Source organism: Astatotilapia calliptera, chromosome 23 (assembly GCF_964374335.1).
Source record: "Astatotilapia calliptera chromosome 23, fAstCal68.1, whole genome shotgun sequence".
NCBI classification, from domain to species: domain Eukaryota; kingdom Metazoa; phylum Chordata; class Actinopteri; order Cichliformes; family Cichlidae; genus Astatotilapia; species Astatotilapia calliptera.
In genome coordinates this window covers 36948772-37020860 of record NC_137443.1, presented here as the reverse complement: position 1 = coordinate 37020860, position 72089 = coordinate 36948772, and the positions used below count along the sequence as shown (strand labels likewise).

The following is a 72089-nucleotide window of genomic DNA, read 5'->3' as shown; positions in this document are numbered from 1 at the left end:
GATTGAAATGACCCGCGCAGCAAATGTATCTGAGCAAAACCTCATACTCTATTTTCACCGTTAATGTTGTCCTGGTGTGAGAGCTCACCCCATTGTTGAAATGGGGTTTATGGAAAGAGCTGCACTTTTTTCTACTTTGTGGCCACTGCAGTAGTCTAGACGACTACAGTTCTGTCACAGGAATTGGACCTGAAAGGATAACATAAAAAAAAATCACATATATTAGAGTTCGCATTCAGTATGCAAGACTTTAAGTATACAGAAAATGTGTTTCAGTGATAAATAACTGCTAACAGTCAATCCTCCACACGGCATCTTTAATAGCTCATGTTGGCAAATTATTCATTGTTTTAATCTTTCTGATATTTTAATCAGCCATAACTAATTTGTTTTGTTGCATTTTGTAATGGTTTTGTTTTGATAAAGATTCAATTTAGAAAGTTTAATTCACCATATTTTATTTTTTTTTCTATATTGTCTCTGAACACAGTGAAAACAAATGAGAGATACCCAATAAGACTCCCTGTAAATGCAAAGTAAATAATGCACACAAGACATGCTTTTCTAAAAAATACATTAGCCCAATACCAGACATACAGTTACAAAAAAAATAAATAAATTACAAAACCAGATAACAATATAATTTATATTAAATATCTGTATACACATACATAATTGCTAACAGCGATACACAATACATGTATCGTATAAAGAACATGAACAATTCTCCAACTATTTTCATTTTAAGTTTATAAAAACAGAGACAGCAGGGGAAAAAATAAAAACCTTTCCATCTTAGTTTATTATTATTTTATTGTAATGCCAGTTTTCACCTTGACACAAAGTGGCCCATCCATATTCCAAAGTTAAACTCTGCTTTTATTCCTGTGAATACCATTTTCTCGAGCTCAGTAATACTTCAAAATCACTTTTGAAGTGCTCCATATTTAAGCATTAATTGTGTGTAGCTTTAAATATGAATGTTGTCTACATTATAACAATCATGATATTCAAGTATTTTAGTTTCACGGCATCTTTTTTAAATCTCCAGAAACTGTAGTTCGAGGGCAACTTTAGAAAATCTGAAATTGAAATTTCGATGGATGTAAAAAGAAAAAATAAGGCTCCTTCCTTACAATATCAAAACAATTTGCACTCCTTCTTCTACTGAAATAATCAACATTCTGGCCACTTTTAAATGTCCTATTTTGATAAGCATTTTCTTAATAGTTCATAGAAGCAGTGGTATAAAGCACTGTTTCTGAGGAGCTGGGCTCAGCCCCTTAGTTCCAGAGAAAGGAACTCTTAATGCTTTAGCATACCACTGTATTTTGGAAACAATTTCATGCTCCTTAACTTTGTGGGAGCAGTTTGGGAATGGCGCCTCCCTGTTTCAATATGACTGTGCACCAGTGCACAAAGCAAGGTCCATAAAGACGTGGATGAGTGGGTTTGGTGTGGAAGAACTTGACTGGCCTGCACAGAGTCCTGACCTCAACCCAGTAGAACACTTATGGGATAAATTAGAGAGGAGAGTACGAGCCAGGCCCTCTTGTCCAACAGCAGTGTCTGACGTCACAAATCTGCTTCCGGAAGAATGGTAAAAAATTCCCATAAAAACTTCTAAACCTTCCCAGAAGAGTGGAAGCTGTTATAGGTGCAAAGGGCGGATGTCATCCTTTTAAACCCTATGGATTAAAAATGGGGTGTCACTTAAGTTCATGTGCATGTGAAGGCAGATGAGCTAATACTTTTGGCAGTATAGTGTACCTATGAAATCTGTGAATCTGAATCCATGAAACTGTTACCATCTCAATCTTGTTACTCAAACGTTGTCTCCAACTAGGCCAACCTGAGCTGTCCCTCTGATGTACTCATATCTGTCCATCCTGGTCACTCCAAATGAAAATCTTTTTCAACTCTGCCACCTCCAGGTGCCTCCTGTTTTTTTGTTAGTGCCACCATCTCCAAACCATAGCTCACAGCAGGTCTCACCCCCATCTTCTAAACCTGTCTTTTTTATCTTGCTGTCCCCACCCAGTCCACCCTGCCTTCACCCTCTTTTCCACCTCTCATGTGCTGTCCGTTGCTTAGGATGGCTTTCCCCGGGTATTTAAACTCGTCCACCTTCTTCTTTACCTTTCCATCTGTCTCCCTCTCATTCCCACACATTTTTTGCTTCTGCTGACTTTCATTCATATTGTCTCCTGAGCATACCTCCACCTCTCCAGGCTCTCTTTCACCTGCTACCCTATTTTCACTACAGATATGTATTTTTTATTACATCTCAGAAACAAGCTGTATGATTTTACACAATATCCTATATATGTCTGGACAACCTTTGTTTTTCATTTCAATGTAAAATCTTAATATTGTAAAGCTAATTATTATTATTAGTAGTAAAACAGTAATAGTAATAGTATAATTTTTAATTGAACTTACTCTGTTCACTACATTTTTACAGGAATGCCACATCCAACATTTTACCAGTACGCTGGAGATAACCCTTGGTCTCAGCCTATGTATTAGAAATCTGGTTGAGCCTGAGCTCACCTTTTATAGTGTCCAGTTTCTACTGAGGGTGGGGATCCGTTGCTTTCCTGTAATTTAAAGAAATTACAAGACATATCAGTCAACAGAACAGATAGCTTTTTATTGAGCTTGCAGAATTATTTGGTATTCTTAAGTGCACAAGAACCAGAGCACAGCACATTTGCTCTGACTGGTGTATTTATGATCTCTTTCCAGGCTGAATTGGAATTTTATCAAATAAATGGCATACTGGAGGGAGAAAGAAATAGTCTTGCTTATTATCTCTATTTTATGAGTTATTGTGAAGATATAAGTGAAATCAAAATAGTACTGTGCACATGAGTTGCGCTAAGAGCTGCCTGAAGGAGGTTTGGCAAATAATGTATTGGTTTTTAAAGGAATCAAATGAGTCTCTACTGAAGTCTGCCTCGGATTAGGAGGACATTTGTACACCTCCTTAGGGAGGTCCTTACACTCATTAATCAGCTGTGGATCTAAAGTTAAAAATGTGCCAGCGTTTTAAGATTGTTGCTTCATCCTTCCCTAGTATTGCTGCCAGCATTTGGGACCATTGTCTGGGGGCTGTTTTGCCCTTTTCGAAGCACTCATCAGGGTCATTTGAGTGAATCTGGCTGTTCTGTTCCATCCATCTGGGTAGCCCCTTTGTCAGAATTTGTATTCCATCTCATCAGCTTGTTTTTTTTAAGTCTACTCTTTTGTGCACATTCATCTAATGTGACTCAACTGACTAATTTCAGCCTAGCTCCTGTTCAAGGACAATGGGTGTAAAGAATGGTGCATGCATTCGTCAGTTTCCTTCCTAAAGAGGTGGCGACCACTGTGCTGCCTACCTATTTTCATAAAAAAGTAGAAGAAAAAGACGTTTTCCCTGGCTATTCATCAAATATATGTCCATGTGTTTCTAATATAATACTGGGATATTCTCAATAGGAAGTTAAAAGCAATTTTATGACATGATGGTTTTTTAAAAAGGCTAAATCCTCAATGATCCAAGACATCACTGAGGCATCTTTACTCTTTACAAGTTTGGAAAAGGAAGAAAATGTACATCAGGTAATTGCTATTAGGCAGCACTTAACTAAACATTTCTGTTCACTTTTGGTGATTCACATCTGGGTCAAAGATTCACCGTCACTTACTTTTTAGTTCATTCTTGTTTATTGAAGCTAGAAGATTGCATGGCCATTTATATTCAACAAGTGATGCCACATCCTTTGTGTTTTCCTGTCTCCAGTTCAGTCATTTCTACATCCTCTTGTCCTGAACTGTTACATTCAGTTGAGAACTAAGTTTATGTCCTAAGTCTGCATGTATATCAACACACTGTACATGTGCGACAGGTAAAAGCTTTCGTCATATACTTAACAAAGCTCAAATAAGTGGGTTCAAGAAGAGCCAGCGTAAATCACTTTAATCGTCTTAATGCTAGCAAAGGAATATATGCAGTCCCCTTTAGTGAACTAATGTGTCATGATCCTGGGTCTGCTGACCCAGCGTTTTGTGTTTAGTTTATGTAGCCTTCAGGTTTCCTAAGTTCATCGTTTTCATGCCTAGGTGTTTCTAGTTATTTTCCCCTCGTGTTTCCACCATGTTAAGTCTCCCCTGCTTTTCATGTATTTCATGTCTGTGGCTTATGTTGTCAAGTTCAGGTTGTCATGTCTATGTCTCACTCTGTTTCCTGTTTTATTGTGAAGAGGTCTGGCGTTTCTGTGTTCATCGTGTTCAGTTTTACTCTCCCACTGTGACGTCATTATGTTCATGTGTGCCAGCTGTTTCCCCAGGTGTTGCCACTTCCCTCATTATCTTCCTGTGTCCATTTAGTCTGTGTGTTCTCAGTCATTCTTTGTCAGGTCGTCCGTTGTATTCACCCGTTGTACCCTATGTCTCCGCTCCAGGTATCCCTGTCAGTTTGTTATGTTTAGAGTTTTCTATGTTTTGTTTTAGTTCACCCAGTTTAGGTCATTGTTTAGTTTTCATCGATTCCCTATTATTTTGTACCCTCGTTTCTTTCCTTAATAAACGGCTTGTTTTGTTATTCACATCTCATTTCGGTCTGCGCTTGAGTCCTTCCCTGCAACATCCGATACCGGTGCCAAAACGGTACTTTTGAAACGGTGCCGGTGCTTAAACGGTGCACGAAACAGTGCTTAAAGAATAAAGAACACAAACTTTGTCCAAAAACCTCTTGTGTTTTTATTTTTCCCAGTAATTTTTTTAAGCAAAATTATAACAAAGTTAGCCCTTTCTGTCAATAAAACATAACGTCTTTGGAACCAGTGCTTAAACAATTGAAAACAAACTTTGTCATGAAACCTGTGATGTTTAGCAGTTTTTTTGCAAGAAGATAATCATATTAGCCTTTTCTGGAGCTATACGGCATCGCTCTTGGCTGATGGCATGCCCAGCACAAGAGAAAACTCTTTCAGAAGGCGTTGATGAGGCTGGGACACACAAGTATTTTTCTGATAGGGCAGATAAATTGGGGAGTGTATCCCTCTTACTCCACCACCAGGCCACAGGGTCTTGTCCAGAGGTAATTCCTGGCAGTCTTTTGTATATTTGAAGCTCCTTCTGTACCTGCTCTGTGATTGAGGGGACTCTACCCGCTTGAGAAGCAGCCTGTTGAAGCTCTCTGTCTTCATCCTCAAACAGCTTTTCTAAGGGTGACTTTTGGACCTTACTTAGCTGAAAAACAACAAAAAAAGATGTGTGAGGTTTGCAAAATAAATAAAGATCACTTTTAGAATGTAGTGGTTGTGTTAGAAAAAATCTGAAATTACATATTTTTCTGGCTTGTCCATGTCAGCATCATCCACCTCGCTGTGTGCTTTGGGGTCCTCAGTGGGAGGCTATGGACACACAGATAGTAAAAGAGCATTCCTTCAACATAGAAACTACATCATGATGCAAAAGGACAAGATTGTACACACACAATGAAAATACCTGCGCAACTGCTACTGTGGCATTTGCAACTGCTGCCTTCTCCAACCTGTCCCAGATGTCAGTAGCTGCCTCACCATCTAGCCTGCCTTTAAAACGTGGGTCCATCATCGTGGCCTCCTTCAGAAATTTCTGAAGGTTTTCATCCTTTAAGTAAAACAAGATATAACATAGGAGCTGATACTGAAAAAAGGTAACCCTATTTTTCATGCGCATTGACATTGTCTGCAAATACCTGATATCTTTTCTGCAGACTACCCCAGACTTTCTCTTTTATTGAAGAGGTGAAAACACTGTCTTCATCACATCGTCTGAAATGTGCCTCCAGCTTGGCCAGGATGGGGATGATTGGGCTGCATGTGGGTGACTTGTCACTTGAGACACACATGGTTGACATGTACAGGACTTGCATGCACTTAATAAACTCCTCTGCCTTGATTAAATCAGTGTGCGTGAACCTTTCTAGTCTGTTGAAAAATATTCACAATGTTAAAGGTAACTGACGTAATTTAGCTCTTGCAAGTGATGCTCATGTCATTCACTTACTTGTCCTTCTCCATAGGCTTCCTCAGATCCAGAGCAGCTACCTGGATTGCATCAAACTGCTCCATAAATCTCTCCACCATTAGGAAGAGAGAATTCCAGCGCGTCTTAACGTCAAGAATTACATTATGCTCTGGCAAATCTAAAGCACAGATAGACACAAACATATTTTAAATTACTATAAAAAAGGTAATATGAATAACAATACTTCTTGATATGTAACTGCATGCGCTACTTACCCAGGATTCGCTGCTTTTCTCTGAGCACAGTTTTGCTCAAGGATGAACGTTTGAGCCACACCACAACTGAACGGATTTTGGCACACCAGGTGGAAACTGCAGGAATGTCATACACGTTTTGTGCGGCCAGGTTGAGGGTATGAGCAAAGCATCCCACTTTTAAAAAGTCCAATTTTTTCAAAGCAACATCCATGTTGCAGGCATTATCTACAGTGGCAGCAATTATTTTCCCTCCCAAGTGAAATTGCTCCACAACGCTTGATATTTCTTTAGCGACAACTGGACCAGTTTGTGACTCATAAACTGCTTCAGTGCTGAGCACATTCTGCTTCATTTTGCCTTTGTAGATGTAGTGAACAGTCACTGTGAGGAAATGGTCCTGAGCAATACTGGTCCATCCATCACAGGTGATAGCGACCTTGTTAACCTGTGCCAAATTCTGGATGAGGTTGCTTTTCTCCACACAATACCAAGCAGGTATAAGTGTGTTGGATAGATCATCCCTGGATGGGGGCTGATACCTCGGATTAAGGGCAGAGGACATCTCCCTGAATTAAAAAACAAAACAAAACAAAAAAAAAAACAAATTTATAAAAAGAAAGTGTTTTTGACTTGAAATTTAATTCTTTTTTTCAGATAAAATAAATAAAACATATGAACCAGCTCCCAGAATAAAGAGAAAATACATTTGAATTCTAATTAATTTTTTTCTTCCAGATAAAAAATAAAAACATATAGCTCACCTTTTATTCAAATATAGTTTACTTATAATATTTAGAAAAGACTTACAAAGCTAAGCAGCTATGAACATATTAACCTTTACAGTATTATACAGTCTATTTCTTATGTCAGAGTAATACAACATTTTTCACCTGAATGATGGTGACTCAACCGTTGAAAATGGATGGAGATCTTTGACTATAAATTTTGTCACTGCCCTGTGAATTTTGTCCACTTTTTCTTTCCTCATTTTAGCCTTTTTGGCCAGGATGAAGGGAGTATCTGCCATCAAACAAGAAGACAGCCACATGTAACTACTACGGTGTTTGCTAGTTCACCTTACATGCATTAATTTAATAACGTGGTTAGCTTACTCAACTTAAATTACACACGAACAACATTAAGATACTCACCCAGAGAAGAACGGGTGCTGTTGCCATCATCATCCATCATCATTTCTGCTACACTGGCAGGGCTAGGGGCCAGGACTCTCCTCTTCGGGTTCTTGGATGTTGCTAACTCCGAGAACAAGCACCACACCCGCAACAGATGTGCTCGGTGTGATGTCTTGCTGCAAGTTATCAAATGCGGTGCATTTCTCGGCTTTTAAAAAAACGCTATGCAACGCCATGTGTTTCATTGGATTTGAGGTGTTACCTCCTTTGCACATTATTACCTTTAAGCACTTGTTGCAGGCTCCTGAGTTTCTATCTTTTGCTGTGAAGTACAGCCACACTCTCGAGCGCTTCAGCTTCGGCATTTTAGCTCTGCTCTAAAAAAAGCCCCATACGTACCTGGGCCCGCCTACTATCCTTGGATAGGAAGTGATTGGCTAGATTTCTCAGGGAAAAAAAGCACCGAAATGAAGCACCGAAATGAAGCACCGAATTGTGCGCTGCTTTTCGGTCAGGTTACTACCGTTTATGTCAGAACCGGTTCCACAATGGCACCGGACACTGGTACCCATTCCTACTAATGAACATCTAAGTGGCTGCACCTGTGTCATATACAGCTACCGTTAAATACAGCATATTAAATTGGTTCAATATAATGCAGCTTAGAAAGAAACAAAACTTGAGCCACCCCTCATTTAATTTAGCTACTAAAACATGTTCAGACATACAATATGTTAGACCAAAGTTTGTGCAGTTTTTGAAAATCAATATTTGGTATTACCACCTTGATTTTTTAAAATAGCCTGAGCTTCCTTAGACAGCAGTCTTCAGGAATACTTCTCCGGGCTTCTTGAAGGACATTCAAAGCTCGTTTTTGGACGTTTGCTGCCTTTTGTTCTGTTTTCTGTCAAGATGATTCCACACTGCTTCGATAATGTGGAAGTCTGACCTCTGGGGAGGCCAATCCATGATTAATAGGTGTTCCTTTGTGTGTTTCTCTATGCAGGTATGCTTTCAGTGCACTGGGAGTGTGTTTGGAAAAATAATGCCCATGCCAATCAGATGCTTTTCAGATGACTCAAAATTGGATGATACTTTTCTGTGTTTATAGTTCCATCAGTTTTGATAAGATCCCTAATACCACTGGCTGAAACACAGTCTGAAGATGTGGCTTTTAGAGGTGGCTGTAGACCTAGTAAAATGTAAAGAAATGAGGGATGGCTCACCTCCATATATACAGACAGCAAATGGAACAGAAAATTTAGAATTTGAATTCATAACTACAAGATATTCAGTATTTTCAGTCCATTTCTTGGTATTTGGTATAAGGTTGACATTTTCTAACCATTTCCCATCCTTAAAAACTGCTTCTTGACAGCCACCCTTCCACTAAGACTACCTGTGAGAAGGCAAACATTAGATGGATCAACTCAAGAACCATCTCTCAGGTCCTTTGTGAGGTATTTGCTGGAATTTTTTGCCATTTCTTAAGGACATGACTTTCAGATACTGTCCATCTGCTAAAGACCTGCCAGTTCTTCGTTTGTCCTTCACATGTCCAACTCTCTCAAAATTTTTGAAGGAAAAACACTGTACATCATGACGAGATATTCCAAGTTTTCAGGTAATAGCTCTTTGGGAATCACCTCGTTGGCACAAAACTACTATTTTATGGATGGATTGGCTTTGGCGTGTTTTGGAGATCTAGCTAAAGAAATGGCAATAAAGTACGTTTTGTTTCGGGTTTTTTTCTGTGACAGGCTGCTAACAGCAAATTGTCTAAAGATATTATTTAAATATGTTTATTTGCTAAGTTGCCTTTATGAGTAAATTCCTATGTGTAGTCTGCTTCAGTGACTTGTCTTAAGTGGCTTAATAAACAATAAAAAATCTGGAAATTGTCAGATAAAAGGCTTAGACTAAAAACTTGTGAAAAAAGCAGCTAATATCCGCAGAAAAACTTTGAAAGACCAGGAATCCTGAAGAAGTATTGCTTTAAAAATTGCCCTTCAAAAATTACAATACATTCTCACTCCTTTGAAGCAAAATATAAAGAAGTTTGGTGTAACTTAAGACTTTTGGACACTACTGTAGAGTTCAAAGAAACAAAACTTAATGAACCACCTGATCTTAATGCATGCCTAAGGCTTTAACCTGTCACCATACATCACTGATTTGACTTATCGCTTCATGTCTGTTGCAGTGGCTTTTTCAGACATGTAATTTTCTTTTAATAAGGAACTAATGTTGAACTAATGATTTGTTCAGTCACATATGTCATTAAGTACGGTCAGTTCAGTTTGACTGATATGCTCCAAAAATCTTGACATTTACTTGGTAGAAAAATAGGAGCTCCCCTATACATTAGTCATTTTATTTTATTTTTCTTAAATAAAAATGTGAAAGCTAATCTTTCCGTCTGCATTTGAGCAAGGACTGAGAAACATGGGTATAAGATAACGCAGATTAGCAGTTTTTGCTGTCAAAAAAAGACCAAATATTAAGAAATTATTCTACATATTATCTGTTTTTAACAAGTAAAAAAAAATAAAACTGCAAGTTCATAACATCTGCTACTTTCACTGCAGACGTCATTATATTACCGTCAACTGGCTGGACAAACATTCTGTGTCCTCCTAGAGACACACAAGCATGGGGGGTTTTAAAACCTTAAGAAGAGGAGATATAAATAACCTTCTCCTTCAAAGGCAGCATGATTACAGTCTCGCTCTTTAAACCCTCACCCCTTGGGGTCCTAATCAAGAGGATGAAATAGCCTTGAACCTATAGTGATGTATGGCTACAGTCCTCGGTCCAATCAATCGATTGAGATTCTGCAGTTTCGTACTTGTGATTGTGAACAATAACAACAATAAAATCTCTCACTCTCTCTTTATTTGTTTTTGTTTTTTTACTTTACCCACTTCAATCGATACCGCTTCTTCCCCCCCTTGATGCCGCCGCTCCATTTTTTGTTTTTTAGGAACCAAAATGGAACATTCCCCCAAAACACTTTTTCTTCTTGCACTCTCTCAGCAAGTACTATAGTACTCTGTGCTTTTCTCTTCTTTTTTTGTGTATGTTACCCTTCAAGTCTCATTGAAGTTAAACGTGTAATTGTTTCTCTTTTCAATTCAAATCTGCATTTACTCATTTGGTTTCTGCTCTAAAATAAGATCTGCTATTTGAATCAAGTGACATCCTCACATAGTCATTTATATGCCTAAAAATATATTTTAAATTATTCATGAACTCTAAATAAAGACATAAGAATGAGGGAGAAACTTTAAATTTATTTTGAGAAAGACAGGAGGCACAGGGCAGACAGTTTTTCAATATCAGAAATACCATCTTCCGCTCATTAAAAACTAACACCCAGCCTGAGTCATCAAGTTGAAGACTGAACTCAAAACTACACAGCCTTCAGATATCATTGGCAGGCAGTGAGTTTTTATATTCTTGCACGTTTTTTACCATTTGCCAGGTTTCATTTTAAACAAGAGAAATCAAACACATTTTAGTTTCAGAGCCACATACACAATTCGATCTTAAATAAGCCAAACCACTAAAACTGTAGATGAAGTACACTGGGAAAATGTTCACATTTAGTAAATTATCCATTTAGAAAATTTATCTTAACAAAATTAGGTGCAACAACACATGACAGTTTTTTACGATGAAATACCAAATGTAGAAAAAACCCACCAGAATTGATACTTACACAATTGATGCGGGCTTTGTTTTGCAATTAGAGAGATAATTTCTGTTGGTTAAAAAAAGGACATTTTTCTATGAACTAAGGACACGCAGTAGAAATATATGGAAACCCGTAAAATTAGAAAAATTACTGCCAGCTCATGACTACCACTTCTACCATTTTAAAAAGTTTTCTTTCATTAGAAAACAGAAAATGTTCTGTTAATTTACAGAAAGTGTCCTGCTTTCCACTAAAGACCAACAGTAAAAATAAAAAATGGCAAAACAACAAAAACAAACAAACAGCAATAACAAAACAAGCAGGAAATCTGTACAATGAAATATTGGAACCAAAGTTTCATAAAAGAAAGAATATCTGTTTTAAATAGAATATTTTTTCAGTAGAATACTAATAGTATGGGGTAGTGTCTTTGTCATGACAAAGGCCCTATAACTAATCTTGATTCATGAAATTAACAGTTCGCATTCTGATGATGCGATCCAGCGGGCCTGATTGGACCTTTTGGCGACCTGGTTCTGGCTCTCACACCGTGTGTTTAACACACCTTTTTTTAAAACACCACTGTTTACAGTGTGACAGGGATTGTTTCACGCTCATTTCAATGAGAATGGTGTAAGTGTTTGTGGTACAGTGCGGAGGAGGAGGCAGGAAGAAAAGAGAAAAAAGGGGACACCAGCATTAGCACCGAAGAGATGAGGGTATTGTTTTTCCCCCTAAATATACAGAATTCAGCTTCCTGTGCTGAACGCAGACACTCAGAAAGAGGAAAAAAGAGAGAGAATGACATAACCAGGCCTTAGAGAGGCTTTTTTTCCTCTCCTAGTGTTACAAGCATTTAATGCCCTCTTGCTGTCAGTGGGTAAACTACAGTGACTGCACACGTGACCACAGACATTATTGCTCTATTATATGGAGGAGTAATTTGGTGGCTACTCTAAACAGGCATCTAGTTGAGTATTTGAGAATAAATTACTTAATCTTGTGGATATGTTTGCTTTTTTGATGGTGATGCATCCTGAGACAGGATTAAGGATCTTCTTCATTTAGCAATTTCAATTTTTTTGACACATCTCCTTTTATGGAGGGATACCTAGCCATGTCTTAGCCAATAAAACGTATTCACACACAGAGCTTCACAGTTTAAAATGCCTTTTTTAAATATATATTTTAATTGTATTGTTTGAACATGTGATATAAAGGGTGCCCCTTAATATATATTATTGTTACTTATTATAAAAGTCTATTGACCTCATTTTCCAGTAGAAATTCTTTTTGTGTGACTTCCTTATTCATTTCATCAAATTCCTTTTGACATATTCTGTTCAAGCTTTAAAAAAGTGAAACTGAAAAAAAACAAACAATAATGTAATTGCGAGTCACCCTGTGTCAAAAATCGCTTCACAGTTGCTTCCAGTGCAATTTATTTATAGTCATTTTTCTGCTTTAGTCCCTTAAATATTACATTTGCATAATGTAGTGCTCTCAAAAGTTGTTGCAACAGAATAAAATTAAATGTTGTCCTCATAGCATGCTCTCTGCTCCCATAATGTAATGCCTCACCTTTGACGTTGTGAAAATTACAAATGTGTTGCACAGCACCTGTCAGCGGTGTAAAGCAATGAAAAATCATAATTGTAGTTTGGTTTATTACCCAGTTTGGAAATTCTCATTGTCAAAGACAGACAATAAAAGACATTACAATGACTAAAATTAATTTAGCAATGGTGTGGTCTGAATAGAGATTGAAAATATGACGTCATTTCCAGGGTAAAACCGCAAAGGCTTGTAGGTATGAGTGGCAAGTGGTAGTAGCGCACGTAGGCTTTCACATGAAAACAGTCACACAGCAATAAAAAGAAACACAAAGAATGGCAAGAAGCTGTTGTATTATTAACTGCAATAGCTGGTCACATGACAGCCACGGGAAGCTGACGGGTAAAGAGATCAGTTTTTATCAGATTACGTCGTGGAAGAAAAATTGTTCGAGCCATGTTTCCGAAGTAACAAAGAGCCGACGGATGGCCTGGATTGCAGCCATTCAAAGACCAAATATAACGTCCCAGAACACTCCAGCTCACAGGTTAGTCTGCTCCAAGCATTTACACAAAGGTAAGTCTTCTGTTGTAGTTATTACGTAATTTACCATAACATAATTGTTGATGTAGGTTACAAATAAGTCTTATATTGATTTGAATTTAATTCGTTGCGCTATGCTGCTTTGTTCACTGTGGCTTTGCGGGCCAATGTTTGTTGTGTTTTGTAGGAAAACCAGCCTACAAAATGCTGGAATGCGATCCAGACTGGACACCCTCTATCAACCTGGGTCACACCGAGTTTAAAGCTGCTACCACAGCGAGATTTGATCGGTTAAGAGAGAGAGCCATATCAAAACAGCCACGAAAAGTCCCGCATATATGTGCCCAAGTGTTGTATTGAAGCAATCAAGTGATGAATACAGTGGGGCAAAAAAGTATTTAGTCAGCCACCGATTGTGCAAGTTCCCCCACTGTAACTGTTTTCCAGTATGATGTTTTGAAATGTTTTGGGGGTTTTTTGCATTGTTGATTTGTTTTTCACCGAAGCAGCTAATAAAGCATAATGGAATATAATTTTGCCTCTTTCTTGTAAGCTTCTTTTATAAAATGAAACAATAATGCCAGTTATAAATAAAGACAATAAATTGAGTGAATTATGAAACACTTATTTTATTTCTATTAGATCTGAAAATGTTGTGTAATACTACAACCTGAAAAGACAAATAGATTGTGTTGGCCTGTACAGGAGATAAAGAAAAAAAATGTAATAACAGCTGTGAAATGGAATAGTCCAAATCACCAAAGTAAACTGGACCTGGGCTTGTTGCAGGGATCTGAAGTTACTAAACATTTTGTGAGTGTATGCACTCACACTGATGCAGGGCGGGACTTGGCCCAGGCATTTTGACTAGAGACCAGCCCACCAGGTATTACAGGAAAAGCCATAAAGCCTTTGAATGAAAGCAGACGCTGTTGTGACAATACACCTTATTGTTGGTATATGTATGATTTCTATACATTTTACATCAGATTAAAACTTTGGTTGTAAGATTCAGATAATTATTTAATAAAAGCGAGACATTTTAAATGAGAATAAGAAAGAAAAGTATTTCTTTGTGCCCCCCTCTCCCAGTTAATGCCCTACCTGCCCCCTGACAAAACTTTTCTAGACCCGCCCCTGCACAGTTACCAGCTGTCAGATACTTAGCAAAGAATCCTGGTGTTATTTCTCAGAAACAGTTTATAACTTATTTATTCTGAAGCCTGTTGTGGTTGTTGTTTTTTAATATCAACTGAAAAATAACACCATCAGCATTTAGATTGGTTACCTATAAATCTTTCCTTGAGTCCTGGCACAAGCTTGCCACCAGGTTGGAATTTTCCTGCTAAATCTGATTTTCTTTTTATGAAAACAGGAAGTATGTCAGCACACCATTAGGCAAATGGTTAGCCTTTTCATAAATTAATATGACAGCAGCTTTCTCTGCATAAAAATTTTCTCTATATAAACATGTACACAAAACAGAAATGTGTCCATAGGATTTGCCTTACCAAATGCTGGCTGCAGTGCCCAATTAGCTATAGCCATATAGCTGCTTGCTGCTAATGGCTAGCCACCATTAGTCACCAACAGTTTGCTGTTACAGATTTGTCTTCAGAGATACTGGTGGATATCTTTAGTTAGCTGGCATAATGGATAACAAACAGCTTTGGACACGTGACTAGCCCAAAGAAAAGAACTGCTATATCACAGGAATCAAGGAAAGCATTGAAAGGCAGAGAAGACAGGATAAAGCAGGAGTTAGCCTGAGAGAAGCATTTACACAATGGAGAGAGCTTCAGGATTTAAGGGGCTTCAAAGCAGACAGCCAGCTGGCACTGAGTAACAAAACCTGTGTGCCTGTTATCTAACTTAGTATTTTCATATGATCCTAGCTTATAACCGACATGTCATTTTGTGTTGTTTTATAAGCCACCAGTGCCAATAAATATCATCAAGAAACAAGAAACAGCCATACAGATAAACAGATAAACACTGACCTGTGATTTATGTTTCTCGGAAAAGAAATAGTGGGCATCCAATTAATGTGAATATGTGTATTTGCAACCCCAATAGATACTACTTGGTATGCATAGTTACTTTATAAAGAGCACATTAGGGATACTCCACCCTCATCTTTTTAAAACATCAGAATATAATATTCTCCTGAGAACCAGCCTATTCATTTATGTTCTCTGTATTTAACATTCATTTTTGGTCTATATCTTGTGACTTATTTGAGCTACTAAAATGATGTACTAAATAGAGGACATCTTGGGCTTTCCACTGTTATATCTCATGTGTTTGGGTGGCCACTTTTAGCTCCTAAGATGCAGGAAATCAGAAAAAAGGTTCAATGAGACGATTATTTTTTCCTCATTTCTATGTAAAATAAGTGCATATAGCACTTAACTTTTAAAAATACCTTTAGATTGTGAACATAGGTTTAAATTCAGTATGCCTATATATAGGCTTTGAGCTTTTAATGCGAAACCAACCCATTTTTCTGCCTTACACCATTAAATGATGTATTATCCAGTACCTGGAAAACTAACGGCATTACTGCCATACTCATCTCTACTTTCCATTTAGTACCACTTAGTTAATTCCGGTGTGCTACATTTCCATCTAGGTCACATAAAAGTTAAAAGTTTGATAAAAGCATGCTGTGTATTGAGCCTTACAGTAATCTAATGTGGTTTAATTTCGCTATACTGGCATGATTGTACCAATATGGACTATCAAATTGAAGTCACAAGTCACTGTCTCAGTAGTAATTTTATATGTGACTCATCTGCAAATCATATAAGAAGCCATGTAGACACAGAAAGTATCATGGAGGAAATTAAGTTAATAAAAATGGCATTTTGGTTTCCTCAAGGCCCTGTCTGTAATAAGTGACTCATAATGCTACATGGTCGGCTTTGTAAAGAATAGGATCCAGGAGCTTGATCGCACGCTGTCCCTGCTGATAAGGCTGTGAGATGCAGTGTGCAGCCTCTGTAAAGACTGGTGTCGTGTTCACCCTGTGAATGGCCACGTGTGCTAGTTGTAGCTGATTTCGTGGTGGTGAACTCTGGTTGATAGTTATGGTGTAGTTTGTTTTTTTGTACTGTACTGTACTATGTGTGATCAGAGATTCTAAAATAACATCTGCATCCTAAACATAGTTTCCTTCAGGCAGAGGGATTGAATGACTCACGCAAGACAAGGTGTAACCAATCCCTCTCCCCCCGCTACTTCTCTCACCAAAGCTTAGGATCATTTGCTCCGCATCTCACCACAGTGTCGATGATTTTTCAATTTTCATTTTCCTTCTGGGTTTTTCCTGAAATATACAGAGACTTCTGCCCTGAGTAATGGCTCTTTTTTTTTTTTCGACTGTCGAGGTGGCTTCTAGATACAATTTACAACCTCTGCTATCTTCGGAAAGCACTATGGCATACACAGGTGTCAATAGCTGTATCAAAAATGGTGACAGGGAAGGCTCTAACAAAACACATAGTCAAGGTTTTGATGCTGAGAGACAGTGAGAAGAAAAAAAAGTGCTAGATCACACTGTGTGTGTTTTTTTTTTCTTTTGACTGCAAATGTTTTGAAGCAAATGCATTAAGGAACAGACCTGAATTTTAAATTTTTTAAATATTTAAACTAAGTTTTACACCATTCTCCAGTCTAAGCTTCTCTAGTTGTTGGTATCAATAATTTACTGTGTAATTTCTTACAAAAATGACCTGCGGGCCTCCAGGTGTCATTACAAACATTTCGTGGTATGTATTTTATCACCGCTGTTAATTTTATGAGGGCCGTTAAGTTAAGTGGAGGCGCATGCTGCCAGCAATCGTGCTCCTTGAATCAGCAGTTTACTAAAAATAACCTACACCTTCCCTAAAAAGAAACAGGGTTACTTCAACCCCCCCAACCACCAGGCTTTGAGAATGCCAGTCATGCCGGGAGTTTTTTTGGAATGACACATCTCGGGCCTGAATTGAAATGCAGCGATCATCGTCTGTATCGATGTTTCGCACTAAACTTCCTTCACTGACTCCATTTAAAGGGGCAATGAGTGAGATTTATACGGCCCCATAACACAAAATGACCATAACATATCAACGGTAGAGTTATTGATCAATGCCAGTGACCCAAAAAATACTTAAGCAGGTGTTTGGGGTTTCCTGGCTTTCCAGACTCACTGTCCTGGACAATTTGGAAACAGCTAAGCACTGGGAGACATTAGCAAAAAGGCAGCGTTAGTACAAAAGTTTGAATAAGTTTTGAGATATGGATTTTTGGTGGGTTTTGTTTCAGTGTTACAGTCAATGTAGGCCACCTACCTCACACAATAGAGTCGGTAGCGCTAATTAACCTTTGATCATCTGGTGAAACTCTTGGAAAAAGGCAGACAATAGAGAACTCCAGAGCAAGACTTGCACAGATGTGTTTTTTGTACGCTGTACTGCCTTATTAGTGCGAGTGGATGAACACGCAGGAAATAGGAAAAACTATTTTAATGGGCACTCAGAGTTTATTAGAACACGTCTAAAAAAGCTGGAACAGTATGAAAAATGTGCCCCCCCCCCCCCCTTTCTTTTTTACCGAAAAATGATTTGATGCCAGCAGCACAAAATGTTTGTTTGGAATAATCACAATTCCTCGCTGACCTGTAAAAAATTTGGGACACCGGTGATAGTCTTAAAGTGTCCGACGTGTCAATCTTTGACGCAAGGTGGAGATAGAGAAGCAGTGGTAAGATAAAAGACACTTTTATCTAAAGTGAATTAAAAGAAACAAGCTGCTCAAAAACAAAAAGAAATTCCACAAAACAAAATACAGAAGACCAGAGGGACATGACTTGACAGCCCAACAAAGAAAGAAGACAAAGCAACTAAATACACACTAGAGAAAGAAGGGTAATAAGGTGCAGGCAAACTCAATCAGACGTCAAAGGGGGCGGGAAGATAACAAAGGAGGGAAATAAAAATCGCAGAGATCCACAAGTGAAAACAGACTTCTAAATACAAGAGAAGAGCCATAAATTCACAATGAGAAACAGAGGCAACACAGGGGATGACACAACTGAAAAAAAAAAGTTAAGGTTTACAAAACGAAAGCACACATAACTCGAAACCAAGGATTGTGAAGTACTAAAACAAATCTGAAAAAAGCGATACAACTTTTCTGAAATACTCCAAAAAAATTTCTTTGAGGGGGGGTGGTATTTTGCAGGGCATGATATTTGCTTTGTGCAGAGGATGTGGTTCTTCTGGCTTCATCCACAGATTGGTGCTGCATCTATAGTGCAGCACCAATCTGCACTGGTCTGTTGTGGTAAAGACGGTGTAAACCAGGAAGGCATTTACATCCCTACTCTTGCCTATAGCCAAGAGTTTGGGTATAAACCAGAAGAATCGCAGACACAAGTTCAGATATAAGCTCCTAACAAAGGTTATAGGAACTCAGTCTTAAAGATGGGTTTAGGAATTCAGTCATCAGGATGAACTCAGAACAGAGCAGCTGTTACTTTGCAAGTTGAAATGGTTATCTTGCCAGGTAAAGACACCAGAACAGACTGCAGAGACTGTGTCTTGGTTGGCTTTGGTGCATCTTACAGGTTCCAAAGGAGCTAGAGGGCCTGACCAGAGAGAGGAGAGTCTGAAAATCCCCGCTCAGACTTCTGCCTTTAAAATGGATGGATAGGTGTAAAGACAATGGCTTTCTTGGAGATAGTCCCCCATCGCTAAAACCACTTCCTCTACCAGAAACTCCAGAAAACCTAATATGATTGTCTGTACACTCTGCCAGTCACTTTAGATTAAGGTGACATGCACCATTTAACCCCTTCCTCTTGATATAAGGATTAAACATGCCAATCCCTTGCCAGCAGTACTTTTTCACTGAATGAATTTGGCCGGCGTTTGCTCATAGCTCTCAGAAATGCTGAGCATTAACACATGCCTCTGGCACATGATCAATAAAGCTTCATGGGTAGACAGGAGTGAACACATAAACAGGAAGTCAAATTTTCCATCACTGAAACTATTAGGTCAACGCCAAGATCTTAATTGATCTGTCACCCTTGCATCCCCACTTTGCCATGAAGGTTATGTGGCATCCATGTGCACGAAAGGAAATGCCAGACACACGTGTGTGATAATACATGCGAACTTGTTGAATACTTGTGCTCTACTGTACCACTGTACCTCCTAATTTCCCTTCACTTTATTTACCTCACTCGACAGCTGACATCGTTTTATATTAGAGAAAAATACCTACTGGGAGACTAAACCAAACAGTTAATAAAATGCATGATATGAATGATATGAAAAAAAATGCAAAGCAACCAGAGTGTGTGTGTATATATATATATATATATATATATATATATATATATATATATATATATATATATATATATATATATATATATATATATATATATATATATATATATATATATATATATATATATATATGAAGAGTTGACCTTTTGCAGAGAGGAGATTTCTGCAGCACTCAGATGGCAAGAATTCAACTGCAGGTTCACAGTGTAGCGCTCAGCAGCCATCTCCTCCCCAGCGGTGCCATTAATAATGGGAGGCAATCTGCCTCACTGAGACGTGGGAAATGTAGTCATCTGTAGCACAGTGGTGTGACCGGCTAAATGCTGCTAATTGATATGGACAGCAGGAGCCTCTCAGTGTGTGGGATTAGAAGATGGCAGGGGCGGAGAGAGCCCAACTTGTTTTCTGGCTGTGATGAGTCCCTCTGAATATGAACCAAAAAAAAAAAGGCAGAGAGAGTTCCAAAATAAATCTCTTTTTCTACTTTTCTTTTACTGTCTTTTTCCCGTTTTCACAGACAAATATATTCAGAGTTAAGAGACACATTTGTATTCGAGCAAGCCTATCTATTTTTACCCGCTGTCCAATGATTGATGTATCCTTTCAGCATGTACACCCTTGCTATCCACAGGGATGAATAAACCACAGATGAGCAGCAATCTGCAGGGAGTGTACGCACACACACACACGCACTCGCAGCTAAAACACACATACAGATGTCCACATAGGCAGGGACACAAATGGACTAAGAGGAACGCATACGCTCAATATAAAGACTCAAAATATGTAATGTGTTCAGTCTTTGAGTGCACTTCTTAGTCCTTTCCATCATTCACTCTGTTGTATCTGTCACAGATGCTGACTCTTTTGGCACTTTTTGTGCATGTGTCTGCACGTGAGCGAACGCTCCCGCTTTCATCTCCTCGCCCTGTGAATCGGCGCACGACGGCGCCACGTCTATTCATCTGACATGCTTTGCGGAACGCAATGGATACGAGACGGACAGCCGTGACCGACGAGATGCATGTCCCCTCAAAGAGAGGGGCCGTGCTCTAACAAGCTAATAGAGCCAAGTTTGTGAGTGATAGAGGGCTGCCGGCAGCAATAATGGTCACGAGTGAGTTATGGAGTTGATGTGCCCTCGTCTAAGTTGCTGAGTAAAAGATGCAAACAGGGGAAATAAATGCGCAGTTGCACAAAGATACGGGGTCATGCGCTGGATGCAGAGCATACGGACTGACATAAGGCCTCAGTCTGTTTCAGGTCTCAATGACAGACCTAACTGTGATCCCTTTAACTCGCGGACAGGCAATTTATAAGATATTCACCTTGGGAGACTATTTATATATGAACAAGCACCAGAGAATAGACTACTTACTCCAGGGGGCAATGCAGCATGATTGACTTGGCTTTTCCACTGAGTGTTCTGGAGATCTACCAGTGCCCTCTTGTGTCTGAAATCCAATCCCACAGCTTGAGGAGCTTCTACAGAAGAAAAAAAAGACTGATGTTTATTTGGGGTTTTACTCAAGAGAGGTGAGCAAATTAAGCGACTTCTTAAGAGCGAGCTTTTGAGCGAATCTATAAAGTCTCAGGTGATATTAGATAGATGAAAGGAAATCCGTTTCAAGTGGTACATTGACCCACGGGAGTCACTTTGCAAATCTGTAGCAACCGAACCAGCGGCGCACCCTTCAGATCCCCAGTGTGTGTGTGTCAGTATTGCATAGCGCTTCAACACAGAAGGAGGTGGATGGAGTTCAAGCTGGGTTAAAAAGGCAAAGGAGTGAGGGCTTCTGGTGACTCAGCAAGGCGACTCACGGTGGCTGCTCATAAATGAATAGGCACAAATTGGACCGCATCGACCTCGGTTTCATTTACAGAAGCTTTAACGTTCTGATGTCTAATCTATCACAGGGTTAGAGTTAGATCTAACCCTAACCCTTTGTGTTCTGGGGAAAGTAGCTGATTGCCAGTACGTGGAAGAACAAAGCATATCCTAACAGCATGTAGTTACGAGTGAGGGGTTAGTGTTAAGGTACTCGTCCTCACTGATATTGACTTAGGGCCTTGCAGGGTTAACATCTTTCTTTCGAGAGTTCTTGACCATTAACTGTGATAATTGTACCTCGGTGTTTGCTTTAGTTTCCCTGCTTTTAGAATTGTTGTGCTTGAAAAAAAGCATTTATTTAAGACAGCTCTCTGGAAAAATATCAAGCAAATAATGTTAAGAGACAAGCAGTTTGAAGGAAAGTGAGGCATTAAAGATGACTGCAAGGTCAATCAATGGTTTGTTGAAATCATGTACGTCTGTATAAACAGAGTTTGCTATGGTTTATGTTCAGGAATAAAAATGTTCCATTGTCATTGCCTGCGCCTGTCTACAGTATTAATTCAACACTGTCTATCCTAGAGACTCACATTATTTTTGCCTTGTTATCCAAGTATAAAATGAGGTTATTTCATTGCTATTTAATGTTATTCAGTGAACTGTTTGAATGTGGTTCAGAATGTGAATTGTCTCATCTGTCATATCTGAACTGGACTGATATTTTGATTTCATGCAAACATCATTAACAGAGTGGAGAAAACTGACATCTATCAGATTGGAAAGACTTGACAGTCATTGTCCACAAATGCAGAAAACTTCAATGGCAGTGAATCTTCCAAAATTACTGCCAAAAACTACTCCAAGAACATATCAAAGAGTCATCGAGTCATCCAGGAGGTCACAAAATAATGCAGAACAACATCTAAAGGACAACAGGGCTCACTTGTCTCAGTTGAAGTCAGAGTTCATGAGTCAACATTAAGAAAGAGACTGGGTAAAAATGGCATCCATTGGAGAGTTTGTGTGCTTTTTGGTCACCAGTGATTATGGCCTTCAAATACTCGTCTCGCATTTACCAAAAAACGTCTTGATCATCCCCAAGACTTTTATAAAATATATTCTGTGAACTCATGAGAAAAAAATCTGAACCTTTTGGAAGGTTTGACCCCCATTACATCTGGTGTAAAACTAACACACCATTTGATAAACAGAAGATCATAGCAATAGACAAACATAGTGGTGGTACTGTGATGGTCTGGGGCTTCTTTGCTGCTTCAGGACGACTACCAGAAAATCCTGAAGGAGAACATTTGGCCATCAGTTCATAACCTGGAATACTGTTATGCAGCAGGGCAATGATCCAGAATTCCTCAGCAGGTCCACCTGCCTCAAAAACTTAACAAATTAAAAAAATAAGGTTTTGGAATGGCAAAAAAAAAGTCTTGGCCAAATTCAGACTTTTTCACAACACTGTAGATAAGACAGATGTAGCCACCTAGCATCAGCCAGTGGTTAGAAACCTGTTTTCATGCCCTGTTTTGGCTGTTGCCACCTATTTTAGCCAGAAGTATCCCTATTTTGGAAAAACAAGTGGAACTCTAACTGATCAGTTAAAGCTAACTTGTTTGGTTCTAGCTAGTTTGGTTAGTAAGCTGCAAGCAAAAACTGTATAGGTACCTTTGCTACCAATTAAACCAATGTCAGTTTTTACAGATATAGTATAAAATGGGTGCACAGATTTACAAAAGCCACCAACAGCAGAAAAAAATCTGAAAGGTTCAGTTTACTGATGACTGTGCTGGGATATAGCTTGACAATTGAAGGCCTTAATAATCGATAACTTGAAACCTAAAAGGCATTTAAACTCGTGACTTTTGAAAAAAAAATGTTCTTGAAGCTCAATCACCCTGCCCTTCTTTTGATTAAATTGCTAGCTCACTACATATCGTTGGAATCTCAGCCCAACTATTTATTTATTTTTCTTGAGACTCCATTTGCTTGAATCACCTTAGTTTCTCTCTCCCATGTTTAAGAAAGTGTAGCCTACTCTAAATGACTCAATGTAAAATGCTTAAATAAGCAGAAGGATTGATGTTAGGCATTTTCCCCAGTAAATAAGAATCAGAATAATATTAAAACCACAATACTGATGTTAACACCTCCTTAACAACAATATTTACCGTGTGCAACAGTGTGTAACCAGAGTTCACTGTACTATAATTACTAGAAATATTTATTATGAAGCAGTATGAAGCCTATAATATAAAGCTGTTGACAGAAGAAATGCAAACAGCCACATCCCTGCCAATTATAACATATTTGTCTCACCCACTCTATATAATAATACCAAGAGTCAAATCACATCCAGCATAACTGTTGACAGACTAAGACTTCACCACAGCATAATTAGCTTTGAGGTGGTGGCTGAAAGTAAACAGATAAACTAATGGAAAGATACACAGCAGCTATAAAGAGCTCATTTCTGACTGATCAGGGTAAAACGGGTGACTCCAATGCTCCCCTCAAACAGAGGTTTCACATTATGTTTTGCTTGCTGGGTAATTAGGTGCCAGATTGTGTGTGTGTGTGTGTGTGTGTGTGTGTGTGTGTGTGTGTGTGTGTGTGTGTGTGTGTGTGTGTGTTTGAAGTATACAAAGCTTGTCTCCATGTGGATAGCCTTGTCTTCTGTGCATGGTTCTGCATGTGTTAAGCTCCATGCTCATCTGTCAGCTTATATGTACCTGTGTGTGTGTGCGTACTTTTGGGCAAATCACCTTCATTATAAATGTGTCTCATTACAGTAATGAGACGATTTCATTATCACTTAAACGACCTTGTCCCTGGTGCTAAACAAGGCCGGCTGTTACAAACCCAGTGGGCTTCTTGAGTTGAAACGCAGCAGGGCGCCAGGCAGGAGGGCGGCTAGGCAGGTGCTGCGAGCTTTAATTTGAACGGAGAGATCTAATTGAGGTGCATGAATGCATGCGCATGTAAGTATGGGTGCATTTAACTGTCATGTTAAAGTTTTTCTGAACAATAAAGAGCAATTGTGAAGCACTATGGTGGCCTTAATGTGCAAAACACAACAAAAAGAATAAGAAATCTTAAAAGCCGACAAATATTTTATTTACTTATTTTAATATGTTTTTAGACTGTTTTCTGAAATAGTGTTAAATACTATTAAACCCCCTAAAATACTAATATTTTAGGGGGTTTTCTTTATTTGTTTTTCTTATCTTTGCACCAGTAAGATACCCTATAAATAAATCTCTTCAATAAATTAAATGAGTGCTGATCAGAGAAAAGGGTTAACTTAAACTGTAGCCATGTTCTATATTTACATGTTTCTTAATGAGTAGAGCCAAAAAAAACTGGGAACGTAAGTGGTACCCATTGACTATAGCACAGACAGCTAAATGTTATGCCGGGTTTGTTTACTGTTGTTTTTATGTTGCCATGGTCTTTTTAAATGGTTTTTGTGTTTGTTTGTTTTTTTGCTTAGTCAATGTGGTTTCTGAAATGTCATCATTTAGTGTTGTTTTTTTTTTTTAAATTTGTGTAATTTTTCTGTATTTGGCACCTCCAGGACACCATACTATGATGTTCTTTAGGAATATTTAGATTAGCTCAGTAAGTTACAGTAGATGAAACTATTACATCTAGAAAAATTTGCTTCTCGTGTTTTCTATCATTTTTCCAAAGTTCTCATATTCCAAAGAGAATAGAAAGTAGGTGGTTGGTGGTGGTGGGGCTGGCTACAGTAACAACAACTGAAACATAATGTTTTATAAAATGTTGTAAGGCTTTTAATTGGGGGTTTTTTGTGTTTTGTTTTTGGTGTCGTGTGTGCCTTTTCAGTTATATTTTTTTTGTTGTATTTTGTTTAAACTATTTTTTTCAGCACCTTTGGGACCCCATACTTTTCTGTAGGCTAAGTTACATAAAACCTGAGAGAAAAAAAGTTAACATCCCTTCACTGACTTCTTTATTTTATTCCTTTTTCATTACTAATGCAATAAAATGAAGGAAAGTGCGTTTACCTTGACAGCTGTAGCACAAATAGCTAATTAATGTGTAAAGAGTCTGTCCAGGACTCGGAACACCATGGTTTAAAAAATTTTTAAACTCCTTAAACAAGTCATGACTTTGAGTTTTACAACTTTTATTATAAAATACTGCAGTCTTTGTAGTAGCCAGGTATAAAAAAAAATCCCTATTTATAAAATCATATAAATACATGCACACCGTGGACATACACTTTCTCTTTCCTATGCTCTACCTGGCTCCCACTAAGATCTCCTCTCATCCTTGCTAAGCACTCAATCTGTTTGGTGAGTGACCTTTAGTTGTTGGAGAGCTTATCTCCTGCTTTTAAAGCACCCTGCACCCCTGAACTAATCCTTGGAGCCAAACACTGCCGCCCTAATCCCCACTCCCCGAGGTCCTCATTCACTATTTGCTTTCACTCTAATTGTCTTCAAAGCACTCCAAGACTCATTCAGGTTTGTTTCCCTATCTGTCCGTGTGGGTGTGTTGTATATAAGTAAATTTACTTATCTATGGGTGTATCCTGGCATCATTACCTCATTTGTGTATATCTGTTTTCCAGGTACTAAAAGCTTGGTCCCAGTCATGCTATGTGTGGATCTTGTCTATCCGTGTGTGTGTGTACATGTCTTTATGCATTTGACCGGTGACCACGAAGCCATCAGGGTGCATTTAGGAGGATTGTCACTGTGTAGGAAGGGATCAAGACCAGAGTCAGAACCAAAGCTGCACAGGCACAAGCCCAGAATCAGCATTCAGCAGGTTAGTGGTGTGTGTGTGTTGTGTGTGTGTGTGTGTGTGTGTGTGTGTGTGTGTGTGTGTGTGTGTGTGTGTGCCTCAAACCCAAGGGTAACAGTTCCTGGTCACAGTCTGTGGATGAAAGTAATTGCCAGTGGAGGGCAACCTGCAGCTGAGGCCCAGAGATGGTGTGTTGGTGTATGTGTGAATGGAATAGAGCTTTCGTGGAAGCAGAAATGCACAATCATGCAGTGCTTGAATTAGACCACGAACCTGTGTATAGTTCATCCTTACTGCACAGCCAATAATGAACTCAAATATATTTCTGTTTTCAGCATCGAGTTTGATTGCTCACCTTTCAGAAATGCAACACACCTTTGCTGCTGCTACAGTTGGAGTAAAGTTTCTACTCTTGGTAAATGCCATCACAGTGCAGTACTGACAGTTAGACTGACAAGGTCAAAGTGGGCGTGGTGGTTGGTTGGTGGTGGTTTCACGGCTGACTTCATCTCTTCCGTGGACGCCCTGAACATTCCACTTGAAGTCTCTTTTGGTCTTATATTTTAGGGCAAAAATAAAAGGAGTGAGAAAGATTTAAGCTAATATTTTTACAGTAAAAAAACATAGGAATAGGAAAAATAAATATAATATAATAAAAATGAGCAAAATTACATACAAAATAATTGGTTTTCTTACACATATCATTACATTTGTTGTTGTTTTCCGAGCTCAGTAAGCTATAATTAGCAGTGAAATGCAGGCTCCATGCACTTTTTTTTATTTCTTTATTTTTTATGCTCCTCAACACAAAGCAAACAATTCTATTATATTTACTGCAAACATCTGAAAAGTAATTTTAACAGTCCAGACCAGGTTTGACCTCATGCAGAAAAGTATAATGAAACATAGATATATTTATCACAGTATATTGTGATATCAAGAGGAATGAGTGAATACACGTTACATCACGCTCTAAGTTCAAACTAACTTTCATAAACTCTCTCCTGTGTCAGGTCTCTAGTGCACAAATATAATATTTTCCCTTATCTACAAGCAGCTCAGCTCCTTGAGGCTTATCGAAGAACCAAAATACCAGGCACCAGCCAGCAGATAGAAGTTATATGGAAGCTAGTAAATAGTGATAGTGTGCTAAATTGAGGGGCTAAACCTAAGAAATTCCATTACAGGTGTACAATACAAGTGATTGATAACGTTACTTTATTTACATTTTTGTAATCAGGTTTTGGTTTATTTGGGGAATATACGGTTTTCTATTGGCAAATTGGATCCCATTTATGCCTAGATGACAAAACTGTGTTACTTTTGTCACGATACTCATCACACCTAAATGACAGAATTGGTCAATTGGCAGTGATTTCCTACACGTAAGATTTTAGCTGCGTAGCGCTAGTGCTAATAATTTAGTTCAGTTTTATTTATATAGCACAAACTCACAACAGCAATTGCCTCAAGGTGCTTTATGTTACAATCATACAAAGAAGACACCAACAATCACATGACACCCTCCAAGCAAGGACTTGGCAACCGTGGGAAGGAAAAACTCCCTGTTAATAGGAAGAAACCAGGCTCAGGGAAGGGCAGCCATCTGCCATGACTGTTGGGGTGTGAGAGGAAGAGATCATTCACCTTTATAAATGTTCTCTGTGTCTGTCATGTAAAATAATTAACAATAGTTCTAAAAACCCTTAAATGAGGACATAATCAATACAAACTGGAACTTTACACTACACTACAACCTTCCCTTTATTTGGACCATTTTGATATATAAACAAATATCCTTCTATACAGTGTGCATATATAAACTCAGATTACAGAGTGTTACAGTCAGGGCAGCAACTTTATAACATAAGTTATGTGAGTTATGTAAACTGATGTCAATTCCTACTGCATTAGCATGTTTATTATTATTATTATTTTATTGTATTATAAAGACCCTACAATAATACAAAGAAACCCACAAAATCAAAAGTGGGAAGCAAAAAGTCCCTTTTAACAGGAAGAAACATCCGACAGAACCAGTCTCAGGGAGGAGCGGCCATCTGCTGCGACCAGCAGGGTGTGAGGGAGATGAGATGAAAAGAGGATTGACTTTCAACCAGGAGATTTGAGCTTGTCTGCTGTGCAGACCGCTGAAGAAACCCAGTATGTTATAGACATGGCGGTCCACCGTGTCCATGTCACACTTGTATTGCTAGCAGGTGGGGGGTGGTTGGTAGTGAACAAACATACGACATACATGTTTGTTGATGTGTAAATGTAAATGTGTTGATAATGTCTGTTTAAACACTTTCCCGTGATTTTTTTCATGTTGGCTTGAATAAAATATTTCCTTCTGCTGTTACTGCAACTTACTCCACTTTGACACTAATTTTAACCATATGCAATCAAAATAATCAATAGTATGCTTTATGTAGACAATACCACAATTCCAGAAAAATTCTTACATCTAATGTAGTTCAGATTTTCTCTCTCCCACTCAGCCCTCTCGACTATGTACCTTATTATCAGTCCTCAATTCATGTTCCACTGTCTATGGAACTGGCAGCTGGCACATCTGGAAAGGCTCTATTAGTGCTGATAGGTTTTAGAATAACATAGGTTTTAGCTCCCATTCAGATTTATTCCAGACAAACAATGATGAAACTGCTAAGTTTTATTCCAACAGCATGGTTTTTATAGTCAAGTAATCAAAAGTTCCCACATGTTATAGGAAAAGATGATGCTGCACAGTAGTAAACATGGCCTTATTATAATTTTTTTAAGATACGGTGCTTCCAGAAAATTTAAAACGACCTATTTTTCTATGCTCTATTGTGAATAAAGTATTGCTTTATGAGATTTGAAAATCAATATATTCTGTTTTTATTTACATTGTATAGTTTGTGCACTTCTAGTTATCACAGTAAAGTCAGTAGTAACATGCTGAATAAAACACTGTTGGTGGTTGAGGACCCTAAAGGCTGGATAAATGTCAGTTTCGTTAGCATAGACAGTCACTGAATGCACCACGAATGCTGTTTGCAGTTTTGTTTAAACCTTTCTTTTGGTGTTACTGCTATTGTCTGAACCCTGAAGCCAAGAAGTAGCAGCAGTGCCAGTAGAGTGACTGTGCATGCAAAAAAAAAGAAAAGTCCTGCAGTAAAATGACTGAGCTTGTATTCAAGAGGCCATTACAGACATCAGCAAAGGTCAGGGGTGCTTGTGGAATTTAATTATTTACATTTTGTCATGATTATAGTTTTTCCAGGTTCTGCGAGAGAGACACAAGGACAGTCATAAAAATGTTTTGGGGTGAAAAATGAGCTGCTGCTTTTAATCCACAAAGCAGCGGTGCAAAGCACTGCAGGGTGTGCATAATGCACAGTATCCAAATGAAAAACTGAAATGCATGCACACACATAGCATCGCTACCAAAATATATTGCTTCTGCCAGGACCCACTGCGCTCCTTTTATGTGTTCTTTTTAGTATGTCATCTTTTATATTAAGGTATGCATGCTCTCTTTATCAAACTCCATTTCTCAATAAATATTTCTCTTTTTCTGAGGGGACTGCTTAATGCAATCCATGTAACTTAGCAGTAAGAATTCTGTGCTTTAGAAACGACATGATTTCATAACGTGACAGGACCTCTTTGACTCAAGTGCTGTTATGTGAAATGACCAGCAGAGGGCCACAAAACCCAATAATTGGCAACTCTCATCTCAGATCCCTCCCAGCCTGCAATGGTCTACTGAAGTTTAATTTGGGCTTTTGGGAAACACTGAAAATGAAATTTCTTCCCTCTGAAATGTTCCAGAATCTCAAGACAAAAACACATACCAGCTCATTTTGTCAAAAAATCGCATTCCCCTCATTTTATACCGTCTGAGGTTTGAATCCAGCCATGGGTATCCCGATATATTTCCAATTCTAACCATGTTATACTTTGTGCATCCATGTTTCAGCAATTAATAAAAACACTGCCGCTCACTTTCACCGTCTGCTGCTGAGACCCCTGAACTAAAATGGCCACCAATTACACGTTGACCCAAACTGTCTCTGTGTTGCTTCAGCAGAACATGGGCAGGAATTCAGGACAAGAGCAGACACACACACACACACGCAGAAAGAGACCGAGAGAGCGAGTGTAGAGGGGCAGACATGCAGAGCGACAGGCACCGCGAGCGAAATAAAACAGAAAATCAGAGAGCAATAGACCGAGGGACCATGTGGCAGAAGGCTAGCGCCCCGAGGCTCTTCCAATCTCTCCCAGAGCTACTTCATCAGCAAAACAAGCTGTCCTCTTTCACCAGAACTTACGTCAGCCGCACTCACGGGTCACGACGGGTTCACGGTTTGCTGTGTTACCTGAAAGTGTCTCACAGATCACCAGTCAATAAACGCGAGATGAAGAGTTCTGGACACAAAAAGCGGAGGTGCACCCCGACCCGATCACAAGAGTGCCAGTCCCTTTGTTGAAAACACAAAAGCAGTGTTAGGTTTTAATTAAAAGCTGTCCCAGGTGAACAATAGGCAGGATATTGCCCAGGTAGTCATCTTTTGTTGCAGTTTGTTTGGGGGAGGAGCTGGCGAGGAGGAGGGAGGGGGGTGCACATGAGGATGACTAAAGTAGTGTCAAATGAACATCTCTGGAGAGCAAAACAGGTGTTCAAAGGATGGAAAATTATGAGACCAATGTTATCAGGATCTTTCATATTGCACTCATGACTCAGGCAGGACAGGTAAGAGAGGCATGATGCTAAGGGGAAGGGCACTGGATGACAAATGAGATTGGATTGCTAATAAGATTTTTCTTTTTTTTCTTTTTTTGGCTCAATAATAGATCAATGGGATTCAGGCAGCATGAGTAATGCATGTGGGAGACGAGTTTTCTTGTCTTCCACTCAAGGACAGAAGGTTTCCATGCACAGTGTATTTTATGATGAGGGTGTAGTTGATGTAATTTAAAATGGTTAAACAGATCTAATGGTGGAATGTCGGAGTATGTCGGCTTCATTTAAATTAATCAAATTGTTCGTGCGTGAAGGTTAAAGGGATGTCAAAAACACATCTTATTTGTACCCTGCTGCTGTTTTCAGAAGCTCCACTCACTCCTCCTTCAAATAGATTATGATTTGCTATCATAGCAGGATAGCAAGGACCCCATTAGGCCCCACTGTTGCATTCCCATGTAAATACCATTTTCCTTGTTAAAAAATAAAACAGCTTGGAAGGGATCAAACTGCACAATTGATATGTATCACGGAGATCCTTGTAATTAGTCCTAAATAGCTTACAATCACCTGTTAGCTAGCTAACCAAATGTCACAGAAATGCTAGCTTCCTTTGTGATATACGCTTGCTATAAATTTTAGACTGCAGCAAAGTGCAAACACAAAACTGGAGCAGAGACCTCTTAGAACAGCTGTTAATATAGTTAACCTAATAGCAAGCCCTGTTATTTGTCAGATAAATTGCACCTTAGACTGCGTATATACAGAGTTGTGTTCTCAAAATTGAGATACATCTTTGCAACAGTATAGATATAAACACTGCTGTCTTTCTTTGTCTGATTTTTAACAGCAGCAAAGAACTAAACAGTAATTATGACTGTTAGCCTAGCTGCCATATATGTTAACATTAGCTGTGTAACTTTTAGCAAATACCTAACCACCACATTAGCCATCTAGTAAGTTATTACTAAGTAGCAGCTAGTGGCTTTGGCTAATTAATGAAATAATAATGTTATTGAAGGAGCTAGGCAGCAAATAGTATCAGTCCTGCTCTTCTGTAATGTTAATAGACAGTATTAATTTAACTGTATAACACTATTACTTATGTCTGAAAAGTGCCATGTTGCTTGTAAAATAATACATTCTTATTTTTTTCATTTCCCCTGTGGTATCAAAAATGGCATTGGGTACCAATGTTGGGTACTTGTATCACAATGCTAGTATCGTGACCTTGTCAGCACCCTACTCAAACTGGTTGTTCCAAAACTAAGCAACGCTAACAGAAAGTATATGACTCTATGTTAAAATATCTCTGCAATGTAAAGATATCTACTGAAGTTGATCCAGGGTCACGCTGTAAATTTGTGTAATAAGCCTTTTGAAGACTTGAGGGCAGGGCTTAAAAGATAAGCAGCAAAAAACATCCAAAAATATCCCAACACATTTATGAGTGAAAAGCAGACCCCAGGTGTTCAGAGGTTTTGACTAATTATATTAAAAAAAAAATATTGAATGGGTAATTAAGCTATATCGTGCAAAACCTCAGTGACAAACCAGTGGGTGATGTAATTTGATTTAGCTACATCCATGTTTTATACCATATATAGTGATCAATATAGAAACTCTTGGTTTTGAACTATAGTGTTGATTTTTTAAGGCAAATAAGAAGGATGTTGTGGCAAAAAAAAAAAAAAAGCTTCACATGACGTTCGTAGAGGAAATGATGCAACGTGGGTTTCTGTCCTTTCCTGTCACATCTTTATATTCACCAAGGTAGCCATTGGAACCTGTTTTCTTACACTCTGTCATACATTTGAAGTGTGTCGCCCAAAGGGGAATGGGACCAAATCCAACACCTGCCATGTTTCCTGTCCTGGTATGCCTTTGCATCTGGCTGCCATGCATTCACCTTTGCTCTCTTGTCACAAATGGTGTAAAACTAAAAACTGAAAACAGAGCACCACACATACTCTGAACATATCAAAGTCTTGTCAGAATTAATGATTAAAACTGTCTGAAAGTATATGCTGAAATGAAAGGTTTACACTTGAGCCATGACTTGTAAATCCACCATGCTAGGCTTCCAAACCATCTGCGACATTTAGCATAAGAAGATACAGCGGGAGCTATGATAAAAGTACGAACAACAAAGAGGCTTGAAAATTAACCAAGTGGTTAATTCCTGTTGTGCTCAAAGCAGTTGAGGTTCAATGGCTTGCAGCGCTGCTCTATTATGTCTTTGAAATTCTTTTCTTTTGGACGTGACTCAAGCAAGCAATTACAGTATGCAGCAAAGTGTCTCATTATAGACTGTAAGTCATGCTAAACACTTGAAGAGGTAGAAAACAAACTCGTCAGCAACGGTTTAACAATCGCATGCTGAAGGGTGAGGCATGCTTTTTTCAAAAATACATGCTGTGGAACGTAGCAAGTATCGGATGTGGTGAGCATAGTAAACTACTTGGGTCATATCTTAATTAGTGATCTTTGTGACGATGATGATGATGTGAAACAAAAGTGCTATAAGCTGTACATGCAAGCTAATATCTTGGCACATAAATTTTACATGTGCACATTTTTCAAGCCTATTGTACCTCTTTTTACACGCATCATTTGTGGTGCAATTACAGTAAAGCCATAATTAAAAAAAAAACTGCAGGTGGCTTTTCATGATGCATTTAGAATTCCAAGATGGACACCTGCAAGTCAAATGTTTGTGACGAGTAATTTTCCAACTTTTTATGCGAATGCAAATTTATGTGCCATTCGAATGAGTCGAAAATTTCAATTGCAAGAGTTTTGACAGTTACGGTGTTATGGTATACACAAAGTATGCGTCAAGCTTTCATAAACATCGGAACAAGTATCTGTATATTCTGTGATAGTTTTGCTTTTTGATGTTTTTCTTCTTTTGTATGATATGGACTAATCTTGTCTGAAACAAAAGTTTATTTCTTTTTTTGCCTTATCGTGTCAATAAAGCTGATTCACCATCAGTGTTAACATACCTTTAATGACTCTATGCAACTCAATTAAATGTTAGCCAACACAAACCCTTGAACTATTGAGATGCTGCAGGGCAAAACTGACTTTTTTATTTTTAGCTTTCATTCACAACATTCTAGTCCGCCATTGCATAACACCACAAAGACAGGTTGGACTGCCAGAGTATAGCAATCAAACATCCTACAAGCCTGGACCTGAGACACATTAGCATGCTCTCCTCTACACGGCACAACATCGTACTTGTTTTTTCAAAAAGGCAGGGTTTGGAACTCGGCAGTATTAGTTTTCGTGACACTGCTAAGTCATTATGCTAACATAAGGCAAAAGTAGCTGAACGGGCACTCAGGTGATGAAAGGGCCTGTCATCAGACAGCTTAAACGCCAGCCTGTGTAAATATAAACCAAGTTTCACAACTTGGCCTCAACTCCATTCTGTTTTCATTTTGATTGATGACCTGTTTATTATGTAATTCATGTAAATATCACTCCAGTTGTTTATGTCCAAACGAAGTCACATTGATTCTTGATTTATCTTCCTTTCTGTCTCTACAATAAGTTTCCATCATCCAACAAGTCTAACCACTAATGAAAAAGTACATGTCTTGCTTTGGTTAGAGGACCATGAACATGAAAGGATACTTTTTAAGGGGATAAGAGCAAAACTCTCAATGTGTTTGTGGGTTCATTGGGCACTCCACGCTCTAATGCTTCAAGCGAACAACAGCTGAGTGATAAGAGACAACCAGCAATATCCAAAGTATAAAGAATGACTTCTTGTCTGGACTGAGGCACCTCATTTCTATTGCACTTCCCCCCCCGGGAATCACAGTACAGGATCTTTAACATCAGGACAAGACCATAATAGCGTTTGAGATTATCAAAAGGACTCTTGGCTTTGGGAAGATTCCGGTCGAGTAGTTCTGACAAAGTAGCAATCAGGCTGATAACAAGGACACTTCCGTCGGACTAGCGGCTCTGCAAGTACTCTTGTGGTTAGTCAGAGGGGTACTCTGGGGCACTCAGTTGCCTCACTGATTAAATATGCAACTGTCACCTTAGGGCCTAGGTAACAGTTCAGGCTGTGTAATGAAAATAGGATTGCTTCTGCATCCACAATAAATTATATTTAGCCTCTGTTCTCTCCACGAGGAGAGCAGTCGCAAGACCTGTTGAAGGAACAGAGCAGGCTTAGCTAACTCGCTGCAAGTGTTTTCAATATTGACTTCCTGTTGCCAGTGAAGATTGGCAGTAATGACAACACTATGCAAGCTAGATAAAGACTAACTTATCTTCTGCTTTGCATTACATGCAGCTAGCAAAGCTATTTCCAGTGGATCTTCTGTGAACTACAAACCTTTCGTAACCATGTGCAAGTCAGTCATCACATTGTTTAATCACACAGAACTTATACTTCAAGCATAGAAGAAAAACTACAAACTTCTGTTTGACTACAGGGAGTAGGCCAAACCTGAAGATTATTTTACTGAGTGTAAATATCACCAGGATATTTAAGAAGTGGAAGTGTGGATCAAGATAATGCACAATAGGTAATACTGTCAGAGAGGCTGGAATATGATTATTTCTGTACAAATTTTCTTGGGAAAAAGTATCTGTTTTAATCAAAGGAGAGTGCACAAGACTCTCGAACATAAAAAAGTCCCATTTGTATTTTCTGAAACTTTTAAAATGGATGTTTTGAGCTCCAACAGCATGCGATGTTTACTGACCCTAATCCCACACAGCTCTCGCCTGCAGACTTTCGCTTACATGACCAGTTTTTCACGATTGAAAGCTTGAGGTGAACTACGAAAAAGAGTCGATGGGATTCTGAAGTTTTGGGTTGGAAGGCCTGTTTCTGATGGGTCTCCTTTTTGACAGGAGAAATGGCAAGGAGCAAGACTAAATTTACCCAGTCTGGGCCTGGCAAGACTTTTTTTCCCTCCTCCTTTTCCTGATGCAGAGCATGTGAGACATCTCAGACTGCAGCACACAATTTGTGCAGCAGAGGACTGTGGGTGGGCCAGCTCCTTGGGCCAAAGCAAAAACACACACAGATGCAAGAGGATCTTCATTATTTGTGGAGAGATTCTCGTTGCAGATAAGCAAAAGCCACTCTGTCTTTGGAATCTCGTCACGCGGCGGGGTTTTTTTTTTTTTTACTCTTGGCTTCTTGGGTACTGTGGGCCTTCTCTGAGGATGACTAACAGTGACATCAGAAGTACTAAAAGGTATATCCTGCTACAAAATAGATATGCCTTTAGGTCCAAACAAAGCCACGAATTCATCAACCGTATAATATGAGTTTTCTACATTGCAGCAGAAAATATGACCTTGATAGAAAAGAGGTGGGTGGGGGGTAGAGAAAACAAACAGCTGCCGAATACATTGATGATAATTTTGCATTTTGTTACAGAGCTATTATGAAAAAATTATGTAAATTACAAAAAGTGCTGCTCAGCAAAGGAAGGTTTTTCAGAAGACACTCAAGTTTCAGAAAATAGCTCGAGAAAGCTGTGAATTAAGAGCTCTTAAATTATGCAGAAGGACAGTTGTAGCTAAGAAGTGAACACAGCCAAATATTCACTAAATAACTGAATCCCCTTAAAAAAAAAAAAAACAACCAAAAAAAACCCGCCACATGTTTATTTAGTTTTCAGCCACATTTTCAACCCACGTCCGATGTGAGGCGAGTCAGATGAAGTCTTGCTTTGCCTTTGGCTAATGCCACCATGCCCTCAAATATCTCCGGGCTGTCTTTCGGCTCACATTCTCTGCTGCTCCATCAGACTAGTGGGAGGTATGTAATTGCATTGATACTATGTTGGATGTGTCCCCCGTCAATGTGGTAGCAGAGACGTAACGGAGACGTAGCTTTGCACTTATTGCTGATGGAGAGCTCGGGGGAGGTGAGGACACAGGAGCCCGCTGTGGATGACAACTATGATGAAGATAGGACAGATGTTTTGCCAGCAGACGCTTCCTTTGCCAGTGCCATCCCAGTTTTCTGTTTGTAAGTTTTTAATGGATTGTTTCCAGTACACAAGCTGATACACCAGAGTCTGGAGCTCCTTCTACAGCGGGGAAATCTTGGGCAACCCATGTGTGGCGGGGCGTGGCCTGCGATGTCGTGCAGGTGCGTCCGCCCCCTCTGCACTGCACCGCAGGCCACGCCCCGCCACACCGTGGTAAAAACAAACTTTAAAGAAAACCAGTGTTTGGAGAGGGAGAGAAGAACCCTGAAATGGAATTAATTCAGCTGGTGCAACAGTGTTTACAGACAGAAAACACTACTGTACTACCGACTAATTGCCTTCTGTACACTGCTACACACCAAGGAAGTCTGATTGTATAGACGTCTATGTGAAGACAGCCCTCTGCTTCTTTTACTGTGTAACCTCAGTAAACACTTTCCTAATGGGCTTATGAGCTTGATCACTAGATCTAGGTTTTGTTCCAAGTCTTACTGAATAAAGCATGACATTCGTTTTGGCATTAAGTTATGGTACAGAAGGACAAAGCAGAGTATGCTACCTTGTGACTGACAAGTCAGTACCTTAAGAAGATGCAGTGTCCCTCAGCCATATCTACATCACACTCACGACATCTTGTTTTGAAAATTCTAAGATGGCAACAATGAGTCAATTGATGACATCATGGTGGCTGCATCCATCTTTTTTATACAGTCTATGAGCTGCTTGGCAGATTTCAGCAGCAGAAAGGAACTGAAGTATTTTCAGCACCATACTGAAGTGCCATTTACTTTAATTATATTCAAGAGAAGACAGACATCACAGCCAAACTGGCCAACTCGCATCCAAACTAACTATCACTAGCACCACAGTTAAAGTGTTTCACTTATTTTGAGCACTTATTGTTTATAACCTCAAACAAACCCCAACAGCAACACACACAAACTAATGAAATAAGAATTACACCACTGAGTTCAAATGTGAAATTTGTAACACAAGCACGAGGTGTTGTTTGCATTGTAAACTTGGCTTAGTGAATAGTACCGTTGAGTAAATGTATTCATGCACATGTTCTCTCCCTCAGCCTTCTCACATTTCAGTGGAAGTTAGGTGGAAGTTTCGTAAAGAGCATTAATTTTACTCAATGGGGTTTTACATAAAGCGTGCCACCGACTGATGCCCCATCTGCTTGATGGGGCTCGTATTTAATTTGATTATGAACAAAAAGTACCTCATTCTGTGATCAAACAACAGATCAGTGAAACAGAAGTAAATAATTCAACACACAGTGCCCTTGTTTAAATGACAGCTCTGTCAGCACCTAGTCTGGTGTTCCAGTCTCAGTCCACTAATACAAATAAAGATACGCATCTTATCGCGGTTTTTGTTGGATATTATTGCCCATATAATACAGCAGTGGAACTACTTAGGAAGAGTAAAAAAGGAGGTTCTTGGTACAGACACATAGTGGCTTTGTGGCTTAAATTAAAGGTACAGTATTATGATTTACGTATTTTTCCTGTCACTTATGCTATTACAATGATGGATCCTCATATTAAATGCAGTCAGTGTTTTAATTAGAAATAGACATAGAAGAAATCTCTGTGAGCCATAAACTCAGGTTTTAGACTGCTTTAATTTGTTGTGTTTTTTTTTTCATTTTTGGTTCTGTATGACATCACTGACAGGGGATGTTCCTAATATGGTAATATGGTCAACACAGTGATGCAGCTCTGGCTGTAAGTGCTGAAGCCCCACCAACCCAACTTTCTGTTCAAGGGATTTTATTTTCTATTTTTAAAGAGAGTTGGGCTATAAAAGAAAACATAAATGGTTTATATTAGGGCTGTCAACATTAACGCATCATCATGATTAACGCAATTAAAATTTTTTTAACACATTTAATCCATCTGGAGCACAGAGTGGACAAACTTTGGACAAACTGCCCGAAATGCATTGACAGAGACATTTCAGGGATTTAGAGTCATTCTGCGCTCCAGATGGGTTAGTTGCATTAAAAATTTTAATAGTGTTAATCGCGATGACAGATTAATCTGCATTAACATTGACAGCCCTGTTTATATCAGACTGAGGGCAGAATAAGATGCTGTACAACTGAAAATCATACAAAGGTGCACCAACAGATTTCAGCAATAAAAAAAATGGAGATGAAAACATAATCAGTTAGTAAAAGATGGATGCAGCCATCATGACATCACCTCTTGGTGCTGGACATTTTGAAGCCTCAAATTTAGTCTTCTGGACTCCAGTGCCAACTGCTGGTTGGAGTGCTAAGTTATCAGCTAATGCTAATATAGGAGTCCAGTCCATAGACACATATGTCTGCTAATCAGCTCTAAATAATGTGCTTATTTATTTTTTAAAGTACTTATGTGCTTGAAATAGGACCATGCACAATATTAACATTAGTCTTGACATTTGATAGAATTTCACTCATTAAAACTGGAGCACAGACCTTTTGAAATGTGCTGTACGTAAAGCAGTTCTAATGAAAAATACTTTGAATAGACATTTACACTGGAATTGCTGTACATGCAGTAGTTCCAATGAACTCCAATGAACTCCAATCGGCACAAACAGATCGGTTTAGTGAGCTGTATTAATGCACTTGAGTGGCTGTCCACTGTAGATAGATACATGCATAGATAGATCTATTTATCTACATTCACATGGCTATAGATATGTACATATGACAATAAAAATAGAAACCAGTGCTATCCAGAGGACCAGAATGAAAACTCAACAAAACAAAAAAGCCAGGTGACTTATTTACACGCTCATATTCACATATTTTTTGGTTTGTTTTTATATTTTTTCAGCGAGAAACAGATTTTCATTGGTTCTGTGTTATAATTTCCACAATATTAATCTCTTGACTGTAATGCTGTAATATGTATTATTGGTTCTTACAGCCAGTTTATTAACCATATAGCGTCCTCTCAGTGCTGTTTTTGTCTCACTTGTGATAAATTCTGAATATTTGGGGGGAATGTATGTTGTCATTAAATTTAAGGTCATTAACTTGAAATGTTTACTATACATTTACTACTATATATTTATTATGAAGTGGGTGGTGGGGTGGTGGGGGCACTGTCCAAAATGTCAAGAAAAGGTTTTGTATCAGGTTCTAAACAAGCTTTGTAATGGTCTAAATTTAAGAATTTGATTTTAAGTGAGCGTAAATGATTTTTGTTTTGTTTTTTTGTAGCAGGGCTCTGTGAACAGGACACAGAATATTTACTCTACCAGAATGAAATATTAGGCTGGGGAATTATTTGGAGAGTGACTTTGCATTTTAAGATACACCGTACTCTCTTGTTGTCACTGCCATTAGCGCACTGTTTAATGTTAATTTTGTTTTTGTCTAAATGTGTGAATGTGCTTGCAAGGTATCATTAAGTTGTGTAAATGAATCCCACTTTTTTTTCTTCCTGTTTTACATCTCATGATTAAACTCTACATTACAAGTTCTTGGGTAATTTTTTTAAAGGTTGTAATTTGTCACTCCTGCATCTTTGATTCTCTGACCAGGTCCTTTGAGATGATCTGTCTGGGATGGGTCACCGATGAGGTCAAGCAATAGATGACTGCTCCAGTCTGTGATGTTCCAGATGGGAGTAAAATTTTCTCTAATTCCGTGACAAATCCACTTGGCTTTATGCAGCAGATAGACACAACCGATTGCATTGGGGCGGGGGGCAGCCCATCTGAAAGTGATCAGCGAGTAAGCTGCAGAGAATTACAACCCTGGGTTTGATGCAGATGATCAGTTGGCATTCCAAGGTTATTTTCAGCGGTTTTGATCTGTCTGATTCTTTTTTCATCACACAGGAGCATGATCTGGAATAATAATGATCTTACACCCTATTAGTTCTTGCACCACAGGGAGGTTAAAGGTCAAGCCCAGCCACAACTCATCTGGAAGTGGTAGCACTTCAGTGTCGTGTTCAAGGGCACACACACACACACACACATAAAGACCAGCTTGCAGTTTGCTGTGTGATGAAAGGTGTGTTAGTTTGCCACTGTGCAGATCCCCTCTCTCTCTCTCTCTCTCTCTCTCTCTCTCTCTCACACACACACACACACACACACACACACACACACACACACACACACACACACACACACACACACACACACACACACACACACACACACACACACACACACACACACACACACACACACACACACGGGAAATTATTTTCTTCTCTCACAAATAAGAATCAACACTATTATGTCAAAAATGCTATACTTGACTTATGTGATTACAAGACCTTTGCATATTTTTATGCTACTATTTTAGTTGCCTTATACAGTGGGGCAAAAAAGTATTTAGTCAGCCACCGATTGTGCAAGTTCCCCCACTTAAAATGATGACAGAGGTCAGTAATTTGTACCAGAGGTACACTTCAACTGTGAGAGACAGAATGTGAAAAAAAAAAATCCATGAATCCACATGGTAGGATTTGTAAAGAATTTATTCGTAAATTAGGGTGGAAAATAAGTATTTGGTCACCTCAAACAAGGAAAATCTCTGGCTCTCACAGACCTGTAACGTCTTCTGTAAGAAGCTTTTCTGTCCCCCACTCGTTACCTGTATGAATGGCACCTGTTTGAACTCATCATCTGTATAAAAGACACCTGTCCACAGCCTCAAACAGTCAGACTCCAAACTCTGCCATGGCCAAAACCAAAGAGCTTTCGAAGGACACCAGGAAAAGTATTGTAGACCTGCACCAGACTGGGAAGAGTGAATCTACAATAGGCAAGCAGCTTGGTGTGAAAAAATCAACTGTGGGAGCGATCATCAGAAAATGGAAGACATACAAGACCACTGATAATCTCCCTCGATCTGGGGCTCCACGCAAGATCTCATCCCGTGGGGTCAAAATGATCATGAGAACGGTGAGCAAAGATCCCAGAACCACACGGGGGGACCTGGTGAATGACCTGCAGAGAGCTGGGACCAAAGTAACAAAGGTCACCATCAGTAACACACTACAACGGCAGGGAATCAAATCCCGCAGTGCCAGACGTGTTCCGCTGCTGAAGCCAGTGCATGTCCAGGCCCGTCTGAAGTTTGCCAGAGAGCACATGGATGATACAGCAGAGGATTGGAAGAATGTCATGTGGTCAGATGAAACCAAAGTAGAACTTTTTGGTATAAACTCAACTCGTCGTGTTTGGAGGACGAAGAATACTGAGTCTCATCCCAAGAACACCATACCTACTGTGAAGCATGGGGGTGGAAACATCATGCTATGGGGCTGTTTTTCTGCCAAGGGGACAGGACGACTGATCCGTGTTAAGGACAGAATGAATGGGGCCATGTATCGTGAGATTTTGAGCCAAAACCTCCTTCCATCAGTGAGAACTTTGAAGATGAAACCAGGCTGGGTCTTCCAACATGACAATGATCCAAAACACACCGCCCGGGCAACAAAGGAGTGGCTCCGTAAGAAGCATTTGAAAGTCCTGGAGTGGCCTAGCCAGTCTCCAGACCTCAACCCCATAGAAAATCTGTGGCGGGAGTTGAAAGTCCGTGTTGCTCGGCGACAGCCCCAAAACATCACTGCTCTCGAGAAGATGTGCATGGAGGAATGGGCCAAAATACCAGCTACTGTGTGTGCAAACCTGGTAAAGACCTATAGTAAACGTTTGACCTCTGTTATTGCCAACAAAGGTTATGTTACAAAGTATTGAGTTGTATTTTTGTTATTGACCAAATACTTATTTTCCACCCTGATTTACGAATAAATTCTTTACAAATCCTACCATGTGGATTCATGGATTTTTTTTTCACATTCTGTCTCTCACAGTTGAAGTGTACCTCTGGTGCAAATTACTGACCTCTGTCATCATTTTAGGTGGGGGAACTTGCACAATCGGTGGCTGACTAAATACTTTTTTGCCCCACTGTATGGCTGATATAGGCATTCTTTGGTCTTGGTGCTGCAGCCAGGCTATTTAAAGCCTATCAGTGTAAGAGTTTTTTTTTCTCGGTCTATTGTGAGAATCTCCAAGAGGAGGAGCTCTGTATAGCCGTTTCAGTGCTTTCCCAGTTGCATAAAACTGCCCGATATAGAGACACTAAAGTACCGGAAGTTGCATGATATCCCTTCGTGAATAAACGTTTCTTTTGTTTGTTTGTTTGTTTTTTTCTGGTTGGCTGGCAGTTGTTGGAAAGAAATGAAAAATATTTGTATGGTCATTTTTTAGAGTGATTAAATATAATTTAAATTGTGTTTTGTGATAGATAAAAGTCGTAAAATTGATCAAAACATTAAAGAGGCTTAAATAAAAATAAATAAATGCATTTGATCTACTCCAGGCTTTTATTCTGAAAGTCTGAATGTCTCCGGGAGAGCCGCGTGCTGCGGTCGCCTTGACGCCGCCTTGCCTCCTTGTAGTCCACCTCTACAACATGCAAATTACCGAGCAACTCCAATATATCGCAGATTGGTTAACTACACAGAGCGCGCGGCGCAGCGCGAGAGCAGGGTACGGCACGCGCTGGCATTGTATTTTTATTTTATTTTAAGTTGACCGTAGAAGCATAATTAGAAAAAAAGAGAGATTAAAGAATAGCCCCGCTTTAATGGCAACAATGTTTTAACACTGTCGCCTCGAACCTGCAACTTAATCCTAATTGACTGTGGAGAGACTGGAAGGAGGAAGGCTGCGGGCTGCTCATCATCCCGGGACCGGAGTGAAACCTCACCGCAAAGCGTCCTGGTGTATCGGAATAATTAAGCGTGTGAGAGTGTGTGTGTGTGAGGAACCGCAAAGGAAAAGGGAGAGGACTGACGGAACCTGTGAAGTTTTGTAGTGTGTCAGCCTGTTTTATAAGGAGCTTCGTGGACTGTAGTGAAACTGTTAGCCTGCGCGTCCCCCCTCTCCTCTTTTTAAAGGTGGTGGGTTACCCGCATTAACTGATGGACCAAGTACAGTGAAATTTGGACTTAAACATCGTCTTTCTTCAACAGTTTTATCCGGTAAGTGTCACTTTACGGTGAATGTAAATATTTTTCTGTCAATGTTCTGTCAGTTATGGATCAGATGTGATTTATGGAAAGTTTATTTCTGTTTCATTGCAATTAAATAACTGCCCCCCCCCCCCCCTTTTTTTTTTTGTTTTGTTTATTGGGGTTAGCTTAAATGATAAGGAATCCGCGTCCATTACGGGCACGTTCTAACTAGCTAAAGAATGTTGCAGTGCCGTAACCATCCAGTTTTATCCCCCCTTAAAAACCTGCTATAAAACAGAGGGTGTAGATTGTCAGAAAGCACAGGCAGAAAACAGCTTTAAAGAAAAAAATAAATAAAAAATAGTACCTGGACTTGACAGGAACAGAGAAGGAGCTGTGAGTTTTCCTGAGGGGGCTCCATTACCTCGAGCACACCTGGCTGTCTGCCACACACAGTTACTGTATCCTACGGCGCTGTTCTCCCCTATGGAAATTCGGACTGGTGTGCCTGTGCTCTGCTTTGTATTACATACAAGGAAAAATATATTTAAAAAAAAAGACAAAACTTTGGAGTGAGTGGCTCATTTTTAAAAGAGCTCTGCGCGGTAACAGATTGAAGCTGCCTCACACTTCGCTCTTCCCTCCTGGCGTTCGGCCATCACTAATTATATCTGTGGCGTATGAATATTTATTAGTGTTAGTGGTCACAGGTGTCTTTTAATGGGCGCTGCGTCATAAATTCTGACAGAACCGAGCCAATCAGGAAGCAGAGCCAGCCAATTAATCTCGTTACGTTTCACACGGCGCTGTTATAGCGTGCATGTTCACACTCTAATCACAGGCAGTTCAATAGATCTGCACTGCATTTGTGCCTTACTTCTAATCAGCTTTCCCCCTTCAATTAGAGGAAGTGCAAGTTAATGGGGAAAGCACTGTCTGATTATCTTTAAGTTTGCTTAATTGAGTCTGGACCCCAATTTTTTGCTTGGATGAATAATGGTTAATAAGGTAATGCCCCAGTTATAGGGCCTGGATGGCATAACATTTGATTATTTATTTTTTTTAATCACAACTTTCCTGTCTGGCTCTCTAGTGTTAAGAGTTTTCTTTTGTTTTTCCCCCCTCCAGCTTTGTAGCTCCATTGCTATAATACCTAAATAAAATAAAAAAAGTCACCCAGGCACAGGGAATTATAGAGAGAGGGGAAACAAGAGCTGATGTTAATTGTGGATATCAGGTGGTGCAGTCGTGGTTAGTCCCCTACAACTGAACAAACTGTTTGCAGTGAAGGGGAAACACAAATATGTTTGAATAGGGTAGGTGTTGTCTGTAATGAGTTGAGTAGCCAAAAGGAAATTGGCCACAGGTGTGAGTGGTCTGCGGATTTCAGAGCCAGCTCTGGGTCGAGGGTAGAGCTTCTGGCCATGGTGAAACTATATTAGTGTGCTGTTTGTCAGATTGAGAAATCCTGCAGTTATGTATCAGAGAGCGGAGATGAAGTAGGCAGCGTGAGCCCACGTAATATTGAATCAGTCAAAAAAAAAAAAAAGGAAGAAAAAAAAAATGCTGGAACAAGGGGCAAGGGAGTTGAACTATCTCATGCCTGTTGAGTGGGTGGATGTCATAATTATCATTTCTCCAGGATTGTGGTGAAGGAGGGCCGCGGGCGCTGGCAGAATCTCTCACTGATATGTGGGTGTAGTGGTGGTGTCGACCCTGTAGGGGCAAGCCGCATCACTTCCAATCCAGAGGAGGAAAGGGACAAGTCCTGGCGTAATTGGTGCCTGGGAACACTGCAGGGGCGCTCGGGGAAAGTTGATAGACGGTCAGAGCGAGCGCAGAAACAAGGCAGCGCAGAAACACATACGCACTCTGAAGCCATGGACTGCTAGGGTGTTTGGGGGTGGGGCTCTAATGTGCTATCCCATGTCGGGCTGAAATGAAACAACCTCTAGCCTGACGCAACAAGTCAACTGTCTCGCATTCTCCGGCCCAAACTCCACCTCATTCTGTTTCAGCCCCCCAGGCTAAAAGCCGCCTGACTTTTAAGTAGTAGACGCACGCAACTGTTGGTGGGAGACCTTCAAGGGAAATGGGGAGAAAAGCCTGGGAGTAAACAAGGCTCTCTTTTCCTTCAGTGGAGAAAGGTTGCTGGCTTTTCGTGGTCGTGTGTCACAGCAGGAAGGTGTAAATTAGCAGGCAGGACTTGTCATAACACGATAAAAAAGTTCTTAAAATACTTTGTAATTGTAAGAGAAAGCAATCAGGAGCAGTTAAAGTGCATGTTTATGGTAGCACATTCCTGAGTAACCACAACATAACAAAGGAGTGACTGAGCACAAACACCTGTAAAATTCACTTCAGTTCAGTTTTATTTATATAGCTCCAAATCAAAGCAATAGTCACCTTTAAGGCGCTTTATATTGTAAGTTATTGTCACAGTCTGGCTGAGGCAGACTGTATGTGTTTGCAAGAGAGGACTCAAACGCAGACCAAAAACTGAACGTGACATGGATTTACAAAAAACAAGCCGTTTATTGAGGCTAGGAAACAAGGTACAAACAAAGAGCATAGGTGAAACTAAACAATAACCTAAACTGGGTGAACTAAAACTAAACATGAAAAAACCTTAAACATGGTGAACTGACATGGATACCTGAAGTTGTGACGTGCATGAGCAGGCGACCTGACAAGGAATGACTGAAGACACATGGACTAAATGCACACAGGAGGATAATGAGGGAAACGGAAACACATGGGGAAACAGCTGACACACATGAACATAAGGACATCACAAGAGGAGAGTAAAACTAAAAACATTGAACATAGGAACACAGGACCCCTTCAAAATAAAACAGGAACCATAATGAGACGCAGACATGACAACATGAACTTGACAACATGAGACTCTCAGACATGAAAGGGCAGGGGGGACGTCACAGGGGTTGAAAACACAAGGGGGAACTAATAAGCAAATGAACATAGGAAACCTAATGAGCTTAAACATACTATAAACATCAAAATGAACTAAAAGTCAAAACACTGGGTCATAAGACCAGTGACCAGTTGGGGCTGAGGGAAGGAAGAGAGGGATTTTCTTTCTTTTTTTTTTTAAGTGCTTCTTGCTACACATAGTAAACACATCTGGGTCTTATCTGGGATCTTTTTGGCACTGACAGCTCAGATGTTTGGGCCAGACATGGTATTAATGTGGGTTATAATTAGTGTAGTGTGGACCAGATGTGGCCCAAATGTTGTAACACATTTAATATAAGAATTGTTTAAGGTGGACCAGTGCAGTCAGTCAGCGCCAGATATGGGCAGTAAAAAAGTGCATACTTTGGCCACATTTTGGGGAAAACATTAATGTCTAGCAGGGATTAAATTATATTAGAGCATATTTTACGCTCTAAAATATGTTTATATATTTATGAGAACGGAGCTTGGTCCCTATAGATCTCTCGTAGTCTGGCTATTGAGTACTGCACATTTTCAACACACCTCAAAAACCTTTACAAGTTCAGCATTGTTCATTGTCTTGACACCAAACATTATCGCCAGCTGTTGAGCCTTTACCTATCCATCTTTATATTTTGCCAAGCACTTTATGAATATTGTAAAACCTTCTGCTGGAAAAGTAGCACATAGAATTTGATGGGCTGCTGCTAGCATTCTGATGAAATGCTCAGCGAGCAGATTATTTAGGACAATAACACCCCCCCCACCTTTGTTTGAAACGCAACACTCCCTTCTGTTGCAGCAGCGTCACGTGTGATGTGTACACATTTCTTGTGGCAGACGTGCAGCGTGTGCTGTGCTGCCTGTATATGCATTTAATCTGCAGTGTCTGTTGTGATTCCGGGAACTTCATTTGGCTCGGAGTAATCCATCTCAAAAACAAACAGGGAATTATGGGTGGCGTTGAGTCTTATATTTGACTTTGAAGCTTTTGTTCTGATAACAGGTTTTAGCAGGAGCTTAGAATGCTGTCCAGCTTCTTTAACTTCCCGCTGTGGCTCTCCCACTTAATTGGTCTTGAAAGGTCTTGTTTAGCTGGACGGCGCAGGTCAGCTCGAGTCTCTGCAGTTAAGTTGTCACACACTCAATTAACTGACAAAAAAAATGCACAGGCTGAAAGCAAGACACCTTGAACTTAATCTGCATTGAATTTGCTGTCTTATGTGTCCAGACAAGAATTATGTAAAAATATACCAGCTTTATCTTCCTTTTAAAAAGACATTACACCTTGGTGTTACTGATGCAGTCAAACAGACATAACATCTATCAATCTTCTCATCTAACCATCCACTCTTGCTCAATGGTGCCAGTCTGAAAATGTTTTTGACTATCGGTCCGTAAGCTCTGCCTCTGTCTGTGTGTACTGCTTAAGTCTGCTGCTGCATCTGATACTGGCAGCTCCAATGAGTCTTCTTATTTCCCTTGACCATAGACTGGATTTCCTTCAGGCAAATTTGCATCAGCCAAAGTGTCAGATAGGGTGGAGTTTTAGCTCTACTGGCTCTGCATCATAAAGCAAGTTATACTGATTCTAGTATGACACAGTAATGAATTATGGAGGCGCCTGGTGAATAAACAGGGAAAGGGCAGAGCAGAGGGAGAATCAGAATTGGTGGTGGGGGTGTGTGTGTGTATGATCCATCTCCATGTTTCCCAAACAGTAAAAGATAAATCTGTGACTTTGTGCTAATCCTATTACCTTCAACGTAGCTAAAAAAGCTGCGCCGCCATCTTTCCATTTCTCCCATGAACACACATGGGCTCAAAGTTTGCACCCATATGTGAAAATGTGCAGTCGCTTATGACAATCATAGTCTAGATCCTGTCAGGTAAATATAAAACACATACAGGCAACGTTTACATATGGCTTGTAGATTTTTCTTCCCTCTTTCTTTGCTTTTAGTAGGCGTCTTGATGAATTGTCACTTGATCACATACCATTCAGCTGTTACTAATGAACAGAGCCACTAACAGATGTGGTCATAAAAAACAGCTTATGACTTTATAATACTTTGTTCAGTTAGTAAACTCGTCATGGTTTTGCTGACGAACAATAAGCTAGAGTGTAGTACATAAGGCTGAATATCAAACTGATAAATCAGACTGATTACATCCTACCAAGTGTTGGATAATGTCTTGTTATTTGATACTAAATTTTAGTATATTTGAAGTAAATCTCATCAGTGTTAAAGAGCCAATCAGCAGACAGCATACTAGTGCGAAGATCTAATGATCTCAGTGACTGGCTGTCTAACGTGTAGCAGAGTTATACAGAGAAAATCTATGTTACAAGTACTTATTTGTAAGCTGTGTTTTAAAAAAATAGTTTCATATCTTCTCCGAGTAACTAAAGTCTAATTACCAAATGTGAAGAAACAACTGCTTTGATTCTACATCCAAAAAATGTTTGTTTTGTCCTGATAGGATATCCACTGAAGTTGAACTTGGGCCAGTCTGCACTGTTGTGCAATAAACATTTGCACAATATTTTAACCGGGCAAGTCATTATGAATACATTCATATTTATGGTGGTGGTCAAAAACTGGGAGGTAGCTAAAAAAGTTATATAAAGGTTAAGAACCAAGAGACATCTGAAAACACATACTGATAAACCACTACCCCAGGGGTGGGCAATTCCAGGCGCACATGCATCGATTGTTTTTTTTTTTTGAAAGGCTTACATCAGATAGCAGGTGGAGAAATTTGTACAAAAATTATTAGATTTGATGCCAATATCATAAAACTGCAATGCATGCATTAAAGAAAAGGCAACTACCAAGGCCGACTGTATGACAGATTTGATGAAACTCTTGAAATAATGGAGCAAAATAAGAGAGCAGGAAGCTGCTCTGTGTTTGACTGTAAGAACAATTAATCAGCCAGGACCGGATTTTCGAAAATCATTTCACATTTCCCAGAAATAGCCACATGCCCAATTTGAGGACGACTGTTAACTAATTGTAACATTACTGCAATGCGTGTGGTGACCCCCTTTAATTCCTGGCTTTTGTGCATTTTTAAATATTTGCATGAATATGTTGTAAAACAGCTCTGAGTTGGATCTCAAACATAAATGCGTAAATGGGTATGTTTTTATGTTCTGAAACTGCTTCTATGTGTAAAATGGTAAAATAACTTTCTTAATGGAGCTTTTCTATCCTAACGATCAATTTTAACAGTGAGGAAAACATATTGTTTAATCCTTGCTTTAAAAATAATCGAAGACTCTAGTTTTTGAATGATACCAGTCATAATTGCACAGTTAGGATATCCAGCGTGATCACAGTACATGACAATCCATCATGTCATATGAAAAATGTACTTACAGCTCGATTGTGTTTGACAATCACTTTATGTATTTGTAGTTTTTTTGGAAGGAAGTTTCTATAAATTCAAATTGAAAGTTTCAAAATAGACCAGTATTGGTATATTGCAGATATCTAACTAGAATGCATATGAAAATATAAAAATCGTTTTTTGTTGCGAGTTAGTATTTTTAGAGATTTAATATAATTTAAGTTTCTATTTTCAGATTTTCAGGTTGTCTATAAACTTGCCTGCATTTTTGTAGACCACAGAAACCAAGCTGTGATTAACTGACATGACAGAATGTTCTAGGTGGTGCCCTTTCTTTTGTTTATTCTCAGTAGCCAGGCCTGTCTACCTATAATATGTGACTCCTTTGAGAATGAAGTTTTTGTTTTTTTCCAAGTGGCTGATCTACACCTATTTATGGAGCGAATCATAAGACCGTCATTACCATTACCCTGTGGCCCTTTTTTTTATGGAGGGCATGCTTTAAAATCGACATTAGAAACAACTGAAAGGCTGAAAGGACTAAGGATGGTTACACTGGAGATAGAAAGATATGAAACACTCACTGAATATTCTCAAAGAGCTATCTCATAATGATATAACACAACAATCTCTATTAAAACTGTTTTCTACTTTATTTAGAGTATTGGCTTTGCTTTCAGTTGCCTGACTTTCCAGGTAGCACTGAAACTAGATTGAGCATAGTGAACAAATGTATCTACACTTTGCCAGTCCTGCTGGTGAGTCACTCCTGAATAGAAAGTGTCCTTTTTTTTTTTTTTTTTTTTAAAGCGACAGTAAGGTATACAGAAACATACATCTGTTTGGTGCAGATGGGTCTTTTTACAAAACATACCTTGATCCTACTATACAGTGGTGTAACTCGCCTGCTCATTTCAGGAGAACTAATTACTGCGCATTAGTTAAACAGACCATTGGAAATGCAGGCCTTCTAAATCAAGCTTGCCAGGGGAGCTGAGCCACCCCCTCTTCCCTCCCTATCCCACACTGCCTTTGTGTTTCTATTATTAGTTCTATCATGCATATGTTCTCTATCAGAAATTAAGGCCCACCAGCAGAGAGCAGAAAGTGAGGAAGCTATGCAGTTACACAAGGTAGTGAGTAAGCAAAACTGTGGCGTTAACTGTGTCAGTTAATGGCCATAAAGATGTATTAGGTCTCTATGCATGATGAAGTTCAGTATCTGCTTATGACTTACCATAGGGATGAGCTCCCAGCTGTTAGAACTACTGAACAACATGAGAAAAGCAGAGAGCCAATCGAATTTCTTTCTTTTCATTTTTTTTTTTCATCGGGACACTGATGATGTTTCTAAAGATGCAATCCTTGTAGCAGCCAGCAGAGCGTGTGCTATCAGCCTCGCTCCCCTGATCACCAAGGCTGTGTGCTTCCAACACAGCTAAAAGGATCTTTGTTGGCCTGTTTGAAAGCACAATACTTCCACTAAAACCTCCACCATGCTGAAACAAAGGGCCAGAAAGTTCAGTCAGTGTTAATATATATATTTTATAAAATAGATGTATATAGACCGTTAACAGGTGGATGCACTTTAGTTAACTAAAACTAAAACTAGGAGCTAAAAAAACGTTTTGAACTTTTATTTTTTAAATTAAAATCTAAATCAGTCATACCTACTGCACTTACAAAACTAAAATCCAACTAAATATGTACAGCTGAAATGTCTTTAACATTGGTTTACTGGATTTGTTTTTATGCATGTTTGATTCAAATTTGAATAAATGCAATACAGTCACTTTCACTTGCGCTGGCACACGGAAAGTTTTGATAAACGTTTCAGCACAAGCACCGCAAGCAAAATGAAGCAATAGATCAACAATTCCGTTGGGAAACACATGATATCGCTCCATTCACAGGGACTTGACAGGCAAGAGCTCTGAAACCTGATCCTTGTACATGTGAATCCTCATTAACCATATGCAGAACAATACAATACATGTCAGATGTTGGCTCATATGTTTGAATAAAAGTTGTTTTGTAGAATCCTGATTCTAAACCTGCTTGGATTTCAGTCTCACGGTGCTGGTACAGATTATATTTACATTATTGCTGCGGGTGGTGAACAGGTGGATTAAACTGTCAGAGAACTTCAGACTTCAGTGAATTAAACTCTACTCTTTCAACCACCCTGTTGTCAGGATCCATTAATCATCGCAGCTGCAGGTAGCCTAGCAATGAGGAGGACTAAGGTCATAAAATGCTAAGAACCGAGGTGACTAATGCTTTTAAGAGCAAGTGAAAAGCCAATAATATTGTGAGATATCCACAAGACATCTCCATGATATGTCCAAAACACTAATTTGGAGTGACTTTTATCACTCTTGAGCGAGCTAAGAGAATGGCTCTATCCATCGGGGTGCCACTAGGGATAACAAGTCTTTCATGCTACATCAGGTTGCCTCCTGCAACAGAAGAAGGAATTATGCCTTATGGGCTATTTGTGGCTCTAGCGTGCTTTACTTTGACAGTGACGAGGACAGAACACGACTATGACTGTGTTCATATTATCTAAAAATAATGTTCGGAACTGTCAACCGGATGGTGTGCATTCATACTTAGTACAGTGCAAATCCAGGTCCTTGTTTTGTTGTCATATACTGTATCTATAGTGTGTGTGTCTTTGTCAGTCCACTAGAAACTATGACAAATGTACAGATGGTAAATAAGTGGTGCTGCAGTGTGCTGTCAGGGGCGTAAAGAGTGCAAAAATCAATGGCAAGCAAGGGCACACGAGCTGTTCAGTAAGGATGGCATGCTTAGTATGAACCCTGGCTTTGCAAAGGAATGCCCAATACAGTTGTCATTTTAAAGTTTGTCACAGTTAAGCTGTGATAAAGCCACATTCAGTCCATTCATACTGAAATGCTGTCAGCAGTGAGATGTCTTTGTCAGAATCCATAGCAGTGTGGATTTTTGGTGACTTTTGCAAAGGGACATGCTCCAAGTTTATCAGCAAAGGTCTGCTCAGCTGCATCGCTTTCTCACACTACTTATGTGATACATTAGATTACCAAGTAATGAATTCTGGACTCATCTGCCTGTTCGAAAGTGACTTGTCCTACAGAAATGTTGATAAGAATAAAACTTGATTGCGTTGTTTCTAGGGCTGCGTGATTATGGCAACCATATCATTTAGCTCAATTATTGAAATCTTGATGATTTAACACATTGGTCACCTGATCAAACATGCTGCATGTATTAAACTTTAAAGTTGGAGCAAATTTCATATAAGGAGAGGAATTTTTTAATTTTTTAGGTTCAGTGAGAGTGACGCATGGTTGTCCTCTATGGAGTTAGACGTACACTAGCGGGTGTTATTGACCCTAAACCCAGTTTCGCAAGGGCAGCCAGACGTCCTGGCTTACAGCCTCCATTAGAGGATGTCTATGGGGGAAACAAGGGGCTGTTGTGTGCTTCAGGGGACCTGTATAGTAGCTATGGGGAAACAATGGAGAACTAAGACCAACAAATAACTGGCACCTCTGCCGAGCGCCACTGAAAGTGGACTGAGAGACCAGCAAAGTGTTTGAGGCAAAGGCAGCTGCAGGCAGACATCAGTGATCATTCCACAGGCTTTTTAAAACTTCCTTTACACTGATTAGAAAGATTACTTAGGGTCAAGATAAAAATGCTCCTGTGTAAAACAAAGGGATACGCTTCATTGATAACACACACAAAAGTGAGTTTCATATTGAAAATGCATGCAAAAAGTTTTTGGATATACTTATCTTTGGTTATTTAAAGTCATTTGGCTGCTTACATCATCTCAGATATCATGCGTGCACTTGTCTGAATGGACACACTAATGAACATATAAAAAGACAACATTTATTTACAGCAGTGCTGTAAAAGTCTGCGTGGAAGATAAGCATTTGTGTATTCATGGCTTTCTGTGTGAGAGTGCTCGCACAGTCACATAGAAGAGGCCTTGTCACTCTGACATATTATACCCACGGGGGGCAGTGGACTCACTGTGGGTGTTCCGTGATATTATGGAGTGTTTCACTGCACTGGAACAATACAATTTATAACCGGTCCAGCAGAAGCATTAACAGGGTGTTTATTGGTTTTATAAATGGACAAAGCCTCCTGTGTATGTTCCAGCGATGGTAAAGAACCCGGCCTATGATTAATATTCCATCAACAGACTTTTTCCTCACTTTCTCTCTGATGTCTTACTCTCCTTCGCTCCATGCTGCTTTTCCTTTTTTCTTTTTTTTTCACTCATCTGATTCGATTTTGGGTGATGAGTTGGCTTCGCTCGCATGCATGAGGAGCGATCTCATAGGGCTTCAGTAGATCTCTAATTGAATTGTCTGAACAGCACGAGATGAACATTTGAATGTGTAAAAAAAAAAAAAGAGAGAGTGCAGCAGCAGACTGGCACTGGAAGAATGTTTCATCTCCTGCGCCCATCACACCGACTTCCATGCAACATTGATTGCTTGAAAAATGGATCAGTTAAGAGGAGTCTGTTTGAAATCCAGTAGGAAGAGAGCATCAAACTACTGCCGTTCTCTATCTGCTCTCTGCAGTGTTATCATGCAGCACGCGATAACATCTGTTAATAGTCTTTTTTTTTCCATTTCATATTATCCTACAAGCCATTAGGGTCACAAAGGTGAGCGCCTTGGGTCCCATGACTTCCACCAGACTCCTGAGCAATCAAATGTATATAAATAATAAAAAGGGAAATGCTGCAGTTATTATTCAGCACTAGATTTGGGAGATGTTGTCTGAATATTATCGCTGTCTAAACAATGTAAATTTAATAGGTTTGACGAATGAGATTTTTGTGTCTCATTTTGGTTTGTCACATTATCTTTAATTGCTAAACACGAGTACATAGTCACATTTCTCAATGTTCTGCATAGAAATGCTTGAAAATGATTATTGCTTAACTCCCAGTGATGTCTAACTGTATAAATGTGGAAGTTGTTCACAGCTTAGAAGTTTTGCCAGTGTTTGATTTTACATTAATATCTTCTTTTCGTATATGGAATCTGTGAGTATGTCTTTTCAAATACAGACTTTAAAAAGTTGATTCAAATATTTTCTTTCATTCTTGTTGCTTTTTGCAATAAGAATTCAGAAGCGAAAGACTGATTTCTAAAATAAATGCCATGCCTTTCCACATGGACGTGGGGGGGGGCAAGCAGCTGGAAAGGTCTAAGGGCAATTCCACCACTCAGAGAAAATTTTGGCTTTGAAAGCTTAAATTTGGTGGCCTATAGCCAATTCTGATACCTCTCTTCCATCACTTTACCTCCTCTTTTAATGAGTTTGCTTAGCCATCTGTAAAGATAAATTATTGCAGAGACCATTAAATGATAAATGTCTATTGATTCTTAATCTACGTTTTTATTTATTTAGTGACCGCTTGACTGCAGTGTTTTGAAGACATGCCAACGTGATGTTAATTAGAAACATAAACAGATATATCCATGATTAATCCTTAGCAGGAAATTACATTGACCTGGCAGGTTCAACACAGATATGACACCACATATCCCAAATAGCAAAACAATAACTATTCCTAATAAAGTTCTCCTGTATAAATACATAAAACAGCCAATAAAGGGTGCAGTCCCTTTGGCTGATTTCAGCTTCAAGAGCAGTCTTCTGTCCACCACCTGCTGGACTCTCAAATTCACGCCAATCCATAAAGTCCTTAATTCTTCCTCAGTTTCCCTCCTCCTCACCTCATTTGAGCAAGAATCATAAGAGGTGAAATCATAGAAACCGAGCCAAAGATTATTAAGATCACGCTAAGTAAAACTTAGACTGCAGAACACCAGAATGATGTGTTATATTTGGGATTTTATAAACTGCATTCAACTATTACAAAGTTTAAAACTACAACACATTATTCAAATCTATTTGCTTTGTGGATTGTTGGTTGGACAAAAGGGAAATAATAATCTGACATTTTCAATTCTGTACGACATACCGGATAGATGACAGGAACATAAATGCAGAATAGTCTACAGTTTAAAAGACATCATCACTGTTTGAGAGCCATTTTCATCCTTTGTGTATCTAAACAGTAGCTCAGTGAGTGATCTATAATGAGCAACTTGTCTTTCTCAAAGAGTGGTTGGTCTCCTTATTGTTGTACTCCTGTCCAGTCAGATTCAGAGCGCCAGATTTCCCTCGAGGCAAGAACATTCAACTAATTATTCCTGTGCATTCTGCCTGATGTTGTGGTGATTCCCTGTAGAAATGAGTAAGGGAGGGGATCACGAGATTATTAGTGCATTCAGGACCAGATTTACTAAGCAGGTCAAATTAACAGGAGACTGTAATCTGAGAACAACAGGAGTTTAAAGGTCTGCTGTTGATCTGCTAACACAGAAACAGACAGTGTATTTTAGTAATATCCAATTCAGAAACTTGTGTAGGGTCACGGACGAGAAGAACAGATGAGGGTGTGAGGAATTGGCTAACGATGCAGGTGCGGTTTGTTACCTGCAATCTGCAATATGTTATTAGCATGGGTTTGAAAGCATTTGTTTCTCTCAGTAATCAGCATGGCAGGGAAGAAGTGAAGAAGAAGCTGTTTTCTGTGGTAGAATCAGAGGTGTTATTGGAGGAATGTAATATCCATCCAGCCATCTTTTCTTTCTCCCCTTCAGGATCTCCCACATGCAACCTGCTCACTAAAGGGACACTTGTAACAGCATTGAGGTGCATACATTAGCAAGAAAGCTTGCTTCATGGAGGAAATTTTTAAAATGACCTGAGGAGAAACGTTTGTGGACTACTACGGTTGTCTCACCTGTATGCCGCTTGGGTTTGGTATATCAAAAATTTCCACTTGTGGCTAACCACTGTTGAGCAGTTGCACTTTTACTATAATTAAAACAACAGAAATCACTCAGTCGCAAAAAAATACCATCAGTTAAAAACTTGACATCGAATATCTGTGTTCGTTAGACTACGTTTTTCTGCTTGGTGGGTTGATGGGGTTTTTTTCACCTCCCTCCCCCAAACGTTGTAAACTTGTCTTTATTAAGCACTGCAGGAATTATAGGTGTTGCAAATTTTCTGTGCCTTTTTATTGAATTGTTTTTCTTTTTCCAAAGCAATGTAAGAATACCATTCCTTGGCATTCAATATATCGCTTTTCCTTTCATTCCCCCCAAAAAAATGAACACATCTTTTCACCGGCACACTTTGTGTTCTGGCCTGCTCACGGTTGCAAGTGTTACAGTAAAGTGTAAAATGCTGCAGCTGAGGACATGCTCAACTACTGTAATAACATTACATTATGTGCTTTAATTTAAATACTTCCCAGGCCAGATTTTGCAGTCTGAAACAGAAACTTGTCTAAATAGATATGCTGTAAAGCTAGCCAAAGAAAAAACTGTCCACACATTTCCTTTTACTACAGCTTCCTTTTTGGCGCTTTGTGCACTTATGAGAGTTGAAGCTGGTGCCATCTGAGTTAGGTAAGAGTTCAGTGACATTACCAGTAATGTATTACTTTGGTAATGTAACGAGTGTCTTAGGGTTTTTATATTTCTTAGAGTTCTCGCTATTCAGTGTTTCCCGGGTCCATGGAGTGAGGAGTGTAAAGTCTCTTATCGGTTATTGCAGGTATGTGGAGAATGACCTTGGGGTATATGCCTGAACCTCAAAGATGTTGAAGATGGAGTTGTCTTGGTTTTCATCAATACTGTTGACTTTGCCCTGTGGCACCAAAAATGCATGGAGGCATGGTGAGGGAGGCAAAAAGTTGAAAGAAGGAAAGAAGAGGCACGGAGAGGGTTGGGGAATAACTTCAGAGATGTTTTAGCTTCATGGAGCTGATATCTTCTCTCTGTTGTCTCCCTGGTTTAGGTGTGTGTTGTGTGAGGATTGCTTGACTTGGTAAACAGAACAATTGTTATATTTATAGTCAGACTGTAGTAAGCATTTAAAATCTGAACGTCTGATGTGTTTCAGAACAGTAATTAAGCTAATTGGTACATGAATGCCTGCTGGTCCCTTGGTCTGTATCTCTAGGCTATATAGAAAATGTAATTTTCTAAAACTTTACAATTAGAGGACAAAAAAAAAAATTGAGCATCCAAACTGACACATCAAAAACTTCACATTTTTTTAAAGTCTTTTTGTTGTTTTCCCCAAAACAGTAGAGTGGTTTTTGATGATGAATTCACAGGGTGTATCTCTAGTCTGCACACCAAAAAAGATATTTTTTTCTATTACTGCTTTAGGGCACAGGCAACTGCAAACACCCCCAGAAAATATGCCCCACATGTCTCTGACTTTGCGTAAAGGGGAGATATTTCCTCAGCTTTGTAAAGAGAGACAGTTGAGTATTATTTCGATAGATATCTTGAGTCATAGCTTTCACTCTCTGACAAACACAGGCTGGATTGGCTTGCCCCGTCTTGCCAGAATGAAGCTTTCCAGTTACTAATCGCATTCGTTAACAAGAACGGCTGTCATCTCTCACGTCTTTCCTCTTTGAAGAATCCCATTCGTTAACAGTGAATATCTAGATGATTCTTGATCTAGGGAAGATGTCTACACTTCTGCACCAGTCCCCCAAGAGTGATTTAGCCTTTGATCCATCGGGATTTTAGTCGACTTAATGTAATAGATTTCAATGTGGTGCGCAGGCTGCTCATCATTAAAATCAGATTTCAGCTTTTCCCTTGTCATTCAACATAAATCCTACTCACAGTTTGATTTGGTTTTCAGTGGACCGAGCTGCCCCTCCACACGCTTCGGTTTATTGCTTTAATATAGTTTGTAAAATAATACAGTCAAGAGTATTTGAAAGAATTCAGATGTATGAATACAGGGTTGGCTCAGATTTAATTCTCTTTGAGTCCAGCCTCATGTGAGTTAGCTGGTTTTGCAATAAAACGGGGTCATTTATTTCACGTTCTAAATGTAGAATGCTTGTTCTAAATGTTGCTTTGACATGGATTGAAGTGACTTCTGCATTTGCATGACTCACACTACGTCTTTGTTCAGACGAGCCTGCATATAAAGGGCAGAGAAATCAGTCAAATGAGTCTCTCTCTCTCTCGCTCTGCCTCTTTTTTTTTTTTTAAATAATGTACCATTATCCCACTGAGTCACTGGGAAGAGTTGCTGCCTGATCTCAGTCCTCACCCTGTGGAATTTATTTACTCATCGGTAAAATGCAGTGCCCCGGGAGGGAGTCTTAATTCTGAAGTGTTTTATTGGATGAATAGGCGTGCCATTAGCTAGAGATGATGCTACATATACTGAGTAAAGGCAACATAGGTGTAAACATTCAGAAAGAAGAGAATACTTCTTAGAGTTTTCACAGTTGCTAAGACATCTCCACCCCTTTTTGTAAAACTGTTAACGACACCTTACTAAACCTCTGACAATGCTGGCGAAACCAGTCGCATCAAAACAGCTTTGTCAGAGCTCAAAAACCACACAGTGTTTTCAGATCACACACACACTCACAGCCTGCGAAAAATAAGCCCACTGCTGTGCATTCATTACACACTAAAGTGAAAGAAAAAATGATGAGAACATGAAGCTCCAAGATTTTTTTTCCAGTAAAAATAAAGTGTGTGAAGCTGCTTCCAATTCCACTAAAATAACAAAATATGTACCTTTGCTGTGCAGTAGATGTTGGATTTTGTGATGGCCACGGATGATCAACAGAGATCTGGTTGTCCTGTTTGCCTCACAAGTTTGCATGAAATTCATTCATGTATTGTATATCTCATAAGAAATTAATACGATATAATTTACTCACAAAGATGGTCTCTTTCGTATTGCAGCATAGTCATACGTTAAAAAGTCAATAAATCAAGAGAATATTCGTAAATAAATCAGAGTGTGCAAGTATAAATCTAAATATAGGTAAAGCATGCTGACTATAAGAGGGAGTGGGAAATTGTATTAAAACGAATGAGCGTTTCATATAAATTGAACACAATGTGTAGAGAATACTGGACACTGTTAGCATTGTTTTCTAGTCTTATATATTTTTCATGCAATTAAGGCTGTGCAAGGACAGTTCTACACTACATAAAGGCTTTGACCCAAGAACTGTGTTACTCGTCATGCATATGATGCACTCATAAATATAATTTTACACTTTTACACATACATAACATAAACTTGCTGTTGTAACATATGAAACTTAAATGACATTTGGATCACTGACAATGAGACTGAATATAATTTTAATGCTACGTGTAAGTGGCACAGTTATTTAGGACATCGTGTTTGAGTTTGACCTTCTGCAACATAGTTGCTTAACACTTTTCTTTTTCCTCCCCACCCCTTCTGCCCATCCTTTCTTCACAGATTTCTCAGGCCGAAATGCTGCCTTGTGTCATTTTCATCGGCTTGTTTCTCGCTGCGGTCCAATCCCAAGATATCCATCCCTCAGAGGCATCATCCTCCATTAGTGAGTCTTGTGACTCCTTGTGCTCTTGCGAGAGAAAAGACGGCATCTTTCATCTTAACTGCGAGCAGAGAAACATCAGCAAAATCTCCCAAATCAAAGTCCCAGCAGGTGTGCCCTTCCACCTGAACCTTTACAAGAATGACTTGGTTGAGCTCCGTGCTGAGGAAATGGAAGGGCTTAAGAGTGCCCTTTCACTGCACATCGGGGGTAATAGTATACAAGAGCTGGAGCCAGGGGTCTTTAGCACTTTCGGTTCGCTGAAAAAACTCCATATAAATAGCAATTTCCTCGTCACACTGAAAGAGGACACTTTTCAAGGCCTGGTGAATTTGGAATTTCTCCAAGCTGACACAAATTTCATACGGGTCATCGAGCCAGGGGCCTTCAACAAACTGATCCGCCTCAAGGTCCTCATCCTCAATGACAATTCCATCGAGTTTTTACCCAGCAACATTTTCCGATTTGTACCACTCACCCACCTGGACCTGCGTGGCAACAAGCTCCAGACACTGCCCTATGTCGGCTTTTTGGAGCATATTGGGCGCATAATGGAACTCCTCCTAGAAGACAATGACTGGGTCTGTAACTGTGACATTTTACATTTAAAAATCTGGATGGAGAACATGAGAGCCCAATCATCAATCAGCGATGTGATCTGCACCACACCACATGACCTCAAGGGGTCCATTCTGGCAAAGGTGAAGCGGGACATCCTCTGTCCATCCCACGCCAATATTCCCTTGGAGGAGCCGTCAAAGTCACTGGATATGGTTGTTACTCCCTCATCCAAAGTAGCTCAGATTCCCAAGTTGGTCAATGCCAAGGATGACGGCAGAATCCCGACACCATCTCACATTCCCAGCAGTCCTTGTGTGGAGCATTGTTCTTGTCACAATCACCCCGTGGCTGGGTTTTTGATGCATTGTCAAGACCGAGGAATTCAAAAGGTGTCAGATATCGGAATACTTAAGGAAAGCCCAACTAAGCTCGTTATGACGGGAAATATGATTCAGAAACTTCTGAAGTACGACTTTGTAACATATGATAGTTTAGAATTGCTCAACTTGGCAAACAACAGAATCGATTACATTGATAATGAAACTTTCCTCAGCTTAAGCAGCTTGAAAAAGCTCTACTTAAACGGCAACAGAATTGAAAAGCTTTTCTCTACCATGTTTGTAGGACTTCACAACCTTGAATACCTATATCTGGAATACAACCTCATCAAAGAGATTGCACCAGGCACATTTAATCCCCTGCCAAACCTGAAGCTGCTGTCATTAAATAACAACCTGCTCAGCTCTCTTCCAGCGCAGATATTTCGCAACGTGCCTCTCGCCAAATTAAACCTGAGAAAAAACCTGCTTATGCACCTGCCAGTGAGCAACGTGCTCGATCAACTCGACTCGCTGGAGCAGATTTATTTAGAGGACAACCCCTGGGACTGCAGCTGTGACTTGCTCAGCCTCAAACAATGGGTAGAGAAACTGAGAAAGGACACAGTGGTGGGCTCCATTTTGTGTCACATGCCAAAGAAAGTGATGCAGACCGACCTGAGAAGCCTTCATCATGAGGTGCTTTGTCCCGGTTTAGGGACCTACCACCCATTGCCCTCAAATGAAGAGAGTGTGACAGCCACCCTGGGGCCCAACAGCGATGAGAGGAGTCTCCTCATCTCACTCACAGACACTATCCCACTGTCTGTGCTCATTTTAAGCCTTCTTGTTTTTGTCCTCATGGTCATATTCTGCTCGGCTGGGCTGGTGGTGTTCGTCGTGCATCGGCGGCGGCGGAGGGCGAAGAAAAAAGCAGCAGAGGAGCAGCCGCGAGAAAACACCAGCAGTAGCTCCCCCATTCACTTGCATTACAGCATGTATGGGCAGAAAACCACTCACCACACTCTGACACAGAGGACGGGGTCCACCACTCTGTACGAGGACAGGTCGCACAGTCCCATCGTGCAGATCTGCCGCAACCCCACCTACTGCTCTCAGCACAAGGAGCACGACGCCGATATGGATTATAACCTCGACGAGCCCAGCTCCAAGCATCACCTCTGCCGGAGCATCATGGAGAAGGAGAACACGTCGCCCCTCACGGGAAACCCCAGCTCAAAGTTCAGATCCATGCCCGGAGAGTGCCCCGCGGAGTTTGTCACTCTCAGCAACCCCAACTCCTTGTACAGGAACATTCTGGAGAGGGAGAAGGAGCTGCAGCAGCTGGGAATAACAGAATACCTGAGAAAAAATATGCCTCAGCTTCAGCCTGCTGTAGACATGCAGGTCCCAGGGCACCAGGAGGAGGTGAAACTAATGGAGACAATTATGTACTCAAGACCGCACAAGGTCATGCTTGAGCAAACAAAAAACGAGTACTTTGAACTCAAAGCTAACCTGCATACTGAACCAGACTATTTGGAAGTTCTGGAGCATCAAACTGCATTTAACTGAGCTTATGAAGTTATAATAAATATATATACATAAAATGTTTGATCTAAGTGCCTTGTCCTTTTTGCCCTCTTGTACTTGCCACAGTGTAAAATATAAATATAGATATATGATGGGCACATCTCTTAAATTGTAGCACAGAATGTAATTGGTTGATTCTTTTGTTATGTTTCATCTGTTGACAGCCATGTTATGTAGCTGGTAAAAGGTGTCATTATTTATGGCCAAATATAACTTAACCGCTTAATCTCCACAGGACCACTGAGACGTCATTTGAAATATAACATCATCTTCAAAGATTCAGTTTGCTGTGGCCAAAACAAAACCCGAACCTAACGCGAGATGAGCGTGTGCTGTCTAGGGTTGAGTTCAGGATTAGGGTTAAGGGGAACACACCATTCACACACAGACTGTTAGATGAAAACTACAGAGCTTCATTTAAACAGCATCAGCTTCTGCTTTATGAAAATACCCTAAACCCCAACCCTAATACGAACCCTGTTGGATGTTTAAGAGGTTAAAACTCACAGTCTGTTGAACAGACCTGTGTTGAAACCAACTTTTTTTGTTTTTTTTAAATGATTAATTACATCTCTGCTGTGTTACTGCAGCCAAATGAATCGATCCACATAGCACCCTCCCCATCCCCCTCACGCTCCAACATCCCGACGGAATAAAGCAGATGTTTGGGAAGAAGTGAGTGAATTTCAATCATCACTTGACCCAGAAATGCTGTTTAATCAGTTTACCCTGACTCTGGGTATGACCTGATTACATCCTCTGTCAACATAAGCCAGCTGGATTGCCGCAACCAGAATGCTCATTGTGCCGAAGAGTCAGCAAATTGCCAACATGTACATAAAAATATATATATATATATAAAAAAAAAAATACAGGGATAGGAGTGCAGTTTGAAAGCTATCCTTCTGTCAGTTAATTGACACGACATAGGAACTTTATTTATTTTTGTACAAGCTACGTCTTTATTTCTTGAGTCAGTAAGTAGAGCACTTCAAGTAAAGTATATACACCACTGTAATGTTGTAAAAATGCATTGCACTAATCAAATGCCATAAGATGGTGCATGACAATCAGAGTCCTGCTGAAATTTGTTTTGTTGTTTTTTTTTAAGCTTTTGATGAAAAAGCCACTAATGTGGAATATCATTGATCTGTGTGTGTCTGAGTGTCTGTGTGTGAGACGTGTGCCACTATTTTCTGTCTGACAACAGCATTTGGGAACATTGTTCGTTCCTCGTGCTGACATTTATTAACTTCCTGGAACATAACATTGCCCGAAAGCGAGCGAAGGTCCAGTTTTCCACAGACAGCCTGATAGAAAACAGACTCCAGCCGACTTCTCTCTGTTTCCCAGCTCACATTATAAACAGCTGACGAGTTGGCGAGTGACATGTGCAATGTAGACATTGTCGTTATTCTGCATTTATACTGTTTGCTCTTCATACTCTTGGAAACTCAACATTTGGAACGGTTCATGTAAGCACACACTCTGTAGCTTTTCTACTTAACTAGAGTTAATTATTTATTCTGTATATTTTGTATATACTTATGTTCCATTATATCTATTGTTTTTTTGTGTGCCTTCAGTGCTGTACAGAGTATAAACAGAACTTGTAATTGAAAGAGGAAATAAAGAATTGCAGTATACATATGGTTTGTAAGTAATTTATGGCTAACTCATGTATACATCCAGCCTGTTTTACCTTCAAGATAAAAGAATTCAAAGCTGCTGCTTCTCAACACCGCACCCTATATGCGCTAATTGCCACACCAGGCACTCGAAAAAGACATTTTCTCTCATTGTGCTATCAGTCCTGCACAGCATACGTGCGAGGATGTACTTGTGTAAACAACATTTGGGTTTTTTTTTTCCAGCTATGTGAATAATTTACCCCCCCCGCAATGGCTCAGACCTTGTCCTTAATCACACAACAGTGGCGGCAGGCTTTTTGTCCAGCCATGCTCTACTGCATTACTTTTTTTTTTCTTTCCACTTGGGGAAACAGTGGATCTTCTGTAATTCCTCTACTTTCTATCATAACTGATGTATCCGACACTGCTTTCCAAGAATACACACGTAACACAGACTGCCACTGACATCTAAATACATAAACTCTGTATGCACGCACATCATTTAAGGTATGAAAACTCTCAGAGGCACACACAGACATGCACACAGCAGGGAAGACAAATGATCTTCTGCTGCTTGATCCTATGAGACTCATAAGCAATATGCTCCTCTAAAGGTGAGACATTAGCAAAGTGCAAAACTGTGTGCAGGATGCTTTATTTCAGGGGACGACTTCAAATAAGTGAATCCAGTTATGTGAGTAAAGTTCACCAAGGAACCAGTAACACAATGGAATAGTTAGTAGGCGAGGTAAACAAAACAAAATCTCAAACACATTTTACATTGTAAAATGGTCAGCGAAATTCTTCTTTGTGTCAGTGTAAAGAACTTTAAAAACACATTTAATCCCTGAGATTATTTTAACATAAGAAATAGAAGCGCAATGTCAACAATACAGTTTTTCTATGGCGTAAAGAAATGCTGTTGAAGTCTATCTGTATGATTCTTTGGGCTTAAATTGTAAAAAGTAAATGTGTACAATGACAGAAAAAGTTCTAGTATTTCATTGCCCAGATTGTAAAGCTGCAAAATTTATGACAAAGCAGTTAAAAGCCCAAAATTTATGCCCATCTTCACATTTTCTAAAGCTGCCCAGTGGGCTAGAATGGAGCAGGCTGATCCCGGCCCCCAGGCCTTATGTTTAACACCCCTGTTTTACACTCTAGAGGCAGAGTAAAATTAAAGTATTCAAAGTCTTCTGTAATTTACCCAGGACCCAGGATATTGCAGTATACCAAAAAAAAAGAAACCTAGAAAAATATGGAGTATTTTAAAGAGAACACTGAGCAGAACAACGACTCAGTTTCAAACATTTGTTTCAATAAATGTTTTACGTATCCTGTATAACATAACATCTTCCTCTGAGACTCTGTGCATTCAAGAACAACAATATGTGGAAAACCTTACATCACAATCAGGTTCCTCCCAGTGTAGGTGATGAGAGGACTTTTTGCTGCACTTAGCTGCATAAATTTGCACAATAATGATGAAAATGGTGGTACATTAGGGCTAAGTACCTCTTGCATCAGTATAAGCTAACCTAGCTCTAATGACTGTGGATGTTCATGTTTAGATGGAACGCCTGCGAAGTAACACTGCTGTTCACACACCAAGTGTAATCACATGTAACGCAATTATGTGGAAGCGCAAACAATGAAGCCAGCTGTCGGACTCGGAATAAGGCTGGAAAATGGAACGGGAAGCAGTGGTAAAAGTTAAACATGAAATGCATTATTTACAGGCTTACACACATAAAGCACACATAGGCTAGACTCGTGGAGGCAAACAAACACAGACCTGAACTTGAATAATACACCAGTAACCAGCTGTGACTATTTGCAGTTCATTTTGAACAGTGCATATGTTTGTTTTGCATCACAGCCGGAAAAGAATAACATCTTGTGACCTCAGATGCAACCAGCAGTAAGGTTTTTTTATAGCCAAAACATAGGCGAAAATGTGAAAATACTGCTTTTAATACACCAAATATCACTGTGTGAGTGCAATATTAGTATTTGTGTTCATCCATTAACACAGCTCAGTTAGGTGGTCTTACCGGAGTGTCCAACGTCTCATTTGTAGCGCAGATGATGTATTAGTTTTATTAGCAAAATGTTTCTAAGAGAGGCTTGAAAAATCCATATCATCTCACCCAGTTATTATTTATAAAACGGTCGATCTGTTACTTCGTGCCTCCAACCACAAGTCATTAATATTCATATCTGAGAGCACAACAACAGAACATCTCTTCTGGGCAACAATATCGATCGCTCTTCTGCATCCAAGAGATTCACCAGGTTCTTTGTAGTGAACACCAGTCAATTAATGCCTCACATATTACATTATTCATCCTGCAGGGCTTTCTTGCCTTTAATTCCTACTGACATTTAATGAACAGTAAGTGGCAGATATACGGAACTATCACACAGTTGGATATAATTGCTAGAGGACCAAAATGGTTTTAAAAAGCGAGAGGTGAAAGGATATAGGATATAGGAGAAATTAGCTCCTGTTCCTCAGGGGTGGAAAACGTACTGAGAAACTATGCAATAATTCAATGAAGGCACATGCATTTAAATGTTAAATATCAAAATTGAGCATAAATTGTTTTAGGTGCAAAACAACTTATGAATCTGGTTATCATTTGAAGGTAAATGTGAAGATGTTAAGTACTGTATAAAAAAGATTAAAAAAGCAATACAGTGTACAAGTCAAAGACGTGCTTTTTTTAAACAATATAATAGTTTACTGTTCTTTTTAAAATAGAACTTAATACCATAAATAGCAATGCCATTGAGGAAAAAAATTAAAAGCATGCTAATGTGGGAATGTAAATTTATTCGTGAAGGTTATTTCAGTTGATTTGCGATTTGTCTCTGTTGGGGAAAGGCAATTTATTTTGCAGCGCTTGCATGTCTAAGAATTATGTTAAGGTTTAGTTATCAATGGAGCACCATGACTGAGCCTTCTGTAATAAATTAATCACTTTGAGGCAGCATTTATCTTGGGGGTATTTGTTAAAATGTTGAACAAATCAGATGTCTCATAATAGTGCAAGGAGTAGAGCACTGAGACAAAAGCTGGTAGCCTGACATAGTTCATCTGTGCTCTCTCACATCATTGAATACCTTTTCACTATGGCAAATGTCTTTATACTGTATGTGTAAACAATGCCCTTATCTAATTTAAATTACCACATTTAAGTTATTTTGTGTTGTTTTGATCACTTTCCTTAACTTCTATGCACTTTTTTCATAAATGTCTACAATATCAAGTGGAAAAGCCATTCATTTACTAGTATTGTGATTTTTCTATAATTATTTATTGAGACTTTAGCCAAGAACAATGTTTTCACATGCCACTGTGTTGTAGCGATGAGTGACCTTTAGCCACTAATCATTTTTAAGGTTGTTTATAGTGTTTCTATAATTGTGCGGTGTATAGGGCACAAGAACTAACATCTGTCTGTTAACACATCAGGTAACTATGTATCGAGAGAAGTAAACTTAACCTCATCTGCCAAGTTACTGTTGAGTTATTATTGCCAAAACACTTCACATTCCCCATGAGGATTGCTGGAGCAGCTCCTGCACTGAAATGCTGTACTTTCCTACATAGCTCCGCTGGGACTGCAGGTCTTGGTCGGACAGTAGGACAATCAATTTTCCTGATGAAGTAACTATGTATTGAGAGAAGTAATCTTGATATTGTTTGCCATATATAGTAACAATTTCTGTGTATATTTATTGAAAATGTTAATGATTTATTGTTAAAATTATTTATCAAAGAAGTTGTGTTACAGCAGCCAAAACAACTTAAACGACTAAAATAAATACAATATCACAGAATATAGGTCAAAAAATATACCAAAGAAAGGGTTCATATAAAATCAAAATTATAAATGAAAAAAAGAGCTCAATAAAGTAAAATCTAAATATGATAAATCTAACAAGAGTGTGTGTATTGTGTTAGAAAACATTTTCTGTAAAAAGCATCAGGAATCCGAACAGTGTGCTGATTTTTACTGGATTCTAACATCAACAGCAATGGCAGAGCCCCTCAGTAAGTAATATAGAGATGTTTAGGCAACAAAAATGTTGTTTCACAGTATTGTCTGGGACTACACCACTTTTCAGTCATAGCTATTTACATTCCTCTACATTTTATCTTACCACTCAAGTTAACATCCCAGTCCACTCACACAGTCCTGAAGCTATGCACACTCAAACTGTGGTCCAGGAAGTGCGAGTATGGCAACGTCTTGCTGTGATACTCTATGATGCACTAGACTGTGTTCCCTCTGAGTTTTAATCTGCCTACTCAGTTATTATTGGCCAAACACTTCACATTCCCTATGATGATTGCTGGAACAGCTCCTGCACTGAAACCCTGTCCTTTCCTCAATAGCTCCACTGGGATTGCAGGCCTTGCTCTGGGCAGTAGAACTGTCAGCACAGTCAGCTAGTGAGGATTCTCCATTACCAAGAATATAATGAGAAAAACACCCACTAGTAAATACTATACATGTAAGCAATACATGTAAACAATCCAGCAGGGATAAAGTTATTTTTATGATTTTTTTTATGTTTAAGAAGTTCATGCAATGTGTTACATACTCAAAGTAAATTATTTTAACTCAAGTATTATTTTTATTATTATTTGCTCTTGCCTCTTGAAGGGACCTTTTTTTTTATTTAAAATCAACTGGGAAACAGTCTTTCATGAAGTACAGTACATTCAAAGTACAGTCATTATTATTGTGGAAAATCAAGAAAGTTTGTATGGAAATTTAGCTGCCAATACTTTGCTGTGATTTATTGGTGAATTGTTTGAATAGTAAATACACTTGACTTTAGGTGCATTAAAATTCTCCTCATAACGTCTCTATCATTTGGTTTGAGTCCACATGTGGTCTTTTTAATTAATGGCCCAAGATTTAGAATGAAGCCCATGTCTATCGATCCACACAACCATCCATTTTCTGTACCCACTTTTTGCTTGTCAGGGTCGTGACAGGGGGCCAGAGTCTATCCCAGCATGCACTAGGGTAATGGAAGGCAGACGTGCGTGAAATGCACTTGTTTATGTAAAGTGATAGAGACTGAGAATGTTGGAGCAGAAAGATTTGTCCATTAAAATGTCAATTGATGCTGTAATTACTGCCAGGTGATGCATTCAGTATTCAATAAACATTACTGGCACGGCTGAAAAACATATTCAGAAATCAAAAACTCTAAAGTTGAAAAAGCAGATATAAAAGGGAATGCGTTAAATGCACTGCGGTGACATTAATACCAATCAAGTGTCCACATGCTGTATTTAGTAGCCCCAATCATGAATGAAACCCCATAATAAGGGATGACTTTGTCTTTGCAATTCCTGATTGTTCTGTACTCTGTTGCAGAGCTTTTCCCTGGGGGTGATCTTATGATGCTGCCTGCCAAGCAGAGCAGCTTGCTATGAAGCTATGGACATTGAACCACTATCCTGTTGTTCACTTGGCACACAGTTTAAACACTCCGGTGACCCAATTTTGCATGAAGTATTGAGTCATGGGATGCATTGTATTAAATCTTTTGTTGTGGGCAGCCTCTCAGGTAAAGAGGATAAAAATGTATATGAAAAGAGAACTCACTCAAACCAAACACCAAAACCATACACTGACAATATATTTTCAAATTAACTGGGTCTGTTTTGCTGTTTGTTTGTTGCAGAGGACTGTTTCTTGCTGTGTGGAAACAATGGTTTCCCTACCACCCATAACCTCAATAGAAAGCAATGCAGTGCAGCACTGAAAGACAATAACTTTCAAGGGCCTCATTTCATCCAAACATGGGGGGGAAAGTCTCATAACCTTGTTTCACATTTATTTCTAGTATTTTTCTCGTAATGCAAATGCCAGAGCTGTATATTTTAGCATTTTCTCCAGTATTCTGGGAAATGTAGTCACCATGTCAACTAGTAACCAACAAATCTGAGAGAAAGTAGAGGCCTGAAAAAAGTAAATTGCGACACTTCATCACCTAATAGCTCTTGGAATGTGCTTCACATCCCAGATTGATGATATGTAAGAGTAAACGTATCTAAGGGTGGATTTTCTACTTTTAATGGATTGTGTGCAGGATTTTATTAGGCATCACATAACGCAGCAAAGCAAAAAAAAAAAAAAAAAAAAAACGAGAGAGAGATGGAAAGTAGTAATGGAAGAAAATGTACCGTGTGACCAATTGATGGATTAAATGGTGGGTGACGTTGGGACAAGAACAGAAATATATAGTGTTTTATGAGCATTGATTTGTTCTCTTCTCTTGAAAGGACCTTTTTCATTTTAAATCAATTGGGAAACGGTCTTTCATGAAGTACAGTACATTCAAAGTACAGCCATTATCTCTTATTGATTAGGCTCTGTAAATTCTTACAGATCTTTAAAGAGGTGGTGTAGATTGATTGGACTGTACTGTGTTAGATTCTTAGGCTACAAAAATATCCTTTACTTTATAAATATTTTTTTTATTATCATGCTTCTTTTTTATGATACAACTTAAAAGTAGCAGTGAATAAATCAAATACACACTTATTTTTTTACTCATTAAAAATGTACAAATGAATGTTAATTACATTGACTTTTTAATTTGTTTGGGAATGTATCATATATGTGTGGGTGAATGTAAAGAAACTGTATTTTAAATATACACATGTGTTCAAAATTTAAGCTACCTGATAAGTCCCCATTTTTTTCTTTAAGTGTATCCTTTTTGTAACACATTTTACCTTTTGAGGACTTTTGTGCTTTTTGTTGTTTATAAGAAAAAAGCTCAGACAGCAACATTGCAAGCACTATGCCAATATCAAGGATTTTGTAAGGGAACAGAACAGAACAGAATAGAATAGAACAGAAATATTCTTCATTGTCCCTCATTGGGAAAATTCAGGTGTTCAAGGAGCAAAGTGACAGGCAGATGGAGCATGCAAATTCACACAAAAGTAAAGAATATAAAATAAAAACAAGAAATAAGAGACTGTACAGCGCAAATTTACAACAAAAGAAAAAAAATACAGTTATTAAGAAATGTATTCAAAAAATGTGTTCAGCTGGCAGCAGTCCACAAAGTCCTGAATCTACTGTCTGCACTCCAAGTTTGCCTTACCTTTGATGAGGCTAACTATGGCAGAGACATCAGAGAACTTTTGTAGATGGCATCCTGGGTAGTTGATGGAGAAATCTGCAGTTTTACACTGCATTGGGACAGGTGGTGGTCCACTCCTGACGGCTCCAGCTTGTCCCTCCGAAGTCTGGGCTGGATGATATTAAAAGCACTGAAGAAATCAAAGATCACAATCCTCACAGTGCTTTCAGGTT

General features: G+C 39.3%; 1 protein-coding gene and 1 long non-coding RNA gene across 2 annotated transcripts; one reads left to right on the top strand and one right to left on the bottom strand.

The window, feature by feature from the left end:
• Nucleotides 1–19626: 19626 nt before the first annotated feature.
• On the bottom strand, nt 19627–46897 carry LOC113016129 (uncharacterized). Its single transcript, XR_003271195.2, has 3 exons — nt 44214–46897; nt 20904–21010; nt 19627–19949 (listed from the first exon to the last, which is right to left on the bottom strand). It is a non-coding gene; the product is annotated as an uncharacterized LOC113016129 (long non-coding RNA).
• slitrk6 (SLIT and NTRK-like family, member 6) lies at nt 42691–64746 on the top strand. The gene is made up of 2 exons (XM_026158701.2): nt 42691–43873; nt 60530–64746. Exon 2 carries the CDS (start codon nt 60545–60547, stop codon nt 63080–63082), a length of 2538 nt encoding a protein of 845 aa, XP_026014486.1. The 5' UTR covers nt 42691–43873; nt 60530–60544; the 3' UTR covers nt 63083–64746.
• Nucleotides 64747–72089: the final 7343 nt, after the last annotated feature.

Bases quoted from the DNA above. Each gene is read 5' to 3' on its own strand.
- slitrk6 (XM_026158701.2), top strand. From the start codon at position 60,545: ATGCTGCCTTGTGTCATTTTCATCGGCTTGTTTCTCGCTGCGGTCCAA.